The sequence below is a fragment of the Spea bombifrons genome, chromosome 4 (genome assembly GCF_027358695.1).
Source record: "Spea bombifrons isolate aSpeBom1 chromosome 4, aSpeBom1.2.pri, whole genome shotgun sequence".
NCBI classification, from domain to species: domain Eukaryota; kingdom Metazoa; phylum Chordata; class Amphibia; order Anura; family Pelobatidae; genus Spea; species Spea bombifrons.
This window is the reverse complement of record NC_071090.1, coordinates 93,674,173-93,742,208: the sequence shown is the minus strand read 5'-3', so window position 1 is coordinate 93,742,208 and position 68,036 is coordinate 93,674,173. Positions and strand designations below refer to the sequence as shown.

Sequence of the window (68,036 nt, the reverse complement as noted above, 5' to 3'; positions counted from 1 at the left end):
CCTCCTCCTATGCATGTGCTGATCTTTCTAGCATGGTCTACTCAACCTTGTGAGTACCAGGGTAGTTCTAATATTCATTCCACTGGAACTCAAAGGGTTTATTTGCTAATTTATGAGTTTTCGGTGGTTTGCGACGAGAGGTATGACTATCCAATATGAAAGATCTGTGCCAACAAATTTCTCCTGTGAGATGGGCCGGTCTGACCCGGCAAAACACATGATAAATTAGATTTTTTTTAACATTACAAAAAGGTACCCTTCAATTTGTTTTTTTTAAACTCACTAATTTTACCTATAAATAAAGATAAAGTAGGTAATCCTCAGCGCTTCTGGGAAGGCTTACCATAGGCGGCACAGTTAATTTGGGTGACATTGGTTTACGGGGTTCCATTATAGGATGAAGGGGAAAGATCAATTATAATCCATTTATCACAATGTCACTGAAATGTATTTTAATGAACAAATTGATTACGATTATATGTATTTGTTGTTTTAGAGATTGGCCCATGTTATTTACTGCTTATTTGGGAGTATTGTCCATTTTATTGCACCAGAAGGATGCCTCTGATTTGAGTATATTTTATTGCTTTTGTTTCTGTCTTTATATTGTCATGAAAACTGTTTTCTGAGTCATACAGCCTCAATTTCTAATGTACCTCCATAGAATGACATATGCCCTTATTAAAACAGTGTCATCTACTTTTCACAGAAAAATGAGCAATTTGTATCAAACCGCTTTAAATAATTCCAATAAATGTGACCAGATTTCTTGTGAGAGATGATCTGCTACAGAGAGGAATAAAAATCAAACATTTAGTCTCATTTTAGATTATTATCTGCGTTTGCATTGAAACTGTATTATGTGGGATTTTTTTTATTTTTTTTTTTAACAAACATATAGTTTGATTGTGCTGTGATCCAATTTTCCAGTCCGGCATGGCTTTTATCATTGCTCCAGAGTGAATGTGGTTTTATTTAACATGTTCAATACCTCATTAACAGACATGTATTAAAGGCTTCTATCGTGCACTGCTTTATGGTGCTGAAAATAGCCTTATGTTCCTTTCACTTGAATGGGTCATGGCACCTTTTTTCAGTGCCAGAAAGTATTCTGTGTGTTACAAAACAAAAAAAACTTTATTTTCCGCACCTGCTCAAGTTTGTGAGCTCCATTCAAATGTGAACACTTAAATAACTCATAATAAAACATAAAATTATTTTATTCTTGCATTGGATTCAATAACTCGTGGACCATCTGTCTTCTTTCCTTCTATTTATATATTGATGATTCTAGTATGTGTCTCTGTGATTTGACAGCTTGTTCGGTGGGCCAGTAGGACGTTAAGGCAATTTACCTACAGTACTGTGTAAACGTGTTGCAAAGATGTGTTGTAAAAAAAATACTCTAAAGTAAGAATGCTTTAAAAAAATGTTAATGTGTTATTTGTATCATTTAACAAAACGCAAAGCGAGCGAACAGAAGAAAAATCTAAATCAAATCAATATTTGGTGTCACCAAAGTTTGCCTTGAAAACAGCATCAATTCTTCTAGGCACGATTGCACAAAGTGAGGGATTTTGTAGGCATATGGTTAGGTTTATAATTAAACAATTATATCTAACAGGTGAGGAACAGTTTCATGACAAAAGTCATACAAAATGTCAAGACTAAGCAGGGCAACAAGACACAAGGTTGTGTCAAGGCAGACGGAGGTTTTCAGATGTTCTGCCCAAGGTATTTTGAAGAAGCACCAAAAGAAACGGGCAATGTTGAGGGCTGTAGACTCGGTGCTCGACCAAGGAAAGTTAGCCCAGCAGATGAAAGACACATCAAGAATGAGTGCTTGCTGGCAACAATAAAGTATGATGGAAGAACTTTGCAAGTCTCTGGCTACATTTCTGCAAATGGAGTTGGGGATTTTGGGGATGCTGAAGAGTACAGGCAGATACTTATCCAACATGTAATACCATTAGAGAGGCATCTGATTGACCTCAAATTTATTCTGCAGTATGATAAACCCAAACATACAAGTCATTAATATCTATAGCCTAAACAAGGAGTCCTGGAAGTGATGGTATAGCCCCACAGAGAATTTATTCTACAAATACCACACCAAGTATTGATTTGATTTAGATTTTTCTTATGTTCACTACCTTTGCATTTTGTTAAATGATAGACACGTTAATAGTTTATTTCTATTTTTCAACGCATTCTTACCGGCCCAAAGAGTACATTTTCAGCTTGCATGCTGTTTTGTGATGATTGTTCTGCATCTCATAGCGACATGCGTTTGATACGCCTTCTGTTTTCTTTCATACGCTGCCCTGTGCTTCCAAATTGGTTAAATTCCAGCCCAGGTCTTTGTCCCACGCCACAGATTCTGAAAATACCATGTAACCAGACATAATAAAGCCAATGAGTAATACGAGTCTGCATGGGATGGATTTTTACCTTTTTATATGAGTATTTAGCACCACTGGTTATAAGTTAAGGTTCAGTCTTTGCATTTTTCTTAGTCTGTCCAAGTAACATCTCTGTGAAACATCTCCCTGTAACTCCTTCCAAATTTTTATATTTTTCTCTTTAACTCTATTTGTCCATGTTGGCCCATGAATTACTCTCTAAAATGCCTTCTGTGTAAACTTTAGAGGATGAGCATCATCAAGGGCAACTCTGCCCCACAGAGTGGCTAAGTCTACAACTCATTTTGTGGCTAAGTCTATGAACATTTTGCCCTTTGTTAACTGCAACAAAAGATTCCTGAAACACTTTATATTTCTATTGAAGATTAAGTTATCTACATCGCACTAATTATTGACAAAGTGCGCAAAATATCAGAAGCTGTGTGAAAATCAAAGAACAAAATTGCAAACGATTAACCAGATGGGAGATAATTACTTTTCTATTGTTCAAAAGGCTGATGGGATTGAAACATTGAAAAGAAATCCAAGAGGCCTCAATATACCACTACTGCAAAAGATTAAAATTAAAGGGAAGAACCTGGTGACGATTGTAAGTTTGCCAGTTCAATCACATAAATCTTAAAATGAAAGAAAGCATTAAAATACTTAAGTTAACACACAAACTATATCTTGGCTAAACAACCCCTTAAGGACAATGGGCGGTCCCTAAACCCATTGAAAACAATGCATTTTGAGCCCGTGCATATACGGCTTTGTCATTAAGGGGTTAATTCCAATATAGTCCAAAATAGTCTCACTGGCAAGCGAAATGGATGAAATGTGGACATGGTGTATGGTTGTGAGTCAGTAACACATGCTCTTCTGTCACACCACTAATAAATGTCTCCTAAGACAAGTTAGTGTTATTATTTAAAATCCAGCTCTGAATATTCAGGTAAGTTGGAGGAGTTGTGGAGAAAGAAGAGCTCGAGTCCACCATGTTTGCTCCAGGTTAGTATCCCAGTTCCTTTTAGGCCCATGTATGTGGAAGGTGAAGGGCATCATTTCCATGCGCAGATGGCGAGGCACCTACCTCATCATGTGTTTGCCATAGTACTGGAGATAAACTGATATCTATATCTACAACATGGCAAGAGGATGTAAACTGATGCACGTATATCCCCCTTGGCATAAAGATGCTGTTCCACTCAGACAAAACAGTAATTGCAGTCTCTGGGATGTTAAACCTTCAGAAAGTGATGGTATTTTCAGCTTAAAGTACATAAAAATATATAAAGTTATAAGAAGGATTTTTGCTTCTTTGAGGTGCATTTCAATGTCTGCATTGTCCTGGAAAATGAGACAAGAAAGTCAAGAGGTCTAAAATGGATAAAGAGGGTCTCCCATTAATCTTTGATTAGTGTAGAGAAACATCTGTCATGGTATACCTCCATATTCACCAAATTCCAGAGGAGCTTAAACCAACCATAAATGTACCGATCAACCTGTGGCCATCGTCACAGGTAGGAGCCCAGCATTAATGGGAATTTGTTATCAACTAATTTTCATTACAGAATCTTTACTTTTGCACATATCCCAAGCGGTTTAACAGATGTAAGTTCAAGTCACTGGCATGCATCCTTACGAGATGAATGAGTGTTACTCTGGTGTTTGCATTTGATTAGGGAATTATTTCTGGGAAGGGTTTTGACGTTGAACAGTAACAGAATTTATGTTTGTACTGCTGTATTTAGTTGCAAAAATGTTCAATTATTATTTGTTATTTAATGTTTTGTATATATATATATATTGTGTCATCATATTTCGCAGATTCAGCCGAAAAAGTGGGACAGCATCTTTATATTGACCACAGCATAGGACAGGGTTGTCCGTGTTTTTTCTCCAGTGTGCCTCTTCATCAGAGTTGTATGTGTTCATGGGCCGCACTCATTTTTCATTGCTAGAAAATATACACCATGTCTTTCACTCTCTCACTCTTACTCACTTTTACTCCCCGCTCATGCTCTCACTTTCAATGTCTCCTTACCTTCTTTGCCAAGCGCTTCTGTCTCCCTGTCTTCTTTCCTGCAGCTCCACCTCTTCTCTTGCCCCTTCTTGGCATTCTGTCTTCTTTCTTCTTCCGCTTCTCCCAGTGTCTTCTTTCTTTGCTTCTCTGTGAACCAGGCCTCCCGAAGCACTAACACAAAAGGGTGGAGCTCCTGGGCACACCCATTCCCCAGATTGGAGGAACAAGAAAGAGGCTGTCTCCACGGCTCTGCCCTTTTGTGGCAGTACTCCAAGGGGCCAAAATGATGCAGACAGTTTCACTGAAATAGCAGACATAGAAAACACAGCGAAAAAAGCAGGCATAGTAATTTAGGTTGACAATAGACCCAAGTCCATTAAGTTTAACTGCTTTTGATTTAAAGAAGGCAAAAAAAAAAAACAATTTACCACTTAGGGGCAAAAAAATCCTTCTTGACCTCAAAAGATAAACAGATTTTTTGTTGGATGAAGAAGCTCTAAAATATTAATGTTTATTGTATCATTTATATGTATGTTCTGCTTTTCTAATGGAGGCACCCCTTGTATTTGATTGCACCACCCCCTAGGCAGTGAATTCCATACCTTTAGTGTCCTTACTGTAAGAAATATCTTCCTTTGTTGCCCATGAAATCTTCGCTCTTCTAGTTTCAGATGAGGACCTCCTTGTTTTTTTGTACATTTCTGATGAGCAGGTGATTGGAGAGTTCTCTTATATTGCACCGCATATTCAAGGTGAGGTCTTATCATTGAAAGGCAAGATTATATGATACTCTCGTGAATCAATACCCCATTTTACACATGCCAATATCTTATTGCCTTTTGCAGCTCCTGGTTGGCATTGCACACTGTTGCTAAGTGTGTTGTCTACATTTGTAGCTAAATCCTTATACTTTAAATGGTATCTTCCTGGTAAAATCTAGATGTTCCGTCGCTATTATTTTTCCCATAATGCATAACTTTACATTTGTATATATGGAACTTCATTTGTCAGTTGCCGGCTAAATCTTCCACTGTCTAAATCCTCCTGCAGAGAAGAAACATCAAGGTTAGACTTTGTTACTCTACCTAATTTTGTGTCTTCGGTAAACACTGAAACACGGCTCTCAAATTCAATGCAACACGGGAGATTGTTAGTAAAGAAACTAAAAAGACGCTTAATACATTGGTCCAGTTTAAAAGTTTTCCATTTAAAACAACTAAAATTAAAACCTATTATTTTAGCCAATTTCTAATCCAAGTACATTTGCTGACAATTTGTACCTTATGCTTTTGAGTGGAACCGTATCAAATGCCCTAGCAAAAGTCCAAAAAGATCCAAAAAATGTACTGCCACACTTAGATCTAGAAGAACAAGAAGAGACGAGAGAAGCAAAGCCGCAGGACAGGAGACAGGAACACAGAATCAGCCGGAGGAGAAGGTAAGGAGACTTAACTCTCTCACTGCGTTCCTTGCCGATGTGCCCCTGCTGTTTAGAGCGCCCGGTTGCCCCCTGTGAACCCACCCAGGTGCGGTTCTGGTCAGAGGACCTCTGGTGCAGATCTCATACAGGCTGCACCTCTGTCTTTTGGGCAGCGTATTGGCATAGGATATACAAATAACAGAGATGTGTCATGGACAGTAAATACAGAGCGGTCGCAAACAGGTGGACTATATACTGTGAATTTGGAAGTAGAGATTAAAATCTGTACAGCATAATTAACGTTAATCATTCAGTCTTACAATGTTGCACATCATCACTTTGTATTATGTTCTCTTAAAGGAGAAATACTGTTAGATATTTCTTTGTCTTAAATATCTAAACTTTTCCAGTGACCAAAGAGCAATCAACACCACAGCTTCTAAGTCTTCTTAAGTAGATTGATGAACAGATGGTGGCCGTAGTTTCCTTAGGCTCTGTCTTCTTGACAAGATGAAGGAGTAAGAGAGAAAGAAAGAAATAGACCTTGCCCGTCTAAACATGAGTTTTTATACCCCTTTACAGTCACAGTTAGGGGAAAAGTTTGTACTTTATATGGGCAGTATGTTAATTTTAGGAATCCTACTGGACTAGCCATAGGATACATTGGCATTCCACAGAAGACCCTCTAAAAACTATATCACGTGTTTGAGAACATTTGTTCCGAGCACTCAAGTTGCATTCAGGCCTAATGTGTGTATGCTTATAGGAAAGAAAGAAAAAGCATGACAGTGATTTCTTACAAATACCACGACCTTTACAAAGCGAAAAGAAGCACCCTCTGCCCTCCAGCCAGCACAGCAGTTTCATTAGCAGGAAGCACTGTATTTTTATGGAGGGGTGATGGACTTTGGAACCTCTGTGCCGCAGTGCAACAATGTAAAACCCTTAGGTAAGGTCTCCAGCCAGATAATGCCATCAGAGCTGTGATGTCATTTTGCAGTTCATTGCCAGGTTTCTCTACTATCCCATATATTATGAATTTGATTGTTCGTGAAATACATAGTTCAATACTGCTGCATAGGCACCTTTAAAATCTAAATAAAGATTACAACCAGATCTGATTGAATTTTATTAAGAGGGTCTAGAAGAGAATTGGCTAAGCAAACCGGGCCAAAAATAATTTCAGATCCCTGTAGTCTGGACGCAGCATAGGCTTCCCAAGAAGCTCTGATTTACAGGTGCTGCTGACGCAGATGTGGAGTCCTACAGATACCCCGTAAAAAAATCTGGGAACAAGAGCAGCCTACTAGAAATGCAACCGAAGATATTTTCTTTGGCTTTTATTCCACCGCAAACAGGCAGCATTTAACCCGTTACATCTTTACATTTCCCTTTCTATGGGGTGGAACAAGAGTTTCTGAGCATGCCAGGACAGAAGATGTTACTATGGGAAGGTGGTAGATAACTAGAACAGGCTCCCAGCAGAAATAAACTGAAGGAATTTAAATGCAAGAAGAGACCCAGGCCAGGACTGACGTCAGTGGGTGGTTCCGCTGACAGGGGCGTTCCCACTGATGTTGAGGGAGTTCCCGCTGATGTCAGGGGCACACCCCCATTTAAAGGAAAAATGGGCAGAGAGTGGGGCATGTCAAGACCCCGCTCCCGCGACCCGTAGGATTCGGGTCTTGACCCGGAGAACCGGAGGAGCAACGCTCACCCAGCAATCTCTGGGTCAAACCCGGAGAGTTCCCAGGTATGCTGATTAAGTTCTGAGTCCAGACGGCCCAAATGGTGCTAACCTCTGTTTCTATCTCCACTTATCTGCTCATCTGAAGCTCCACATAGCAGGTTAGCCAGTGTGAGTTAAAATGTGGCTTTCTAGAGAAAACATCAAGTCTGTGTTATTTATTTATTTTAGAGTGTTACGCATGGAAGGAGAGGCTGATAAGCATTAGGAAACATGCTTTGCATCAGTCTAGCCGGAGAAATCCTGAGAAATAAATTAGAGCGCATAAATGGGAATAATGTTTTTCCTCCAGCTGGGAATAAGAGCAAAGGGTCCCAAAAACACAAAAATAAATAATTCAGATGTAATTAATCGTCTTCCTGCACAGTCACGGAAACTCAGAAAAACATATTTATAGAGCAATTAGGGGGGAAATAGGGATGGGCTCAGAATAAAAACCAGCCTCGGATATAAGTGGAAAAAAACATACAATATTGAGTAATACCTGGTCATCAGGTACAATGAGTTTAACTCTTACATAACATAAACAAAATAATGAAAATGACCTAAGAATCTATTACCTTAAAATATTTTTTTCATTCAGTCCTAAAGAAACTGGTGTCCAGAAATAGCACCGTTACAAGTGGTTGTTGGAGACTTTTATAAAAATAGGTCTGGCTAATGACATATTAGTAAAATAGTTATACGGTGCACATGAAGTGTTAATAAGTGCCTTTTAAAGTGGTGTTGCGTCTGCTACAGAAATATGTACTGTATATAGATTGTAAGCTCTTTGAGCAGGCCCCTCCTTACCTGTTGTTTCTGTAAGTCAAATTGGTAAGTTATATACTACTTGTTATGTCCTGTTTACCCATTGTACAGCGCTATGGAATATGATGGAGCTATATAGAACAATAATTAATAATAGTAATAAAGGTTGGTTGTTACATTTATGCATATCACTATGATGCAAGTTCTGTTTTAGGCATTGTAGTTATGATGCACTTGGGGTAATTTGTAAAGCACCCCCTATATATCCAACAGTGTTCTTAATGCAAGACCTGACTCGTGACGTTACCTTGTTTATCTGTTTGTTGGTTTAATATGCTTTAAAACTTTTAAATGGACACTCCCGCCATCATTTGCACTTTAATACACATCATAGCTACATGGTCCCATTTTGTCCATTTTGCAAATGCATAGGGGTTTCTGCAGAATTAGACAAATCGCTATACTCGTCAAACATCGCTTTGGGAGGAGGGATATTGTTATTCCTAGGCAGTGTCAGGACTTGGGAGGACTAAGTGACCCGGCATTTTAAAGTAGGTTCTTGGCCTGTTCGGAAGATCAGAGATCACGTTTATAACTCGCCTATTGAGAAGCAGCGCACCAAGGAGCTTTGATGGTTCAGTAGGGAGATCTGCCCCTGGTTTTGTGGCAAAGGGGTTGTTTTCCACCTAGACCAGCCACCCTATGTCTAGGTCAACAAGAATACTCTACTTATGTATGCGGTTTGCTTTAGTTTAAAGGAATCTGTAAATGCTCTGTTTTTTATCCAGACATTCAGGAAAATCGAAACCTTGAAATGTGTGTCATGTATTTTTTTACGTATTTATTACAACTCTTACTACATGGCCTGATCTTAAAAGGTATTGTAACATATGTATAAAGATATTACCTAAAATTGTGCTTTTTATAGCCAGATCTAGCAGCATTTAAACATACTGATGGCCTAGGATGTTACTGTCTTGTAGGATATGTTGGTTAATTCAATAGAAGGAGGACAGAATTTCAAACATTTTATGCAAAATATGTTCTGCATCTTATAGAAAGCACCCCCTAGATCTCAGTCCTAATTTTTGTCTCATGGGAAATCTGTTGCCAAGTTTTTTTTTTAATAATTTGTCACAAAACTTGCTAAAACTAAATTTACTACCAAAAACAGGCTAAATGATGAGCTAAAAGAGTACCCAGATTTATTCATAGAAAATACTTTAATTGGACTTGGTGAGAGCTGTTAAGTGAGATTCCTCAGGCTGTAAACACAGATCCAATACTTTTTTAATTGATTTATTAAAGATCTTACACTGAGTTTTATAAACTGTGTTTCTGAGATCGATAACACTAAATTATACAATATAATACATTCAGAATAGCATGCGACTTCCCCGTAGGGAGCATTATACTAAGCGCTTGGACAGGTAAGTTATTGACCAAGTCATCGAAGTTTATTTACAGTAAAATGTGCGTGTTTTGAATATATTAAGTAGGGGAACCCTGAAAATGGTTTATCAATAATTGTAGATAATTGACTTTACCAGAGTGCCAGCAAGATTTGGGTATTATAATAATAATAATATAAAAATACGGCCTTCTATGCGGGCATCAGGAAGAAAGTGTATTAAATTTATAAACAAACCATACCCTAGAACAGAATATGTTTAACTTATATAAAGTGTGAAATAAAAAAATCAATCTGTCTCTGATGATGATGGGAATTAACTGTAGAAATGAAAAATGTAAACACCGCTTTAGATGTATTCTTATAGTACAGAAAGATATATTTTGATGACAGAACCATTCTGACCTTAAGCTATCCTGAATCTTAGATGCATGTTTAAATATCCTCTCTGCTTTAGCCTCTACCACTGCTGCTGGGAAATAGTTCCACTTATCTACCACCCTCTCTGTAAAATAACTCCCTTACTATACATTTAAACCTAAGGCCATCTAGTTTTTCATTCGTCCTCTTTTGAAATAAACTTCCCTTTTGTACCTTGTTAAATCCCTTTATCCCCTATGCAAATCCATGGGACTCAATGGCATATGCCCAAATTTACTAAAGGAGCTTTGGAGTGTCCGGGCAAAACCATTAGCAGACTTATTTAACCAGACTTTATTGATTGGAGTAGTTCCAGTAGTTTTGAAGCTTGTAATTGTTCTATCACTTCGCTATAAAATGTAAAGACTCAGCCAACTACAGACCTGTAAGTCTCACATCAGTTGGGAAATTAATGGAAACCATGCTAATGCATGAAATTATTAAGTATCTGGATACAAATGGTTTGTAAAATTAGAAACAGTATTTACTGCAGGGAGATCTTGTCAAACTAATTTACTTTATCACATTGCCTGTAATTAAACTAATAGACCAAGGAGGAGCAGTAGATCTAGCCCATCAACATTTCATTTGTACCTGTCCCTTATAGAAGACTTATAAATAAACTGCAGTGCTTGGGTAGGAGGATAAAATAGTTGAATGGATAAGGCAACGGTCATGAGACGGGCGAAGGTTGTAGTTAACCCCTTCACGACCGTGGATGTAGGGGATACATCACAAAAAATGATCCCTGAGAAGCAAGGATTTATCCCCTACATCATGTGTTCCCCTCTGACAGCTGGGGCCAAAATCTCTGACCACCGTATCTAACTGACTGATCACTCAAATTGTTTGGGATTCCTTACTAGAATTTCCAGGTTTTTGTTCTATCAAATTAGGTCTAGGGTTAATGTCTACATAGGCTGTCTCCGATATTTTATAATAAATTACATTTTCATTCAGGCATTTTGCGCTAGTGACCCTTGGCTCCCCCATAACCTTGTCACATCCCCAGTTTTGTGATTCCATCAGACTCAAAACTAAATTCCAAATGAATGTCAACAGCATTAGAAGAGTTCTCCTGGAAGCATCAGCAGACTTTATCACTCTGCCGCTCAGCTGGTAATGCAATAACAGATGGCTCAGCTCAGCTTCCTCCTCGAAATTTGCATTAGACAATATTACGTGGCCTCGCTCTCTCTTTTTTTTTTTTTTTTTTTTTAGAAATGGCTTAGCTGAACAATTGTATACCAAAGATAAATCCCTTATTTATCATTCATCAAGGAGCACACAAGTCCAACTCTAGGTTGATGGGAAAATAGGAAGGACAGTATCTGTACAGTATTTTTCCCCATATATACATTTATACATATTGTAACAAACACACAGTGTCTATCAATCAAACATGTCCAAATACATTCACATATAGCATCTATCTATCACCCATATCCTACAGCAGATATAACAACTATCTATCAAACACATCCAAACACACATAGGGTATTTATCCAATATCTACATCCTGAAGCAGACACTTTATCAGTTTTTACACCGTATCCAGTATCTATCCATCAACTACACCCAAAGTCATAAACTGTAATATATAAATGTCTACAGTAAAAGTATTTGCACTCTTCCCAATTTCTTCTATTTTTGCATATTTCTCACATTTAAATATTTCAAACTAATTTTAATATGAGACAAAGATAACCCGAGTAAACACAAAATGCACTTTTCAAATCATAATTTCATGTATAGGAGGAAAAAACCCTACGTGACCCTATCTGAAAAAGTGAATGCCCCCTTAGTTACTAAATCAACCAATTTACCAAATGGAATTGATAATTGGGTTCAATTTCACTAGACAAACCCCAATATCGTTACGTCCAGTCCTGTTAATTCTAAACAATTAAATAGAGCCTGTCTTGCAAAGTGAAGTAGACCGAAAGGTCTCAAAAAGCCACCCATGATGCGCAATCAAAAATAAATTTAAGATGAGAAACAGAGTCATGGGCATCAGTCTGGAAAGGGTCACAAAGCCATTTCGAAGGCTCTGGTACTCCATGAAGGGATTACGCATTTTGTACTGTGTGTGTATACAAGAGGGAGCTGACCGGGTGATTAAGGCACGTCAGGGGCCGGGCCCTGGTTGACACTGTAAAAACAAAATGGCAGAAAGCTGGCAAGAGCTATGTGTGACTAAGATTAGATGACACGACACTTGATCAGGACATGGCAACCAGAAATATGGGCCAGGCAAGTACAATATCTCTTGATAAAAGTACAAATACAGGGTTCAGTTCAATGACCCGTCCAAACGTTAATTGGATTTAACAGAGGTGAAAAATACATGCTTTGTGATTTATTGACCTGTCTGAAATAAAATTCTCTGTGGTAGAATCTAGACAACGACTGCTAAAAAAAAAAAAAAAGCTACAATGAAAGCTAAAGGAAATATCTACATCTAAGCGATTCAAAGGTGCCTGCAGAAAATAAGCGCATGTTGAACCAATACATTTTTGATGGATTTTCTTGACGGACTAATGCTAGGTCTAGGAATTTACGGACATGTCCAAATTGATTTCATGCACCATTAAAAGTAAAAAAATATAAAAAATAAACAAAACAAAAAACAACACACGTAAAGGCCTTTTTTGCTAGCCGGAATTTAATACAGATTAGTATAGTGGATAGGGATACTGGATTTAATTTATATTGAAAAAAAGGGGGGTCGCATTAGAAGGGTTATTTTTGAAAAACTGTATTTATTTACTTTCCACCTTCATTGATTTCTGCAACATTTTCCAGCAACATATTACAAAAGTATCATTCGCATAAACCTCATGCAACACATTTTGTGGCATAACTCGCTGCAATGCATCAATGTTAAGTATCCGATGGATTCACCACGGAAGACTGACATTCAGGCATTAAGCATTAAGCAAAGTTGGTAGTTGGTGAAAGCCATCTTGTACTTTATACCGCCAAGCTGTAGAAATCAATTAAGTGTGAAAGTTAAAAAAAAAAAAAAAAAAAAAAAAAAAAAAAGAGAGAGAGAGAGAAAAGATTTCATTGTAAAAAGGGTTTAAACAACAATAACCTGTAATGCTTGCACCAATTTTGTTTTGCCCAAAAGCCCACTTTGCAGTTATTAATTAATTTGTTTTCTTTAAGATTATTATTACATTAGAATATGTATTTATATATCACATACTGTATATAACATATATACACTACTATTTAAATTACTACTGACATATGATTGCAAGAAAGTTGAAATGCTCATGTGTAAGGTTTTAATTAAAATAAATAATATAAAATGAATAATATATAATATAAAAATAATGGTTCTTTTTAATATCGGGTTCAGTTGGTATCAAGGGGATCTGGCCCCATTTTATGGCTGGTTTTTCTTAATCGAACCTAATTCTTCTATTTCATTTAGTTACAGAGTTACCTTCCTGAAACTGAGCAGTTAGACCTTGTTACTTGACTATGTGTCCTGGGAGTTGAATCGCTTTCTGCTGAGTATGGCATTAGCAGTGTTCTTTATTTTTTAATTGGTGATGATTTTAGACAGCTCATTAAATTGAACCCATTCCATCTATTAATGCAATGTCTTTCTTTATCCTCACGAGTATCTTAGCAAAAAGATTCTGTCTCATCACTGAGGTGGATGCCCCCAGTGTGCATGTCTGCCATTAATTCCACGCAGCTGGCATGACGTACACGCTACGAATGCTAGAATACCGTGTTGCCAAGGATAAACAGAACCATGTTTCAATACAGCAACATCAAGCGTCAGGAACTAAACCTCACCTAACATTAAGATAGTTTGAAGTGTCCATGGTAATATAAAGAAGAGATATCACCAGACTGTATCAAAATGTCTTTATTGATGCCCACGGAGTCTGACTAGAATGGAGGGGACCTTGACAGGGATGCAGAGCAGGTCTAGGTCAGGGGGGCAAAGAAAGTTCAGTGGGGAGGAGGAAGTGAAGGGGGGTATATAAGGTTAGGGGAAAGGGGGGTTCGGGGCTTTTTGTTGTGCCAGCTTACCCAGTGTTTTTGTCCAACCCTCCCTCCCTTTATTTTGTGATGTTTCCTGTTATTATAGCAATGGTCTTCTTGTTTACTCATTTTTCCTTGTTCTGTTTTAGGATTTTATCACAGCCGGGGGGGGGCAGCTTGCCAGGTTGCCGGGGGGGGGTTATGTGGTTATTGCCACTGGTGTTAAAGCGTCTGTGGGAGGTTCCTGGCTGGGCGTGTTGCTGGAACCTCGGGTGGGGGCAGGGCATCATGGGATGCCCTCCCATAAGGTGATGCTTACGGTTAGAGGTGTTCTGTTGTATTTGGGTCATTGCCGTGTTAACGCACCTTTTATTTTCACAGGTTGCGTGGCAATGACGTTAATAAATCGGCTGTGGCCTTTTCATCCCACATTTGTCATTAAAATACGTCAATGGTACCTTTTTGATACGCCGCAAAATTAACTCTTGGCTCTTGATTGCAGATTTCTAAAGCCCTTGGGATCTTTATCAAAGCGTTTTAGGATTGTCTATAATAACCTTCTAGTCTGCAGGCAAAGGAAGTTTATCGGATCAAAAAGAAACAAAACCAAGTTTTCCTCAATGCTTAAATACATTAATGCCCATAGTAATGATTGTTGTTCCACAGGGCTTCCCCATTACGTTTTTTTTTCTGCTTAACATACTACAGAATGAGATTAATGTTTTGTCTCAGTGGAACCGCATCTTAAGGACTGAACAAGATTGACAGAACAAACAAATAAGACAGCTAATAGCATAAATACATTATTTAGTTACTACCGAAAAAAAAGCGTACACAGATCATTATCAGGGGGAAATTCCGAGAAATAAAATGATGATGAAACGATCCTATCATCTGCATATAAACACAAGTGCACTGCAACATCTGATACACGTCAGATTTCAATAACAAGGGTATTCCTGGTGTTAGTGGAAGAATAAATACATACAAGAAATTCATGCCAAAGATACACGTGTTCTCTGTAGCTGTTTCCTAGATTCCCCCTGATATAAGGTTTTCTTAAGAATAACATTAAGATTTGGCTAGTAAGTTTGCTTTAGTGGAGTATAAATATGCGGCGGACACAGAATGATGCCCACGGAGGGGCCAGCATGGGCTGTAGTGGGCCCTGGCTGTTGTGCAGAGGAGGGGGTAGGCTTTTTGGCGGGAAATTAGGGGGTGGAGTTGGGGGTAGATTATTTAAGTGGCTGTTTTCCTGGGCTTAGGCACCATTCTTGTGGTCATTTTACCTGGTTGCGTGTCCCACCCTCCCTCCCTTTATATGTATATTCTGGTTTTGGGTTTGTGGTGTTTTTGTCACAGTCTGTGGGGCGGCAGCTTGCCAGGTATCCAGGGGGTTAATGTGGTAAGTGAATGGTTGGTAACAACTGGTGGGAGGTTCTTGGCTGTCAGCGCTGGGAACCTCAGGTCAGGGTGGGGGCATCTGGTTATGTCCCTTCCTTAAGTGGTATTTGGTTATGGTACCTGGATTACTTGGCAAGCTTGGTGTGTTTATTGTATATATTTACATGTTTGTGTTTTGAGTCATGTTTGTTTATTTATTCAGGTTTTGGCGTGACAATGACTAATAAATAAAATTGGCTGTGGCTTTTTCTTATCCATATTCAGTGGTGTGTGGTGTCATTTATTGGGGTTAATAGGGGGTTAAGCCTAGCCCGGAAAATCGAAGCTACAACAGTCAGTGGCTTATAGAAGTATCTATAACGGTGTGGAGCTATAATATTATTTGTGATGTGGAATGGAGTAAAAGCTTTACATAACTAAGAGGGATGTAATATATTTATACAATTTAGTTATATTATATGCATTATTGTGACTTTTGTGACAACATGATGCTCTCATACCCAACAAACATTCTGAGCTCTTAGAAAGGAGGGGAAGAAAGAGTGACGGGTGGGATTTGGGGCCCAAACAGGCTTGTCCCTCCTGAAAAGGGACCCTTAGGAGCCTGGAAAAAGGAGAGAATAAAGTGTTTGTTAATACATTGGCCCTACTTATTCCCTGCTTTATGTCCTCATCAGCTAGTTAAGCTTCACAAGCAAAGTAATTAAACTCCCATCATGTAAATGTCACCAGTGGCAGATTTAACACAGTTTATTTTCTCTCTAGAAGGGTGGGCTGTGTTTTTTTTCACGGCACGCTGTATTGGTAACATTTTGTACGCTACTTATACAGCCTTGAGTTATGTTTGTGTAACCAGTTCCCTTTCACTAAATATTTTACTTTTTCTCCAAAATTAACGTAATTAACATACATGATGAACCAGCTATTAGTTTGTTAATGACGGTTAAAGTACAGCGGTCAGCAGGGCCAGACTAGTGATAACGAGGCTGCGGGCACCTTAACGTGCCCACTTAACGTGCTGTGGGGCAAATTTAGCCGGTGGCCACACACTTCAGCACATATAGTGCAAATGGAGCGATGTCAGGCAGCGGCATTTGCCCAGTGAGCCAGATGGACTTGGTGGTCATATTTAGTAGCCATTCAATGCCAGGTGCTGATGTCACAGGGTCATGTGACATCAACAAATCAGAAATCACCTTTAGGCTGAAAGGTTCTGTTCTGGTAATATTCACCCCATGTGGTGCACAACCCCTGGTTAATGGCTGTTAATTTACTAGTCCCTGTTAGTAATAAAGACAAATGTATTAAGGCTAGAAATAAAGAATGTAAAAGAAATAAAAAAAAGATAACTTCCTATAAATAAAGAATGTAAAAGAAATAAAAAAAGAAAACAACTTCCTATAAATAATAAATGCATTCATAGTCATTAAGTTTGCATTCAGCGATTTGCCGTGGACTGGGAAATAAAATACCTTTTTGTTAATACGTCTCATAATTATATGCTGCAGACAACAGCAATTCAGAATATCAAACTGTGTTGTATAATTAGAATATCATGCTTAATGGGAAGATGTCATCTTCTTAATAAGGTTTAATGTAAAAGTCAGCTTCCCCATCAGTCACACTATTTTGTTTCTTGCCCATTTAGACAGAAATTAAAGACGTCTTTATATTATTTTTCTGCTACCTGTCATTCTTTTATTACCCACCCACAGCCTCAAATGCAAGAAGCAGATCCTGTTAGAATTATCATGTCTATGTTATGCACATCTTATCTGTGGGTAGAAGAAAACTGATTGCATTATATGGTGTGTATATATATATATATATATATATATATATAATATATATAATATATATTAAGGTAAGGAAGTTTTAATTCAAGAGGGTGGTAGATCAGTGGTGCAACCTTCCGGCAAAAGTACAGTTTGAGGCTTTTTTTTATTGTATTGTAGGGAAAACAAGGGCAGATTAGTGGAATGGTAGTCAAATTTAATGTTTCTATGAAACACACACATCATTTCTCTAAGATCCTTATATATAAAGAAAGCGTTGTATATAATATGTAAAACATGGTTGACTTTGTCGCAAACATCAGATATTGTCTAGGAAACCACATCCTTCACAATGCCCATGTGTCGGCTGTAAGGTGTCGAGCATAAGGAGTTCTCCGGAATATAAAGAAATCATATTTCCTCGTATGCGACTCTTTTATAGGGTAAACACTCTCACCTCTGAAACATTGCCAGAAGTTCTTAAGTATATTCAAGCATATAATAAATTCTCTAACTTGAGTAACAAGATCCAGTATTCATTATACCCATACAATGCTTGCCATATATTGATGGATTTTATATGATGCAATTGTGCATTGAAGGTCCTGTTCTACTTTAGGGGGTATAAATGGATCCCACTATAATAGGTATTAGGTATTCATGTAAGCTGTAGACCGTGGATAAAAAGAGACATACTGTGTAGGATATAACCAGAACAATTCCAAATTAAGTTCTAACATTCAGGCTTTTCATATACAGAGCAATATTAATTTAAACTGAAAAAAAAAATGCAATTAGCATATACCGTCTCCATACTCCATATTTATCATGTTTCAGCAAAATTGCTAGTTATTGATAAAACTAATGTGGAATTTTGTTAAAGATAAACAGGGCTGCACAACTTTAGTCCTTGGGTACCGCAGACAGGGCAGGAATTGTGTATCCTTGTCTGAAAACAATCAGTTTAATGAATCTTTGAGACGTCTGTGCTAGAGCGTGAATATTCAAACGTTGTGGCCTCTTTGCGACCCTCGAGGACTGGACTTGCGCAACTCTAAAATAGAAGTACATTTAATAAAGGCTAGACAGTAACTGTGCAAAAATGGTGTTAGATCGCACTCTAGTGGCTGATGAATCACCATAGAAATATACAAAATAGACAAAATATTTAGAATAAAAATAATAAGTATAAAACTTCAAGTGGAAACCATAGATCATCTTGCCCGTAGAGGTGATTGTCTCTCTCCGTAACACAGGGCTCTCAGCTATTTATTGTTAACCTTTTAGTGATGCTATGTAATAGTTATGGATTTGGAACTTTATCATTTAAACGCTCCATCCTTCTCCCGCAAGTACAGAGAAATTCTTAAATACATAAAGAAGTCTTCAGTGGTTAGATTTTATACACTGCTCACTATCTACATCCCACTGATGGTATATATGGTATATATATGGTATATATATATACCATATATATACCATATATATACCATATATGGTATATATATGGTATATATATGGTATATATATATGGTATATATTATATATTTGTGGTATAGTTGTGTAGTCATTAGGGTGTATCGTGTGTGCTTCCTGGATCCCTCTTTGTGTACAGGATGCTGTCGGCCCATTACTCTAGCATTGCTTCTCCCAGCTGGACCAAGGACTAAACTGGGTGGTGACATCCTCTGATGACACCAGACTTCATATATTGCCAAATTAAAAACCGCATTTAAGGCAACATGCTGCCTCTTTAACGATGCTGTATGTGATGTTGCGTGTGACATCATCGCTGCAGCGTCCCCATGTGCTGGAGGCTTCCAGGTTCCAAGGGAAGCACCAGAAGATCATGGATCTTTGGCTACCGTCAGAATGAAGGTCTCCATATTACGACTTGCTTTAGGGTACAGCTGCCTTTGGGTTGCTCCAGTTTAATGGTTTTTGGCCACTGCCTGAACCTTTATTGTGTCTCCCTTACTTGAGTAGACCCATTGTTCATTGAGCCACCTGCTCTGAATGTTACCTGCCCTCCCCCACTCTCTTTCTTTTACAATTCCCTGTTTCTTCAACCAATGCCTATGGGAAAAACAGGGATTGCTATCACTTTAAGATCTTGTATCTGTGGTCTTAAACTTTCATTCAATGTACAACCTATCTTTTAACCAGCAATTAGCTGTATGATGGACAGCTTTCTGTAATAGAATCCCCTACAAACAATATATAGTTGCATCAGGTAGTTTTATTAGCATAAAATAAGCTATGGAATATATGAATCTGCCCTTGTTAATAATATAATATAATATATATATATATATATATATATATATATATAGTTTTTTGTTGTTTAAGTGTACTTCCCATCATTGATTTGTTTTCATTTTGACCTTTTCTTTTCTCTCCATCAGGCCTAACTCGTTAATTTTGTGATTACTATGCACCGTTCCTTTCTGTAAAATTGTGTTCCTGTGATGTATTCTCGTCTATGTACTTGGTCTGAGACCACGTATTCGTTTAAAATTAAAAGTGACACATGCTTCATTAGTTCGTTTTATTTTTTATTCAGTTTGTCTAGTAATGATACCACGGACATGTTTACACATTACATCGTATGCTTTCTTAGATGAAACACAGGAGTTCTCTTACGGCTCCAAATTCAGAGGTAAAAGATAAACACGATACCTGGGAGTACTATCTGCACCGATCAAACATAGTGAAAGAACGAGGTGAAAAAGAGGTCTTCTATGCAAGACAAATGTCAGTGTGCCGTAACAAGCCAGCCACATAAAATGGATTGTTTCATTAAGTCACTAGTCACACTAATAGCAAAACTCATATTTAGAACTGTTGTTAAAAATATTAAATATGGTTAAATATTATTTCAGACTTGGGCAAACGAGAACTTAGTTACAGTTCATTTCACAATATCCTGGCCGAAGCTTATGCAAAGCAGGTCAGAAAGCAAGAGTTACTCAATAGTTATTCTGGAATTCTGCCAAATCCGTGGCATATGACCAAAAAAAAAATACTACTGCACATACAGCAGCCTCCAGATCTTCACCAATGGTGGGAGATTACTAGACATCCCATAATATGTTTACTGGTTCCGTAATAAAGAATCCTCAGATTCTGTGCCATCTACTGTGCAGGCAATACTGTTCCAGAGCATTGTCCAAATCCTACGCGGTATCCTTCTCCTTGGCAGTAACCTGTCAAGACAGCACAAGAGGACATTTGAGAAGCTGGTGGAAAATTCTATGGAAAAGTAGGACAGCAGTTTGTACCAAACATACTTTGGACAGACTATATGAGAATATGTTATCCTACTGTAATTTAAGATTATAAGTGGGCTGTACCTGTTATAAGCACAGTGTCTCCATCCTTCAGGAATGTTCTTGTCTGACCGTTGCCAACGTCAATAGGCTTAGATCCTCTCCAAGACAGCTCCAGCATCGAGCCAAAGCTTCCTTGGTCCTGTCAAAGTGTGAAAACCAGGAAATGTAATAAAAACTAATTTACAAAGTTAGAAACACTATCAATGCACATATCTGAGATTTCCCTTAAAAAGTGGATTGCCACATCCACTTCTATAGAGGGACAATATATTCCCTTACAGTTTAATGCAAGAAGAGCCAAGAACAGTGTTACTAAAGATGAAAAACGTACTATGATATGAGGAAAATAATTTATACTCCTCCAGAATACTTGTGATTCCTATACACACAAATTGTTAATAGTAAACACACTACAAACATTTTAATGTATACAAACTGAGCAACTAACCTAGAAGATAAAGTTAGAGGCAAAGTAAAATGCCTTAAAATCTGCTGAAGCACAATGAAAGGTAATACAACATACTACCAGTTAAATTCTGTATAGTGTTTTATTTTGGGTGACAAGACTTTATTTTAAGGTTTTGTCTATGATTATATCGGGATACTAGAAATACAATATAAAACAAGGAATGTGTAAAGTTGCACACTAATATATACCAGTAGAAAGCTCTAGATCTGGATACAGGTACACATTTAGGACAGGGTCAAATTGAATTTCTGACAAATGCTAAAAGTAAATGATACCGGTGTGGTCATACTTACTGGCCCACTTATAGTTCCAGATGCCAAGAGGTCTCCAGGCCGGACATTGCACCCAGTAACCGTGTGATGAGCAAGCTGCTGTTTCATGGTCCAGTACATGTACTGAACGAAAACAAATGGACGTTATATATACACGTAAAGATGATTCTAGAAGATTGATTTAACAGGTGGTGAAAGACATAATGATGATACTATTCATTTATAGGTAAAACTTTAAAAAAGTTAAGCAATGTCCGTAGAAGGTATAGTTTGATATTTAGGACTACAGGAGATTACGTTGTCAACATTAAATTATTTGGAAAAGCTGAACTCCTGAGTCTTTGTAGCCAAAAGAAAGAGAAAAAGTAGAGTCACAGAAATCTTTTCAGCATGTACCATCGGGGCTTTATTTGGTGCTGGAATTTCCTATAGTATCGCCATACCCCTCTCCATTTATAGCATAAAAATGGACCATTTTGGTTAAAAAGAGGTTCTAACATTAAACATTATAGCAACTGTAATCCAACTGTTGATGAAGTTCCATAAAGCTCAAGTAGCCTCTAAAGGTTGTAATTTAACAGCTGCTGGGGTTCATGTTCTCCAAAGCAGAAAATAAGACTGTTGAAACAAATTAGCCCTCCCTATTTCCATGGATTTAATTATTGTTGTTACTAAAAATTAGGAGAGAAAAAAAAAAACAAAAAAAAAAAACTTTCCAGGTAAGGGTCCCTTTGTGACAAGAAAGACATTTAACCCCTTAATGACATGGACGGGGTCACAATGCATTGTTTTTGATGGGTTTAAAGACAACCCATTGTCCTTAAGGGGTTAAGGATTTATTTTCTTTTAAAATCCGAAATGGTGTGTTGAATTGGATATCCTCATATCATATATTTAATTACAATTATTCATTCATTCATAGATAATTTTGCAACGTGAAACAAACTGGAGCAAAAAAAACCCAAAAATGTAGAAATCCCAGAACATACCTTATAGTTGGATCTGCATATCGTCACGGGGTCCTTCATTCCCTCTCCTACTCGACAACGATTACATCGGAAAAATGCAGTAATGCAAATTAGCCATTCATGTATCACGTGAATAAAAACAGATATTCATAAAGATGAAAGCGGAACTGCTTGTGTAACTAGCTTTTTTATTTAATGTTTCATTTTTAAGAATATATGTATATATGTATATGTATATATATATATATATATATATATATATATATATATATGTATGTATATATATGTATGTATATATATATATATGTATATGTATGTATATGTATGTATATGTATGTATATATATATATATATATATATATATATATATGTGTGTATGTATATAAAGCATAATAAAACAACAAACAATATCCATGCAATTTAGTTTTTCTTCCCATCATCGCTCCGTAAAGACTGCACTGGAGTACTGCCTGCTGTCTGCTTGTATAGAAAGTTGCAACAAATGTATCTGGTTTCTCCCTCTGTTAGAGGCTCGTGTGTAGTTTGCGATGTCACTAGAGACTCCACTACCATAATCGCAAACAGCTTAGGAACAGCACGTACTGCAACTCCTACTAGTTGCCGGATTGGGTATGGTAAAGTGGCCCTGGCACTTTAAGGCCAGCAGCCACCAAATTACATAACTGCAATTGGCGGCTTGAAATGTGAGCATGGAGTGCAGGACCCACCGGGCATTTGCCGGGTGGGCCAGATGACCACTTAATATTTTTCCTTTACAAGGAAATAAAACCATAGTTATATAGTTCATCAAGATGTAAGAAATAGGGGGAGTGATAGGCTGGAATGTGACAGCTCCTATGTAAATAAAACTTCTATCACCAAAATCGCCGACAATCTGACATATATCAACAGAGAATATAACCAACACCAAAAGTTTCTCTCCCTGGTGCTTTCCTCTCCCAGCGTACATCACATTATTCATACATGTAACTCACCTTGGATGCTGACAAACAGCTTGATATCAAACGCGTAGTTACTTTCATCGCGAAGGTAAGGCAGCGGTACTGGGTCCTGTATGCCAAATATTAGAAATATTAGATCAATGGAGAATAAAAAGGTATTTTCTTAAGTATCAGTAGGTGCGTAATGTATAAGGATTCTTGAAATGTTCTCTAAGTATTAGATCTGTGGATATCTGGCGATACCATTTCAGACTGGGGTACCAGATGGCCCCAGCTCTCATTCGAAGAAGTCAAATTCAACGTAAAAAATGTTGCTAAAGATTTTTTTCCCCCTTTTCTCGATATTGGACAGGTTCCTCCACACTATACTCTTTATTCTTTAAATTTAGGGCATTGATCTTTGATCTGGAAGTTTGCAGAATATTTCAGTTCTGTGACTTCGTTATACATTATGAAGGGCCAATCACGGTGGCAACAAGGAGATCGTTTGCCCTGTCTTTAACTATGCATTACACAGGGCCATGTCAACCCTTCTTGCAGAAGAAACTCACTGTGGTTAGCGCTTCATAATGCATAGCAGAGTCAGGGATGTGAAACTTTTAACTGTCTTCTAAACTTCCAGTTTAGTGAATCCGTTTTCACTGGTTACGCAGGCCCAGGCGGACGGCAGGTCGCCCCCTTGGATGATCAAGCCCCCCTGGGTCCTACTGCACAATGGGCCGGTTAGATGGGATATCTTTGCTCTCCCCTACCTATTCACGTTTGGAGGCTGCGCCAGCTGGGTATTTGAAGCCATATCCTGGTGCTCTGTTTCTCAAAGGCCTGCAGCACCTTTTGTTTTGGGTTAATACGTCACTATAGGTTATTACTAACTTTCACGTACCATTTGGTTCGTGTTTACAGAAGAAGCGTCATAAAACGTCCCATAGTTTGTCGATCAGTGTTTTGTAAATGTGAACATATTTTTGTATTCTCAACAGTATTACGCAATGTACGGAGACATTATTACATACATTTAATTGCTCTTACCTGAACTGGATTTGGTAGAACAAATGGCATGAGCGCCTCCATCGGAACAACCCAGGGTGAGATGGTGGTTCCAAAATTTTTACTCAGGAAAGGGCCAAGCGGGACATATTCCCATTTCTGAATATCTCTAGCTAAGAAGAAAAAAAGGCTGTTGATATATAGATTCATATAAATCGGCTGATTGATTCTAGGACATCAATTTGTCTACAGAGACAGGAGTGCTATAGAGTGACAGAATTAGAATGTTACAACAAAAGGGTAGATACCGTCTGCAATTCCAGGATTTCAAAACTTTTGTAATTAGTAAAAGTAGAACGCCTTAAAACAAAGTTTTTAATCACAACTGCTATATGTGTGTTCAAAAATATTAGCAAAACTAATTCTTTTATGATCCGTTTTTTTTCCTACTATTTCGGATGGGGGAACAGAGCCAAGATCCATGTTGAATTAAAATTACATGTGGGACGTCTAACACTATTTTTTTTGTATATTGTCCTTTGGAGGGGACGTATGCTGCCCTGTCTGTATACATGGATACAGTACATCTTCTAAAACACCTCTCCATTGTTTTAATTATTATTAAATTATTGGTACTATGCCAACTTATCTTTGCCTAAGTTACATACAGGGCCTTTTCCAGTGGTCATTGCACACGGTATTCATTAACCCACCACGTGACCAAAGTACGTTGAGTTTCTCACCACTCCAATCGTTCATCAAGACCATCCCGAAGATGTGTTCATGAGCTTTTTCAATAGGGATGGGGTTTCCTAAACTGTTTCCTGGGCCCACAAAGAAAGCCTGTGGAACAGAGTGTGAGAAATAGAAAAACACGCAAACATCAAGGCTGATATAAGGTTGTACGCAATGATTAAAATTGGAAGACATTTGCAAACAAGCATCAAGGATTCCAGTTAAATATTCAATAGAACAATGCTGCTGATCACACTGGAATTCTGATAAGATGGATCACACCCAGAGTATGCAGCATATTATTATTATTACATACACATTATTATGGGTTTTACATCAGTAAAACAGTGTGATACCTTTATATACATCAGTGACATCTCCTATAAAAGTATAGATGGATTTGGGTCCCAAAGACGGACTGGACTACCTAAAACGGCACTCTGATGGTATGGGATCAGCAAGCTTTAATGATACTGAACCGGAGCTCTAAAATCTAGTCCGAAGCTTGCTTTCATCATGAAGGTACTAGGTCATCACCGGATTAGGTTCTTGCTTAAAGTCAGCGTAACTCACCATTTCCAGTTCAATGTCCAGAAGCTTGCTGGCCTCAAATACAGGTGGCTTATCTAATGTAAAAAAAAAAAATGGGGGGAAAAAAATAAATCAACCTGCAAAAAAGGCGATCTGAAAACGTGCATGGGTTATCTAAAGAATAAAAGGGACAATGAATGAAACTGATTACTAGACTTGTGCATTCGTCTTCGGGCGAACATGAAAACGAGCACGAAGAGGCCGTTTTTTTGTTCGTTCCGAAGGAACGTAGAACAGAATACAGTGCCGGCAAACCGTAGGCGAAGACGAAGACTCACAATCACGAAGAATCGAAGATTCTTCGTGATCGTCTTCGTTTTTGCCGCGCAACCGCCAAAATTTCAAACAGGAGTGAGCTGATCCTCGTCTGTCCAATCAGCTCACTCTTGTGACGTAACGCTAAGGGTCTCGTCCAATGCCTGTGCTGCTGTTTTTTGAATTCTGAAGGCGCCTTTATAAGACCAGAGCTTGCCTGAGAGATCCATTCATTTTTCGCTGTGACTGCTTTGGCAACACTGCTGTGCTGCATCCGAGCGTTACAGAGAGATTGTTCTGTTCTGTGTGAGACTGGTAAGCCTTAGCCTGCCATTTCTCACAGTGTACTTCATCCTCACTTCAGTGCTACTTAATTAATATATTTAATAATAATAATTTGATTAATTTAATTTTTTTAAAATTAATTTGTCATCAACTTTAGTGTAAGTGCTGTTGAGTTGACAGTGCACCCAGTGCCTCAGTGGCACTGGGGTGCCCTTGCCCTGGGCTGGCACTAGTGCCTATTGCCTGTCCTGCTTAAATAAATTAAATAGAATTTATAAATTACAATTTAATAGAATCTATAATTTAATAGTTCATTATAATATTATATATATATATATATTTGTCAGTCATATATATATATATACTATAGTATACTAGTGTAGAGTGTACTGTAGACATTCATCTACTAGTGTCTAATTTAAAATCAGTAATATTAATTAATATAATTAATAATTGAATTCATTATAAAATATATATATTTGTCAGTTATAGTTAGTAATAGTATACTAGTGTAGAGTGTACTGTAGACATTCAGAACATCTACTAGTGTCTAATCTAAAATCAGTAATATCAATAATTCTCTAATTCTTTCTTATCTTAATAGTTAATTAAATTAGCTATAAATAAAAGTAATAATATTAATTAATTACTACTAGCGTATAGTTCAGCTAATCTTATTAGTACTGGTGCTGCAGCTCTATAGTTTGTGCTTTGTTTTAGCAACAGTAAGAGACCAAGTCAATTTTTCTTAATTAATCTTTCATTTTATTTCATTTGTTTTGCTCACCTCAGTCCATCAGTGAAGTGAACTTGTTGGGCTAGTGAGTGCAGCCGCATAAGTGCTGTGTTTTTTTTTGATCAGCAAGCAGTGACGTTAACTGTTTTGCAAAGATTTTCTCATTTATTTTACATTTTATTTCAATTTTATTAAAAGTACCCTTAGTGTTTTGCTCACCTCAGTCCATCAGTGAAGTGAACTTGTTGGGCTAGTGAGTGCAGCAAGCAGTGAAGATAACTGTTTTGCTGTGACATTTTATTTTATTTCTAATTCTTTTCAAGAAAAATTGACTGTGACGAGCTGTACTAAGCAAAGCTTCAAGCTACTAGCTGTAGTACTAAAATAATTCTAATCTTCTTTAATCTTAATCTATAATATATTATAAATAATAATATTCTAATTCATAATCTATAATATAAGTAATTCTAATTCTAAATTCTAATTCATAATCTATATTCTTCTATCTATAATACATAATATATAAGTAAATTAGTTCTAATCTATTAATATTATATAACTTAATATTAATTAATAAATCATATACTGAATCTGATTTAACCTCACTTTAGCTTAGTGGGTTTGAGAGCGTCTGCCTAGAGGTAGACTTATAGTAAGGAAATATAGCTTTAGGCTAGCATAGTAGTAGGCTAAGCTCTTAGGCTCGTGTAAATTCAAATTAAAAATAAAATACTGCTAGTTATTAAATAGTTAATCTTGAGTTAATAATTTAAATAACTTTAGGATTTTGGCAGATTGCACACAGCACAGTGCAGTAGTGCATAGTTTTACTTTTTAAGCAGTAGCACTGAAGAGAACTTCCTCTAATTTTTTTGTCTTTAATTCGTTTTTCCTTTTTTTTATTTTTATTTTTTTATTTTTTTTTTATAGTTTTTTAAACACTACACTACACTACACTACACTACACTACACTACACTACACACACAACACAAAATTTGAAATGGATCCTCCTTTTGGGACTAAGGAGGGACAAGCTCCATCTACCACCACCACCACCACCACCAGCACCACCACCAGCACCACCACCAGTTCTAAGATGCAGCCTTTGCGTCAGTCTAGTCGGCCAAGTAGGCCAAGCTCTCGCTTATCATTTGGGGAAGCATTGCTTGAAGGATCATCAAGTAAAGGAAAGGCACCAAAAGCAGGCAGTAGTAGTGCGGCTAGGCCCACAAGCTCTATGGTTTTTTACGGAAAGCCTAAAGCACCAGAAGCACGTTCAAAGTTAAAGGGTAGCACAAGTAGTACCAGCCCAGTGACTAAAAAGAAGTGCCTTTTGCCCCAAGCAGCATCTTCCCCATCCACCAGCAGCATGCAAGGTACCAAGCAGAGCCAAATTAGCAGCAAGACTCAGAGGGGTCCCAAACCAAAGCGATCTCATTCCTTTGTAGGGAAAACCACCACCACCACCACCCCCACCTCTACCGCCTCTACCACCACTAGTGCTGCGCCTACTGTTCCCACTGGTACCGCCACGCCATGTCCTCCTAGTACCTCTAGCAAGCCACCAAGTCCTTACAAAATTTTTGTAAAGACAGTTAGAGAGAGGGCTACACATAGTGGAACTCCACCTAGCGAGGTAGCAGAGGAGCCTGAGACTGAGAGGCCAAGTGCAGAGTCTATTCTTCCTGCTCGCACTACTACTAGTCACGAGTCTCACGACGATATCAGTCTTAGCTCCAGCCTAGCAGGAATTCCATTCGATCTGGCTAATGAAGAGCTAGACTATGAGCCAGAGGAAGTAGAGGAGATGAGTGGTCAGGAATCAGATTCCTCAGGGAGCAGTGTCCAAATGACTAGTGCACAATTTTCCCCTGAGCCTCCACCTTCTCCGCTACGATCATCACCATCACCACCACCAGCAGCAAAACCTAGCAAATCTAAAGCAATTAGCAGTCCCACTATGGCCAGTACTGTTACCACCAGTCCCACCACCACTAGTTCTGCCTCTGTTCATCCACCCCGAGCAGTAAGAGCAGCACCCAAGGCACACTCCAAGGCTATGCGCGCCCCAATTTGGGAGCACTTTGAAAATGTTGAAGAAGGGCGCTATGGAAAGTGCAAACATTGTGGGAAGCTAATAAGCAGAGGGAAAGTGTCTGGCCATTTTACCAGTGCTAGCATGAAGCATCACCTCAGCACTCAACACAACGCTGTGCTATTGGGGAAAGATGCAGAGGTAAAACTTAGTGCAGGCAGCATAGCTGGTGGCCGTGGAAAAACCCCAACAGCTTCTTCTTCTGAGCCAATAGCAGCAGCAGCAGCAGCAACTAGTGCTGGCAGCCAGAGACCAAGGCAGGTTGGAGCACTGCATGCCCAGCCCACCCTGGAAGAATTTGGGGCATTCCACTCCAAGAGAACGATGCCCAAACAGCAGGCCAATAAAGTAACGCGACTTATTGGTCAGTTCATTGCTGTTGGAGGGGCATCCTTCTCCATGATTGAAGGGGAGCCTTTCAAACAATTGATGGCGGCTGTGGCTCCACAATACACAGTTCCGTCACGTTCCACTTTCAGCAGGAACATTGTCCCCTCGCTGTATCGGTCCTGTGTTGCAGCAGTGAAAGAGGAGCTTTCCAAGGCTGCTGGTCAGTGTGTTCATTTCACTACAGATTTGTGGAGTGCACCTAGCGCCCAGCATGCCTTTCTTTCTTTGACAGCACACTGGTGGCAGCCCGGTGTGTCTAAGGAAGTTGCTGCAGCAGGCTACCGATCATTCCTTCTCCATGCAGAAGTGATGGATGAAAAGCACACTTCCCAAAATATTCTGCATGCGATTAGGAAAATGTTTAGCCTTTGGGTGGGAGCAGAGGCGGGCACCAATGTTGAAGTTGGTTTTGTGGTAACTGACGGAGGTGCCAATATGGTGAAAGCGCTGCGAGATGGTCATATTGTTGGTGTGCGCTGTGCAGCCCACATCATCCATCTTGTAGTGAAGGCAGCAATGTCAGAAGGAACTAATGTGGCAGCAGTAGTTCTGTCCCGCTGCAGAAAGATCGCTGGGCACTTTCACCATAGTGTTAAGGCTAGCCAACTTTTGAGGGAAGAGCAAGAGAGGTCAGGTCTTCCCGTACACTGCCTACGTCAGGATGTCAGTACACGGTGGAACTCCACGTTAGACATGCTAGAGAGGATTTTGGAGCAGCAGAGGGCAATCCATAATCTTGCCTCAGAGCACAATATTGGGATTACCTCTCCATTGAATAGGGAGGATTGGACAGTGATCGCCCAGCTAGTGGCAGTCCTTAAACCATTCAGGGATGCCACAGAAAATTTAAGCTCAAACACTGCCAGTCTGGCCCAGGTAATCCCAGTGTTCTCCCATCTAGGCAGCAAGATGGATGTGTTCCTTGGAAACCGTGAGGCTGTTCAAGGTGGCACTCTACATCCTGACGTAGCAGCCATAGTCAGGAAGCTGAAGGATCTGCTAAAAGTACACCTTCGCAAGCGAATGGAAGAGAGTCCCGAAATGATGCTAGCGTGCCTTTGTGATCCAAGAATTAAGGGAAAGCTAGCTTTGAAATTCAATGTTCTCAGTAGCTACCGGGAGCAATTGGTCAACAAGGTGCGTGACTGGCAGCGTAAAATGGGAATGCTGTCCGAGGAGGGTGAGGTGCAGGAGGAGGAAGAGATGATGTGGTCTGCTACCCCTAGCAGCAGCATCAGCAGCAGTGCCACAAGCAGCACAACACAGCTGAGTGGAGCAGCTGCGTTTTGGGAAGAGGCACTTGGCAGTATAGTTGGACCATCTGACAGAGCTAGCAGCAGAAAGGAGAGTAGTGCTGCTGAAATGGTCAAACTTTACCTCTGTGAAGTTCCTTCTGCTCCTAATGTTGATCCTCTTAGCTACTGGGATGAAAAGAAGAGTGTGTGGCCTGCACTCTCATGGGTTGCGCAGCAGCTTCTATCATGTCCGCCAACCACTGTTCAAAGTGAGCGCGTGTTTTCTATGACTGGAAACATACTGAGTCCACAGCGCTCACGCATGGCACCTCATCTCATGGAGCAGATTGCCTTTCTTAAATTCAATCTGCCCAAATTGGGTTACCCAGCTCTTAGCTTGGAAAGTTAAATTTTTTCTCTCTAATGTTTAAGGTAGTTTCTCCCCCTGGTTGCACTTGCTGCGGTGTGGCAATGCCTGCTACCTCCGCTGGTGTAGCCAATTTACGCTAGGGCCTAGTGTCTGAGCTCTGTAAGTCCGCTCCCAAACGCCTAGGACTGACAGTCTTTGGATGCTTTGCCCTGGGGTGAAACAGGTGAGTGGGTCGTCAATTGCCCACTCATTCACCTTTTTCCGTTTCCAACGCTGCTGCTGGTGGTGGTGCCAGTATCTTTTGCCAGTTCGCTTCCTGGCTGAAATCATGCCTCAGATGTCCCTAATGGAAAGGGTAGTTTCTCCCCCCTGGTTGCACTTGCTGCGGTGTGGCAACGCCTGCTACCTCCGCCGGTGTAGCCAGCTTACGCTAGGGCCTTGTGTCTGAGTTCTGTAGGTCTGCTCCCAAACGCCAAGGACTGACAGTGCTTGGATGCTTTGCCCTGGGGTGAAACAGGTGAGCGGGTCGTCAATTGCCCACTCATTCGCCTTTCCCAATTCTGCTGCTGCTGGTGGTGGTGCCAGTGTCTCTCTTCAATGCCAGTTCGCTTCCTGGCTAGTGTCATGCCTCGAATGTCCCTGATGGTAAGGGTAGTTTCTCCCCCCTGGTTGCACTTGCTGCGGTGTGGCAACGCCTGCTACCTCCGCCGGTGTAGCCAGCTTACGCTAGGGCCTTGTGTCTGAGTTCTGTAGGTCTGCTCCCAAACGCCAAGGACTGACAGTGCTTGGATGCTTTGCCCTGGGGTGAAACAGGTGAGCGGGTCGTCAATTGCCCACTCATTCGCCTTTCCCAATTCTGCTGCTGCTGGTGGTGGTGCCAGTGTCTCTCTTCAATGCCAGTTCGCTTCCTGGCTAGTGTCATGCCTCGAATGTCCCTGATGGTAAGGGTAGTTTCTCCCCCCTGGTTGCACTTGCTGCGGTGTGGCAACGCCTGCTACCTCCGCCGGTGTAGCCAGCTTACGCTAGGGCCTTGTGTCTGAGTTCTGTAGGTCTGCTCCCAAACGCCAAGGACTGACAGTGCTTGGATGCTTTGCCCTGGGGTGAAACAGGTGAGCGGGTCGTCAATTGCCCACTCATTCGCCTTTCCCAATGCTGCTGCTGCTGGTGGTGGTGCCAGTGTCTCTCTTCTCTGCCAGTTCGCTTCCTGGCTAGTGTCATGCCTTAAATGTCCCTAATGGAGAGGGTAGTTTCTCCCCCCTGGTTGCACTTGCTGCGGTGTGGCAACGCCTGCTACCTCCGCCAATGTAGCCAGCTTACGCTAGGGCCTTGTGTCTGAGTTCTGGAAGTCCGCTCCCAAACGCCAAGGACTGACAGTCTTTGGATGCTTTGCCCTGGGGTGAAACAGGTGAGCGGGTCGTCAATTGCCCACTCATTCGCCTTTCCCAATGCTGCTGCTGCTGGTGGTGGTGCCAGTGTCTCTCTTTGCCAGTTCGCTTCCTGGCTAGTGTCATGCCTTAAATGTCCCTAATGGAGAGGGTAGTTTCTCCCCCCTGGTTGCACTTGCTGCGGTGTGGCAACGCCTGCTACCTCCGCCAATGTAGCCAGCTTACGCTAGGGCCTTGTGTCTGAGTTCTGGAAGTCCGCTCCCAAACGCCAAGGACTGACAGTCTTTGGATGCTTTGCCCTGGGGTGAAACAGGTGAGCGGGTCGTCAATTGCCCACTCATTCGCCTTTTCCAATGCTGCTGCTGCTGCTGCTGGTGGTGGTGCCAGTGTCTCTTCTCTGCCAGTTCGCTTCCTGGCTAGTGTCATGCCTCAAATGTCCCTTATGGTAAGGGCAGTTTCTCCCCCCTGGTTGCACTTGCTGCGGTGTGGCAATGCCTGCTACCTCCGCTGGTGTAGCCAATTTACGCTAGGGCCTAGTGTCTGAGCTCTGTAAGTCCGCTCCCAAACGCCAAGGACTGACAGTCTTTGGATGCTTTGCCCTGGGGTGAAACAGGTGAGCGGGTCGTCAATTGCCCACTCATTCGCCTTTTCCAATGCTGCTGCTGCTGCTGCTGGTGGTGGTGCCAGTGTCTCTTCTCTGCCAGTTCGCTTCCTGGCTAGTGTCATGCCTCAAATGTCCCTTATGGTAAGGGCAGTTTCTCCCCCCTGGTTGCACTTGCTGCGGTGTGGCAATGCCTGCTACCTCCGCCAATGTAGCCAGCTTACGCTAGGGCCTTGTGTCTGAGTTCTGGAAGTCCGCTCCCAAACGCCAAGGACTGACAGTCTTTGGATGCTTTGCCCTGGGGTGAAACAGGTGAGCGGGTCGTCAATTGCCCACTCATTTGCCTTTTCCAATGCTGCTGCTGCTGCTGCTGGTGGTGCCAGCATCTCTTCTCTGCCAGTTCGCTTCCTGGCTAGTGTCATGCCTTAATTGTCCCTTATGGTAAGGGCAGTTTCTCCCCCCTGGTTGCACTTGCTGCGGTGTGGCAACGCCTGCTACCTCCGCCAATGTAGCCAGCTTACGCTAGGGCCTTGTGTCTGAGCTCTGGAAGTCCGCTCCCAAACGCCAAGGACTGACAGTGTTTGGATGCTTTGCTCTGGGGTGAAACAGGTGAGTGGGTCGCCAATTGCCCACTCATTCGCCTTTCCCAATTCTGCTGCTGCTGCTGGTGGTGCCAGTGTCTCTTCGATGCCAGTTCGCTTCCTGGCTAGTGTCATGAATCAAATGTCCCTAATGGTAAGGGCAGTTTCTCCCCCCTGGCTGCCTCTGTCTGCGGTGTGGCAACGCCTGCTACCTCCGCCGGAGTGGCCAGCTTACGCTAGGGCCTAGTGTCTGAGCTCTGGAAGTCTGCTGCCAAACGTCTAAGACTGACAGTGTTTGGGTGCTTTGCCCTGGGGTGAAACAGGTGAGTGGGTCGCCAATTGCCCACTCATTCGCCTTTCCCATTTTTCAATGCTGCTGCTGGTGGTGGTGCCAGCATCTCTTCTCTGCCAGTTCGCTTCCTGGCTAGAGTCATGCCCAAAATGTCCCTAATGGTAAGGGCAGTTTCTCCCCCCTGGCTGCCTCTGTTTGCGGTGTGGCAACGCCTGCTACCTCCGCCGGAGTGGCCAGCTTACGCTAGGGCCTTGTGTCTGAGCTCTGGAAGTCTGCTGCCAAACGTCTAAGACTGACAGTGTTTGGGTGCTTTGCCCTGGGGTGAAACAGGTGAGCGGGTCGCCAATTGCCCACTCATTCGCCTTTTCAATGCTGCTGCTGGTGGTGGTGCCAGCATCTCTTCTCTGCCAGTTCGCTTCCTGGCTAGAGTCATGCCCAAAATGTCCCTAATTGTAAGGGCAGTTTCTCCCCCCTGGCTGCCTCTGTCTGCGGTGTGGCAACGCCTGCTACCTCCGCCGGAGTGGCCAGCTTACGCTAGGGCCTTGTGTCTGAGCTCTGGAAGTCTGCTGCCAAACGTCTAAGACTGACAGTGTTTGGGTGCTTTGCCCTGGGGTGAAACAGGTGAGTGGGTCGCCAATTGCCCACTCATTCGCCTTTTCAATGCTGCTGCTGGTGGTGGTGCCAGCATCTCTTCTCTGCCAGTTCGCTTCCTGGCTAGAGTCATGCCCAAAATGTCCCTAATTGTAAGGGCAGTTTCTCCCCCCTGGCTGCCTCTGTCTGCGGTGTGGCAACGCCTGCTACCTCCGCCGGAGTGGCCAGCTTACGCTAGGGCCTTGTGTCTGAGCTCTGGAAGTCTGCTGCCAAACGTCTAAGACTGACAGTGTTTGGGTGCTTTGCCCTGGGGTGAAACAGGTGAGTGGGTCGCCAATTGCCCACTCATTCGCCTTTTCAATGCTGCTGCTGGTGGTGGTGCCAGCATCTCTTCTCTGCCAGTTCGCTTCCTGGCTAGAGTCATGCCCAAAATGTCCCTAATTGTAAGGGCAGTTTCTCCCCCCTGGCTGCGTCTGTCTGCGGTGTGGCAACGCCTGCTACCTCCGCCGGAGTGGCCAGCTTACGCTAGGGCCTTGTGTCTGAGTTCTGGAAGTCTGCTGCCAAACGTCTAAGACTGACAGTGTTTGGGTGCTTTGCCCTGGGGTGAAACAGGTGAGTGGGTCGCCAATTGCCCACTCATTCGCCTTTTCAATGCTGCTGCTGGTGGTGGTGCCAGCATCTCTTCTCTGCCAGTTCGCTTCCTGGCTAGAGTCATGCCCAAAATGTCCCTAATTGTAAGGGCAGTTTCTCCCCCCTGGCTGCCTCTGTCTGCGGTGTGGCAACGCCTGCTACCTCCGCCGGAGTGGCCAGCTTACGCTAGGGCCTTGTGTCTGAGCTCTGGAAGTCTGCTGCCAAACGTCTAAGACTGACAGTGTTTGGGTGCTTTGCCCTGGGGTGAAACAGGTGAGTGGGTCGCCAATTGCCCACTCATTCGCCTTTTCAATGCTGCTGCTGGTGGTGGTGCCAGCATCTCTTCTCTGCCAGTTCGCTTCCTGGCTAGAGTCATGCCCAAAATGTCCCTAATTGTAAGGGCAGTTTCTCCCCCCTGGCTGCCTCTGTCTGCGGTGTGGCAACGCCTGCTACCTCCGCCGGAGTGGCCAGCTTACGCTAGGGCCTTGTGTCTGAGCTCTGGAAGTCTGCTGCCAAACGTCTAAGACTGACAGTGTTTGGGTGCTTTGCCCTGGGGTGAAACAGGTGAGTGGGTCGCCAATTGCCCACTCATTCGCCTTTTCAATGCTGCTGCTGGTGGTGGTGCCAGCATCTCTTCTCTGCCAGTTCGCTTCCTGGCTAGAGTCATGCCCAAAATGTCCCTAATTGTAAGGGCAGTTTCTCCCCCCTGGCTGCGTCTGTCTGCGGTGTGGCAACGCCTGCTACCTCCGCCGGAGTGGCCAGCTTACGCTAGGGCCTTGTGTCTGAGTTCTGGAAGTCTGCTGCCAAACGTCTAAGACTGACAGTGTTTGGGTGCTTTGCCCTGGGGTGAAACAGGTGAGTGGGTCGCCAATTGCCCACTCATTCGCCTTTCCCATTTTTCAATGCTGCTGCTGGTGGTGGTGCCAGCATCTCTTCTCTGCCAGTTCGCTTCCTGGCTAGAGTCATGCCCAAAATGTCCCTAATGGTAAGGGCAGTTTCTCCCCCCTGGCTGCCTCTGTTTGCGGTGTGGCAACGCCTGCTACCTCCGCCGGAGTGGCCAGCTTACGCTAGGGCCTTGTGTCTGAGCTCTGGAAGTCTGCTGCCAAACGTCTAAGACTGACAGTGTTTGGGTGCTTTGCCCTGGGGTGAAACAGGTGAGTGGGTCGCCAATTGCCCACTCATTCGCCTTTCCCATTTTTCAATGCTGCTGCTGGTGGTGGTGCCAGCATCTCTTCTCTGCCAGTTCGCTTCCTGGCTAGAGTCATGCCCAAAATGTCCCTAATGGTAAGGGCAGTTTCTCCCCCCTGGCTGCCTCTGTTTGCGGTGTGGCAACGCCTGCTACCTCCGCCGGAGTGGCCAGCTTACGCTAGGGCCTTGTGTCTGAGCTCTGGAAGTCTGCTGCCAAACGTCTAAGACTGACAGTGTTTGGGTGCTTTGCCCTGGGGTGAAACAGGTGAGCGGGTCGCCAATTGCCCACTCATTTGCCTTTCCCATTTCCTTTTCCATTTCATTATTTTCCTTCTGATACACAACCAACCAAACATAACACACACAATAACACATATAACACATATAACACACAGTGACATCACACATAACACACATACACACACACTTACAATGCACAAAACACAAGGACCTTTTCCTTGTTATTTGCCCTGGCCTTCACTCACTAATAGCATTACATTAACACTATAACTCACACTTCACCCTATAACATTTTTCCATCCACATACCTGCCAACAGACCCAACTTTTTCAGGGACAGTCCTGCTTTTTTCCAGTCCTGTCCCATCTAATTTAGCTAAACTAGGTATGCAAAATGCAAATACACATAGGTAGGTATAGCTCGGTAGGTAACGCTACTATAAACATTTAATAAATATAATCAAGTACTAAATAATAAATCTAACTTTAAAATACATTTAAATAAACCCCTATTTTTTTTTAAAAAAAACATTAAAATTAAATTATTATTATTTAGACATAATCCATCTTTAACCAAACCAGTGCACTGCTACTAATCTTAAACATAACCGTACATTAACCCTAAGCTATTTTTTAGTTCTTGTCCAACATTTTTCCATCAGCATACCTGCCAACACACCCAAGATTTTGGTGGACAGTCCTGCTATTTTCCAGTCCTGTCCAATAAGTAAGTTGGGTTGTTGCAAAGTATGCCATTGTAAATAGGTAGCAAATGTTAGGCATGTAAAGTGGTCCAAAATCAATTTAAAAATGTAAAATATTCCCTATTCTTTTATTAAACATCTATGGACAGTACACCTCGGTATGTGTGTGCAACTCTATTGGTCGTTTCGGCAGGGGGCTCGCCTGCCATCAACGAATGAAGTGCATTCTGCAGTTCTGCAATTCACTCGTTGATGCCAGACCAGCCCCCTGCCGAAACGACCAATAGAGCTGCACACACGTACCTTCACGGCAGCTGCTGCTGCTGTGATGTGTTATTAACCCCGTATTAACCCCTGCTAGGCAACCAGGAGGAAAACGAAGATTAAACGAGCACGAAGAATGTCCGCGAATATTCGCCCGAAGAGAAGACAGGAACGGGCGAATATTCGCGGAATACGAAGATTTTTTTTTCCCCGAAGACGAGCACGAAGACGAACACGAAGAGCCCCCTGGTGCCCAAGTCTACTGATTACCATCTGTGAATTATCATATTTCGTTTTAGTTCCACCAAAGCAGGGCATTTCAAGTATTTTTTCGTTAATTTTCCATGATCCTCTGATGAAGCTTGCATTGCAATCTTTCAGTTGGACATGGCTGCGCAAAGTCCTTAATCTGCCAGGACATGCCAGACAATCTGGTTTATGTCTCAACTGTCCTAAGTGTTACGTGTGACTACCAAATTGGGTACTGTGCATCATAACTGGAAACTTCCCATAACTATCTGTATGGATCGACCCCTCTCCTGACCCTTTTAGAAAGGGGGGGGTATCAAAAAGAGAGCTGGACTAGATGTGCATAGTTAGACGCTGAAGGGGTAGGAAGTGGGTGAAATATGGGCAGGATTCGGCAGAGTGGGCATAGCCATAGATGTTAGCCTGTCTGGAGATTAAAGGCACTAAGCCCGAGCCCTGGGCAAGCAATGTTTCACCCGTTGCATGCAGATGAAACCTGGTAAATTCCTGGCCCTCCAATGCATGATGAAAAATGGGAGATGGTGGGCAGAATACTTCATGATATCAATTTACCATCATTTGGTCTAACTTGTCCCTTAGGTCTTCGGATTGGAGTCCCTGAAACGACGACAGATGACGCACGGCCATGATACCCAACCGGGAGATGCAGCCTATGGAAACACAGCCAGGTATGAATACAATTGTATATGGGGGGAAAAACATAAGATTTTAGAAGAAAATTAATGGAAGGTGAATTTAACGGTGAAGAGGAAATAACTGGTACTAACAATGAGTAAAGCAGTTTTATACGTCACCAACGAGGCCACTACTGAACACAACGTCATGAATAAATAAGTAACTTGCACTCACCAGTTGGGCATCAAAGCATTCTCTTTCCCTCTAAACATAATTCCCACGTTGGTAGCGTGATCCCTTGATGAGTAGAAGTCAGTATAATCCCCTGTAGAGCAGATTTTTACCATAAATATTATTGGACTCAGATTTATGTGAACAAATATCCATATCGTTCCATGGAACACACTTTTATATGAGTAGACAGGCGTGTGGCCTGGGTACTAAAAAAGAATTTTAGGGATATCCTAATTGATCGAAAGCTCTTACACATGTTTATGATCCATAAGCCAAGGCATTGGCAAACTACATGGAATTTGTAGGAAAAAAAGTTCAGGAAATGTGGACTAATGATATATAAAAGCATTTTCACAATATTTCATTTACTTTAACTGTTTAAGACAAACTACTACACATGCATTACAGTATCAGAGAATGAAAGTTACCAATATTTGCCGGAAGATGAAGACTTGCTTTGGATTGTGGTACAAATGCCCTGAAAAACAGAGAAGTAAACCTTTAATTCTGACAGCAGGCAGACCTAACAAAAGGCCATTGTACAGCAATAAAATAAACATATTCCACGAATATTCGCCCGTTCCTCTGTTTGGTTTGGGCGAATATTCGTGTACATTCTCCGGGTTAGTTTTTTTTTTCTCTTTTTCTAGAAGGGGTTAATACGGGGTTAACGCTGTAACAGTACGCAGCAGCTTTGGCGCCAGGATTTTAAAGGTCCGTACACGTAACCCTATTGGTCTCCTCTGCCATTAACCAATGAAGAGCAACTCTATTGGTCGCTCATACGGACCTTCAACCCCTGACGGCAGAACTTTTCCTTGGGGGGCTCCAGGAGTTAAAGGTCTGTGCGAATGACTCTATTGGTCGTCTACAGGGAGCTCCTCTGGCATCAACCAATGAAGGAGCTCCCTGCCGGCGACCAATAGAGCCGCACTTACAGACTAGGCCTGGGGAGACCATTGGTCTCCCTGCTCCAGGAGTTAAAGGTCCGTACGAGTGACCAATAGAGTCGCTTGTGCAGACCTTTAACTCCCGACGGCGAAACCTGGCCTGGGGAGGTTCCAGGAGTTAAAGGTCCATGCGAGCGACACTATTGGTCTGGCAGAAAGAGCTTCTAGAAAGAAAGAAAGAAAAGAAAAAAAAAACATACATCAGGGGAGGAAAGAGGTAAAGAGGGATTTGGGTCCCAGAAGAAGGACACTTGGGAGGTATGCTAAACGTTATATGTATTGATTATTATTACAGCCGTTTTTTCACCTGTCTCTAAGCTCCTTGTTGTCCCTTAGTAAGGGCTCGGACGCTGCCAACAGCTTCTGGAGAAAATGACGAACCTCTGTCCAGGCATTGTGCCCAAGAGCCATAAAGCTATTAAGGGTTGGCTGCAAAAATAATAATACATATTGGTGAAAATGCAGGGAGAAAGCAACTTCAAACTTTCCAAACAAAACACAGCTTACTACCAATTGAATTTTTCAAAAAAATCATTCTATAAGGCTCAGAATAACAAAATGAAGTAGTAATGTAATGAAACCCCCAAAATACTTGGTTCTTAAATCTGCCAAACTTTTTCTTTAGGAGCCAGGAATGAATACATTCATGGAGGAGATCAATATAACATTACATTAGAGGTTAAGAGTTGACGGTAAAGTGATCTAGGAGCCATGGAGGAAACATGGCGGTTATTCCAGAAGTCCTGGCGATCATGTACGGAGCTGGATCTCCTACATACTAAAATGTTAGTCAACATAAAACATTTTTTGTTTAATTATTTCACCTGATTGTTGAAGTCTTTGTAAATAGCCAAGTGTAATATTATTTGGGACACTACGGGTACGGTATATATGGGTGTAGCTACCTGCACACAGAATGTCTTAAACATCTAAAAAAAGATAAATAAATAATAAAATACTGTACCGCATTAAAAACATCTTGATTCCCAGACATGAAAGGACCAGTGAACAAATGTCGGATGACACTCAGATCTAAGATTTGGTCCCCAATGGCCACTCCTATCCTATGTCTTGGCTGCAATAAAAACAAAACAAGATGGGTTTAGTTAGTGTTATATTCATTTGCTTACCTGGCAAGTGACCCAAATCCCACTGCTGGGTGGAGGGTATGAGTGTTCTACAACATAAATACACAATTCTGTACAAAAGACAGAGCAAAAAAAAAATCTGGATTGAATGGTTTATAACTGTAGACATTTTATCGTAATAAAAATGAATAAAAAATTCTTCTCAATTAAGGTAACGCGGGGTATATTTGTGTTACTTATTCCCTACATGCTTTAACTTACCTTATTTAACCAGTAGGTCACTATCATTTTCGTCAAATTTTGTATTGGTTATGAATTAACTGTGATATCCAATGTAAAAAAAAAAGCTTTAAGGTAATTATGCAAAGAAGCAAACATCTCGTCCAGGTGGCCAGTAGGCAGTATAACCAAAGGGTTAAATAAGAAAGATGTAAGAATCATACCCTATCTTGATGAAATGAGAGCCTGGAGAGGGCTTTCAAGGTGGGCAATCCCCCCCAAGCTGCTCAGATTTAATGATTTTAAGCCTGTGCCAGCAGCTTTATAAGTTGGTTTACTCGCAATTCCACATGTAGCCACCAGGAACTTCAGTAACAAGGGCTTCACAAAGACTGTATGCATTGACCAAATCCTTTGTGTTTTTATGCGTTCTCTTTGTCAATGTGTTTTGGATGAGACTGTAGAGTAGGCATTGGGCATGCTGTTTAGGATGCGCTTTGAGGAGCTTCATTAAAGGGCCACTTGGCTGGAAGTGCCACGTAGGCTGCATGTTGCCAAACCTCCCCTAATGGCAGCAGTCCTCTCAATTTCCTGTTCTCGGGTGATTATTCCTATTCATTTTACTTATTTAGTCCCCCTTTTTTCTAAATCTGATCTCAGAGTGACGCTAAAGATGGTGGGTTCAGGACACGCAAGTAATTAACAGGGCAGGTTTTGTGGAACGCCGCATGCCAAACCTTATTTTGGGGCTGCACATGTATGGATCTCAAGTTAAAAGCATTCAGCGAGTCAGTGGTCCTACTCCTTGCATATTACCTTGAATTCTTATCATCTGGCACTTAAGCCACTGTGAACTACAACTCCCACAATGTTCATCCAGCCTCTAGTAGTATTGTCTAAGAAGCAGTGTTTGTACGTGAATTATTGTCCTTTGTAGTGAACGTTAATTGGAAGGCCTTGTATGGCATTAAAAAGGGTTAACGTTACATATGCTAGCCACAAGTTCTACGAACTATCCAGATGGCAGACGACGATATTGATTTTTATTTAAATGTCTACTACTTCAAATATAACTTTGGGGAGGAAAGAAGATCTGGTAGCTGCATACACACCTTTCTTATACAGAATATTTTTTGGCGTATCTCAAAGGCGTCTCCGCGTCTAATACTTCCTATTTACAGAAACAGTACAGCTCACAGAATTTTAAAATTGCCTGCCTTTTATCTAACTTAGAGGATCTGTAAAGCAGAATCCCAATCCGCGCTGCGAGTGTCCTCGTTCACCAGCAGAGAAGTGATGCTGCATTAAATGATGAGCCTGCCTTATAGATGTGTTGATGAGAAAGGACTGGAACATTTATCTGGAAACTTTATATACGACCTGGCCCCAAGACTCTAATATTAACCTAACGGCACTTTATGATGCAGGGCTTAATTCTATTAAAAACAACATACAAAGAACAAAAAAAACAAAACAACAAAAAAAAAAACACCTTTCTCCACCATTTCTTTCAAGTCTTAAGAGTTCTGCTTAATAATAATGACACTTGCGCAGGCTATATTGATCACGAGGCCATGATGATCTAAATGAAGTCACCTGTATTCAAGCAGGGTTTTAACCTTTGACATACTAGCGCGACAGTCGCCTTAGTGACCTACTAGAATGTGAAACACGATATGTTGCTGTAAATATCAAATATCTTCATGCCTAATCCTGCTCTAAAACAAACATTTACAAAGTTTCCTTTTACCTTTAAGGATTTTCGCCTTGATTTATTTTTTCTTAACCCCCTTTTACATGGACTCCTTGTCTGCCTAGCCTGCTCCTTTATACATAGCTGTCAGTAGGTGGAACTCTCCGGCCTCTGCTGCTCTATACTGCGCTCAAAGCTTCTCTCTCTTATTAGATGTCATCAGTGCAGGGCAGGAACATCTGTAGTAAACACACAGGAGTCTCCCACACACAGGCGCAGCTTCTACATACTTACAACGTTAAGAAATATAGGGATGTGTTTTAAACACGGACACACAATGCGGGTTAACACACACACACAGTATACTATGCAGATGCTTGCAATACACATTAACCAAAAACAGATGTCTGATGCATAAAAAACATTACTGCTTGAAATATACTGTAGCTATACCTATGTTTAGTGCAATACCAACCTCATCCTGGGTGGAAAATACCCCGTATGGAAGGTTTTGAATAGGGAAATCGGAATTCTTTTCCACGTGAATGAAGGACATTGTTGCCAGAGGTCCAGGCAGGCTTGCAGTGAGCGCTCTTGGATTTGGGCAACTCCAGATGTATCTGGGACACATTCAGGCCTGCTGTGCTTCCTATTCACAGACCAATCCAGAGATAGAGAGCATCTCCACCCCCGGGACAAAACTAATCAAAACCAGGGTCAGCATGACTCAGCCTGCTCCTAGGATCAAAGTCCAACGCCCCCCCCCCAAAAAAAAACATACAATTCTCATTACAGACCCAGATTTATACAGATAGCTTATTTAAATGCAGTGTGATAGTTGTGTTGCAAGTACTTTTATTTTAATACAGCTTGAGCGAGAGACTGCATAGAACAGGCAGTAGTTTAAATGTTTGGGGTTTTGTTTGTTTGTTTTGCACAGTACAATGCCAAGGTGTCCAATAAATAAAAATAATTTCTGCCTCATATGTTACCTTTTCCGGTTTCCATATTTTACCTTAACACAGCATTGCAGAAATTAAACATGGTCACCCTTTTGAATAACGGCACTTGAAAACCAAATATAAGGTAGTAGGTAGGACATTAATGCTATTGGCGTGGCAGTTTCTATGTTTGTAATGTTCTTTGTTAAAAAGGAGATCGTATCACTCTAACAGTCGGTAACTGGCTGTTTTTATGATTAGGCTGAGAACCACCATATTCCAGCAACTAAAGGTGGGAGAGTCGTTGCTACTTTATATCACTACAAACTAGAAGGTTAGGTGAAAGATTCCTGCAAATCAATATGGTTACAATGCACTGGCTTGTTAACTTTTACACTTTTCCAACTATACGCAGAATTACAAACCTCATTCAAGTAATGCTGAATGCCCAAACCTTCCCCAGAATTTTTTTTAATCAAGTTAAATTTTGCCAAAGTTTCTCTAGCTGCTCATGTTCCATCTTGTTGTCACAGCCTAGTACTAGACGAGGATGCACCCGTTTTGTGTCACTCTCCATGGCTCCATGCAGAGCTGCCACCTTTATCGATGCTTTTGTACTGCCTACACTGCAACCCTAACACTGCCCCATCCCTCAGGTACTCCCCCTCTACCTACTTCTATGCTCAATATCCACAATATGTGTCGCCCATATACATGCAACCTCTTAATCAGTGTCGGGTCACACTGAACAAGGTTTTGGATGTCTTCCCCTCCCACCTCCTTGTATCCTTTACCTGCTCTTTCCAGTGACCTTACACTTACCCTAACCAGTCTATCCAACCTCTCTCTCTCTCTTTCCACTGGCGTGTTCCTATTCCACTTCAAACAAGCTACAATCTCTCCAGTTTAGAAGAAACCTTTCCTAGGTTCCATATCCCCAATCTACTGTAACTACCAGTCTGTCTCCCTACTCCCCTGGCCTCCAAGCTATTGGGGCTTCTACCACACTTTCTTTCCTTTAACTCTCTGCTCCACCCATTCTGAGAGTTCTCACCAAAATTAGTGGGGCCCTTTACTCCAATTTCACCATTATGCCGTCTCACTGCCTCCTGGGCATTCTTGAGGGCATCTCATTACCTGAATGTTAACATCGTCCCTATCCACACTTGCCAATATCTTCATCACGGCTGCAAACACAATTGAGTCATGTGTGCTGCCTTGAAGTTACATATGACTCTGCACTCTTCTTCATCCCTTACCAAATCCTACTGCTTATAACTGCAAAGTAGCTCTCAAATGTATCCTTTCCACAGACATTCCCTGCTAGAATAATAATGCATTCCTTTGTGATATGAGGTCTATGAGTCCCCATCAACTTGTTCTGTCTCTCCTGCCTATCACTACTTCAGTCTATTCTCCTCTGTCACACTGGTTTTCTTACACCCTTCCAGTATCTGCTGGCCAGATGCCAGTCCCTGGTTCCTCATATCCTTTACGATTCAACTGCTGGTCCTTTCTAGGATATCTCCAAATACTCTCCCAACAACTGGGTTCTTCAACTGATTTAACTTATTCCTACAACCGGCATTCCGAAAATGAATCACATTATCCCTACTTTCAAGATCTCTGTGTGACTTCTCTACATTCCCCCAGCTACAGATCAAATCATACTCACCTGAGTAGTCCTTCCTCCTGTCTCAGCCCCCCTCAACCTCCTAATAGAGTGTAAGCTAACAAGAGCAAGGCCCTTCTCTCATTCTGTACCAGTATGTCTTAACAAGTGTACGGATTCGCAATGCATTCGTGACAAAGCCCGTACAAGCGGCTTTGAAACTGCTGCAACCGCGCTGTTTTCGCTGCGATCTGCAGCATCCATGGAAGCCTCACAACTAAGGTTAGTTAAGGACATTGTGATGAAAGCCCCCCCCTAAAAATAATGGCTGCCTATCAACAAAAATGGCAGCTGGTTAAAACAGAGCTTAGGAAGTGATCAGCAATCACTCCCTAAGCCTAATTGCTAAAACGCCTTGATATTGAGGCATTCAGCAACACAAACCCAGATCACCTTATGAGTGCTCGGAAGAGCAACCACAAGCACCATCAGTGAGTGACATTGCTGCCACTCACAAGAGGGTGGTGCCAATTGAAAATCTAACAAGTTCAGAGGGTACTGCATCCAACCATGCAAGTCAATGGATCCTAGCTAACTAATCACAATGAAAACAAAAAAAATGTGACATCAGGGGAGCCATCCAGTTTCAACTAAATAATGAAAAAAAAAAAGACCAAATTATAGATAGATAGGTGTGTGTGTGTATGTATATATATATATTTATATACGTTTTAATGAGCAAGTCCTAAAATTAGCGGTATATCTTCACAAAAGTCCAGATTTAAAAAAAGGCACACATCCCAATTACCCCAACAAACCCATGCATGGGGTGAGAGGGGTATTACTGTACCGAACACAGGAGATGTTGCTGAACACATTAGGGTAACATACCAGAAACTGTAAATTCATACCTAAAGCAGGTAAACTTTGACAAAGGCTGGGGGTAAAATGTGTGCATGGAAAGTTACAATACCAGCATTTGAAATACCCTGGGGTGTCTATTTTTCAAAAATATATGATTTCATGGGGTAAATTGAATTGGCTGGGTTCAATGATCTCCCAAATAGGACATGGGGCAGAATTTTCAACATGCCAAAATTCCAATAAAAAAAAAATCCCCAAAAATTACTACCACAAAGTTTGACTACGGCTGGTAGTAAAATTAGTGTCTGGAAAGGGTTAAAATACCAGTATTTGAAATACCCTGGGACGTCTAGTTTTCTAACATATAAAAGGTTTGATGGGGGTAAATTGAATTGCCAGCTTCAAAGATGTCCCAAATAGGACATGGGGCAGAATTTTAACATATCAAAATTCCAAGTTGAAAAACTGAATTGTAAATGTCCCAAGTGTGGCCTATTACCCCTCAAACATAACAAACCCATGCATGGGTGGTATTACTGTACTCGGGAAATGTTGCTGAACACATACTGAGGTGTTTGACAGTGACGCATACCAGGAGCTGTAAATTCATGCTTCAAGTAAAATGCGTGTGGGAAACAAAACAAAAAAATTACTACCGCAAAGTTTGACAAAGACTGGTGGTAGAATTAGTACATGGAAAGAGTTAAAATAGTAGCATTTGAAATATCCTGAGGGTGTATAGTTTCCAAGCATATATGCTTTAATGGGGGTAAATTTGCTGGCTTCCAAGATGTCCCTCTTTTGAAATAGGGGCAGTATAACCATATCTGAAGAAAAAAATGGTTTTGGATGTGCAAAAAAAAAAACATTGGGAGTTTCTAAACTCAGGACAGATATCAGAGCCTGTTTAGCAGTTTTTTTCATTAGCTTTTGCAGAGTAAAAAAAACAAAAACAAAAAAATGTTTTTATATAGTGAATTAGTATCTAAAGAAGCCCTCCTTGTCCTGAAAAAAACAATATATAATGCGTGGGTGCACTAAAAAAAAAAAAAAAAAGTTACAGCTAAACAGCAAGACCGCAAAAATGTACTACAAGAAAAAGTCTTCATTAAGGGGTTAATGTAATTGCTAGTTTCATATAGTCAATTTTAATGTTAAAATTGGCACAGAGGTTTTTTTTGTACTGTCAAGAAATCAAGCCTAACAGTAAGACATCATAAACAATGAGAACCTGAGGACACTCTTTGGACACAACTGGCCCCCCGTACTGTCGGAGACTGGCTTGTGCAGTTACTACATCAAGGAACAGAGGGCAGGAGAAAGCAAGCACTGACAGGTAAATAAACCCGGTATATTAAGCTACACTCTTGAGAAGAGAATTTTACAAACCTTACTGTTAAAATAATTAAGGTTTGCTAAACAGTTTTGAGAGGAATAAAAAATACAAGGTTTTTAATACCATTTTAATTTTCACTATCCTTGATATCACAATACGTAATATTTCAATGGAACATTGCCTTGTCAATAGGTTTGGACTACTACTGCTGATAGGAATTTGGTTTGTAATCTAGGGCTTGCAAATAATGTGGACCAGTACCTTTAAAAGGAATAGTCAAAACTTTTCTTCCTTTGGTGTCAAAAAAAAAAAATGTACAAAGGTCAGGTTCATAAGCCACGGATGGGGATACACAGCGATACATCCAGACGCTGAAGGGAAACGCACAAAATGCACATACGTACAGACACTTGGTAAAATATTACCTACCTGGCAGATCAAGTATTTGACACTTAAAGCCACCTTGGACTGATTAAAACCAGAAGAGATAAAGCCAACCAACTTTCCTTGAAATACATGAGACATAACTACTGTCTTTAAAATACAGCTCAATCACGTTCATACTCCAAAGAAAGATTGCATGGTTTGATAATACTACACACTTACGTGTGAAGTCGCCACTCTTTATATAGTTGTTAGAAGTAAATGACAAGTACAAGATTGGCTTTGTCTTGTTTTTTAGGCACTTATGTTTTAAAACCTCATTGCATCACATAGGTGACTTTTAGATGGCTTATTGGGAGCCCATGACTTCAGTCCCAACTCACTGGTCACCAGCATCAGAGCAGATACGCTAGATATTATTGCCGTCTCTATAGCAGCAGTGTATTAAAAGTTATTTAAAAAAAATAAAAAATCCATCCACATATCTTACATCAGAGGCATCTTTACCGACCCAGATCCCACAATGCTGGGTCTGAATACAATGGACGCCACTTCAAGCACTTTTAGCCAGGCCGTCTGTCAAATTTAGGACACCAAATCATAAATATGTGAAGTATCATTCAAAAGAATAGCCATTATTCCTATGGCTTCTGCAATCGAGGCACCCAATCCAGGGAGAGCCCACAGCTCAGTAAACTAGTTAGCAAAGTGCCGACAAACACTTCATCCTTCTTGAAATGTTTATCCTTTTCTCTGGGAACTTCCGCTACTCCCCAATGATGCTGGCTACAACCTCATGGATTTGATGGGGTAGCTGAAATTCCACTGTGTGCGACATGATGTAGGTTGGGACCTAGAATGTTGAAACAAATGCGTGCCACATCCTACAGAGCAGTGTGATATTTTTTTGTTTAACTATTTCACTGGAATGGAGATCAAAGAACCTGCTCATGAAAATATATATATATTTTTTTTTAAAGGCAAACATTATAGCTTGTCTGACTGGCTCAGTCGAGAGTGCGTGCGCGGACAACAAGGAATTATGTGCAGTTTCCAAGAAAAGGTGATGCCTCTCCTTTTCTAGTGATGTCAGAAAGCCCCAATTATCTTAGAAACCACACAGCTTCTCACACAAAAATGTTTTGGTTCCCTCTACAAACATGACTGCTTTACTGAGCCATGGGGTGTAGTTACAGCATTACGCCGACTATACCAATACAACTCGATACACATAATACAGAGACTTGCAAAACCTAGAAGGAAGCGCTGACAGCTGTTTTGTACAATATGGGGCACAACCAGGAAGAGCAGATAAAATCAAGAGATTTAACTTAAACGTACAAATGAAATGGTTCATTTGAGATATATAGTAAAGCAGCTCTGGCACATCAGCATCCCATGCAAAGCAATGTCTGTCCATGAAAAAGCATATATGTTATTCAGACACTCCGTACCCTGTCTGGCTGTTTGAAATGCAAAGATTCCTTTGTACCTGCATCCAGTAGACCGCCGGATTATGATGACAGTGAATGCTACAATGCCGATTTAGCAGTCTTACATTTGTGATACGTTTCAAGGCGCCATCATTATAATACAGTCCTCAAAATTCATCCAGTTAGACCCCATTTTTAAGCCCAGAGGATTCAGCACTGCAACCATTATATACTTAGAGCAAGAACTATAGCAAATCAACACCAGCATTTAACCAAGATGATTCCCTGATGAAAAGGTTAAGGTGGTCAGATTCACCGCCCCTACATACCCATCAGTACAATCGCTATCATGATGATATTCTCATCCGGACCAACATAATTAGTCACCAACACTAAAATGCAACAGTTTTAATAGTTAGAGAATCTTTAATCATCCACACAATCACACATAATGTTGCAAAACAAAAGCTTGCTAGAGTTAGCCCCACGTGAAAAAGGGAACTTCTCCAGAGCTCACAAACATACATAATTAAATTGGTCCAATAAAATATTGATCCATTTACTTCAGGATAAATAGAGTGGGTAAAGGAGCCAGGAGATTGAATGCAGGTGTATTTACACCCGGAAACAAAGCTATTCCGGGGAGGGTAATAAACTCCTGTCACATCCTCCTTCCCTCTGAAAAAAAAAAAAAAAAAAATAGAAAAAAAAATCTAAGTGTCCTCAAAGGATGGGGAAAAAACTGTAGATGCTATTAGAAATTTTACTCGAGTCCATCTGGGTTTTGTTGTTTTTTTTTTTAATCCTTTTTTTTTTTTTTCGATCATAAGGATTCAGGAAAGCTGAAGTAAGAAAGGAGAAATTCAAACTAAAACAAAAAAGGAAGCCTATGTCCCTGGTGCCGGAGAAAGAACAAACTAGATGGGCTGAAAGATTGTATCCCAAAATAACCCATCTGCCACAGCACAGGGACACGAGCCTTCTCAGGGAACTCAAATTTTCTGGATCTTTTCTCCAACCACAACCGGGTTTTCTTTCCTGATCTTTTCAGCGGCATCAGCTTTGTAGTCAAATGAGCAATTGTGAACGTCAGAATAGCGATGTGTCCCGCAGAATACATTCCCACATCGGCATTCAAACCCTGCAAGCCAAAAAAACTAAGTGAGAAAAGGTATCAACGCCAGCATTACAGCAACTGATGAGATGGGGAAGGCAACTGAAATGGGAACAAGAGGTCTTGTGCCAGAAGATCAGAGTAAAGAGCATGTAGTTAAATAAAATCTATCCGAATTATAAAATTATTCTAGCAACTCCATCCTACTTCCGGTGGAGAGGAATCCAACGTGAATGATTTTTTTTTTTTTTTTTTTTTTTTTATGTGCTTTTTTTTTGTGTGTGGCTGATGCTGACGTTTGGATGGCACATTGCTTTCATTTGCATGGTGAGCTGATTAATATCTAGAACAATCATCAAATCTACACTAAAAACTCAAAACATAAAGGAAAAGTGGTAGGATGTCACTGGTTTATAAAAAATTGCACTGAATCGTGCATTTTAACGAACACCAATATAACAAAAGTGTCTGGAAGTAAATAGCTTATTTCCTCCAATCCTGGCTCACATCATATTTACAACAAAAGGCACAAACTGCAGTCCAGCACATATTTTATATGGACGGCAACACAAATCCTAAAGGTATGCAACTGGGTTCCTGTACTTTTACCGAGAATTAAATTTGACACAAACCAGTGAGTCCAATCTTCTTACGACACATAAAGCAACGGTTCTTCTTCAGCTTAGCTTTGTCAGGAGAGCGTTCTTGTTCTTCAGCAGTGTTCTGTGGACTGTCTGATGCTGCAGCTGGAGAATGAAAAGGGAAAAGAAAAAAAAAAAGACGCAGAAATTGTGTAAGTGGCTCCCTATTCCGTGCCTGTCACAGAGTAATTTTAAATCCCCACATGCAAATAAGACTGTCACTTACCATTAGCACTGTCTAACGTCAGATCTGTTTCATTATGTTTCCTTTTTCCCCTTCTTGAGCCTTCTTCCAAAACACTGCGCTGAGACTCCCCCTTTTCTATGCTTGAAAAACTGAACCCCTTGTCTGAGAACCTGCCAGTGCAATCTGGAACATCCAATAGTAACATCTACAACTAGTTCCAAAACTCTTCCAGTAGCCACTGGAGTGAACCCCAAAAGCCTTAAACAGAAGGCAAGACCAACCCCCTTCCTCATTCATGCTGTTCCCTACAAGAAACTCTCCCCACTACAATCTACCAATACCGAACGAGTGCGTACACTCCGTTTGCCCATGACGTATGTCATCTGGGAAGAATCAGTCCTTCATTGGTATTCCCTACATCATAACACAAAACCCTGCAGCTCACAAATGGTTCCAAAACTTCATCTCACACAAAGCCTTGGTAGCAAGGGGCTGTGGGAGATGATGTTCAAAAGCCACTAGAAACCTACATGATGGCTAACGCCCATCACTTTTCAAGATGCATGCAATATAGCCTAAAATAACTGGACTATAAACATGGACTGCTAACAAGAAAAACGATCTGTCTCTCACCTGGTGCCTCTCTTGTTTCTGCAGTTCTGCTCTCTGCATTTTCATCTTGTGAAGATGAGACAGGTTCCAAGAGTGATGTTGAGCTGAGAAACAAAAGTGGGGAAAAATTTATGAAAAAGGCCTTGCCCTGTATTACTGAGGAAAAAAGGCAACACATTGTTGATACAAAGCATTTTATTTTTGAGAAAAGCAAGAGTAACCCCTAAATGCTTACCTGGCTTGTGTGTTTTGGGGGAGCACAGTATCTGCTGCACCATCATCTGCCTGAGAACTGACTGCATGCTGCGTGGAGGACACTTCAACCCCACTTCCAACTGATACAACTATATATATTAAAAAAAGTCACACTGGTCAGAAAGTTTTTTTTTTTTTTAGTAGATAAACATGTTTAAAAATCTACATGTCTCAAAGACCCTTTATAGGTGCGACTTTACAGCATCTCATTCTAGCACCAGCCAACTAAAAGCGATCAAACTACATGGCGGGCATGCACCAAGCACTCAATCATCATAACCCAAATGCTTACAATGAAATCTGTATTACCTGGGGGGCTGTTCCTCCCACCACTGCTGTTCTGCCTCTGTAGATGTTCCTTGTAGCACACAGAACAAAGCCCATTGGTACGGGGATTCCCATAAAAGCCACAGCCAGTAGAACAAAGAAGAGGTGCCTGACTATGGTTTGTCTCCTGCGCCATAGTCTTCAACCACACAACTGCAAATATGACACATGTCAAGTCACATCAAGTTCACAGTAACAAGCTCTGCTCCTACTGAACACATTTTCTCGTAAGGTTTAAATATCTGCAATCATCCTACCTGCACATCAAAGATTATTTGCTCACTTGGTGTTACTGAATATGCCTAGGCTGCGATTAGGGAATGCTAGCTTGCCGAAGAGTCTGTTTATGGAGATACCCAGCAGACCATGTCCATTCAAGTCTTGCCTGCAGCTTATTCATGCAACAAATACAAAAGGCAACGACCTGCCCAAACCACCCTCAACACCTGCCCCGTATGATGTCTTATTATGTTAGCTGAAAACTAGCAAAGTGAGCCTGGAACTATAAGGGTTGTTTCGCTGCTAAAGCTTATCTTGCCATTTCTTCACATATAACCTGTTGTGAAATAGTTTAGTGTATAAAGGTCAGAGATCACATCACTAGTTATGTGTAATTTTTAGCAAGCAAGCAAGGAGAATTCATGTTATTTTAGCATTGTATCTCTAACTCCTGCATAGCATCTGGCATTCCACATAATTGGACGGTTATCCTTTGGGACCTCTTCTGTATCCTTAATTACATCTAAGAGCTACACGATTCCTCTGGTTTGCATTCAAAAACAATTAACTCCTTAAGGACAATGAGTTGTCCTGAAACCCATTAAGGACAACACATTGTGAGCATCGTGAAGGGGTTAAGAAAGTAAGAAAAAAATGATTCCACTTGATACTGGCAAGATAAGACCCAGGCAAGCTTTGGGCCCTTTAGTTTCTAGAAGAAAGAAAGAAAATACAGGGTGTTGCTTATAATGTTTTAATCAGAGAAAGTTACTTGCAGAGGTCTTCATAAATCTAAAGTTGTACCCTGATCCTACAAATATACAATACTGATTAGTAGTGCACATATTTATATTGTGATCAGTAATAAAACATTTTTATTTATATTTATATATATATATATATATATATATATATTCAACTAATTGAAAGCATTTTCTCAAAAAAACAAACAAAAATAAACCTGGTCTCGCTGATCTTCCTTTTAGATGTATTCATGAAGTTCTATATTTGTACAGAGATTATAATATATGAAGGGACATCATGGATCTCCATTAAAGGCAATCCAATGAACTCGGTATTGCCCTGAAGTAAGAGCAGTTTTCTACATGGCACACTTACCATAAATTCCGTAGCAATGTTTACATACATAATCCAACCAGTGACAATAATATAATGCTGTGAATGCAATAACACTCTCGCAGGGGTAACACGCTGCTTCTCTCTGGCATGTTGCCAAGAACCAGTCAACATTGTGAAAAGAAGGCTCAAGGAGTTTTGCCAGGAGAGCAGAAAAATAACCCACTCTGTTCCTGACGTTACCGTAAGAATGAGTCTTTTAAACAACCCCTCGATACAACGGTGCATGGGTACAATACGTTCCTGCCAATAAGAGATCGGGTTGTTGTTTTGTAGAGTCTTCTGCGCTGAAACATTTTATAAACCGCATGTCTATCATCACGCACAGAGACGGGAGGCTGGTTCTGGAAGACGTTGCTTGTCTTATGACTTTATTTACACAGAGACCAGTTCCCAATACGACTTAGGGAGTTCAGTATACATTGCTGCTATAGGCCCACTCTAGCCAGGGATGTATACAGATACATATACATTTAGCGATTTAGGAACCAGGGAGGAGGGTATCCAATGAAATCAGTTTCTCAATGTAAACCAGAACTGAGCGCTATTGTGTACAGCGACAATACACTTAGCGAAGCTCATACCTACTTGGTACGGCAAAATATTCACACAATAAGGCCCTTTCTGTCTTGTCTGTATGCTCCAAAACCTCCCATTTCAGTTCAACATTTGTTGTGATTTTTAAAACAGACAGATTATCATCTGAAAAAGGTTCCAGTAGTGACCCATCATGCAAGCTTGATTAACAGGCCTCGGGAGGCAGGGAGAAGCATCGCAGCTTAGAGAGAATATCACGGGCAGAGTTATTTGGCGTTTCCGCTACTTTGGAGCAATTTAAAGGAGAAGCTACATAGAAAACAATATTTTTCTCCATGGGCATAAAATCCAGTGCCAAGAATTGACAAAAATCTCGTTTAAAGTGATTTTGCGCCGGTAAACTTCATTTGCAGATCTGGAGGCTGCCACAGTGTGATATTTGGGGGAGGGGGGGTATCCATGCCCATTATTAATTCTTTATGGCAATGCTAATGAAACCTGATCCTACACAGACTTACATTAGTGAGTGCTTAAGACCCAGTCATTCTATTGTTTACCACAAGGCAGAAGGATAAATTGCCAGGATTGTTGCCTATTACAAGATAACCGCGCTAGAGCACCTAAAAATGGCCAATGGTTTTTAATCACACACATATTTTTTGGCTGCGGACACACTATGGGCCGCCATGTATCCCAATGAGGACAGTTCTAATGTCCTTAGTACCAATACTGTACTGTACAATGTTAGTCATTCTAGCAACCACTCCAAACAGCATTCATACCAGGTTCTGTACAAAGCAAAGCATATAATCTAGAAAACTATAGAAACTTGTTTACTCGTTATTAGTATGTGTAACAGAATTGGTATTATGAGAACCATCCAAAAGCTAGTTAAAAAAATGTGTATATATTATAAAGTCAAAACTAAAGCTTGTTAACCCCTTATAGACAACGAGATGTCCTTAAACCCATTAATGACAATGCATTGTGAGCCTGTCCAGGCTTTGTCGTGAAGGGGTTAAAATACAGTTTACAGCCACAGTAAAAAAAAAAATCCCATTCTACATCAGAGAATAATGTTACTAGATACATGGCAGACAGAAACAGGACCATTCAGCCCATCTAGTCTGCCTGCTTTCCGGATATAAAAACTCAAAAGCCTCAGGATAGCTTTATGCCTATTCCACACATGTTTTAATCCCCTTACTGTAGCAAGCTAACACTTCTGTTGGGAGGCTGTTCCATGTATCTACCACCCTCTGCGTAAAATAAAACTTTCTTGCAGTACACCTAAACACATGACCCTCAGTTTTAGATTATGACCTCTATTTCAAAAATAGAAATGCTTGTACAAAGTACAAGAGGAATGTTTTGGTTCCATCACTTTTAAGTATTTCAATATTTTCATTAAATCTCCTCTGTCTCTTCTGTCCACAAAATGAAAAGAATTTGCTATGGTTTCAGATGCTGCAAAAAAAACAAAAACATAACATAAAAAGGCAAAGTATCCACTTGCTGATGTATGTAAACGTCAGTGGATAAAGGACACACTCCGGACACATCCAAAAAAAGAAGTTTCCAGGGCGTATAAAAACATGCCAGACAAAAACAGGTGTAAAACAAGCAAGTTCTGTTTACAGAATCCCAGCTTTATAACTGTAGTATTAGAAACATTTTTAAAGTACAGTTTGGGTTTCTTAATTCTCTTTAAAAAGAAAAAGATTCACTATACTATAAATAAGTTGAAAATAATCAGAGATTGGAAAAAGTTTAACAAACTTTGGGCTGACAGCGACAGCTTTGCCTATTTTGTATTAAATCGAGGCACCGCTTCCTTAATCCCAAGGAATGAGTGATCTCAACATCAGCCGCACAATGACTGCACATTAGTCATGTCGTGTTTTGGAAGCATGATAAACTTGAAAAGCGTGAAAAGTTATTCGGGGAACTGAACTTTAACTAGAACACAAATAGCAATGTATGGATTATGGACACTTCGAATTCAGGGCATGATAAATAAAAGCAGGGAAGCCCTTAAATAAACCCAGGACTTGGTTAGATAGGAAGGCTTTTTTCCAAAGTATTTTTAAAGGAATTGTGTGAAAAGCTAGTCACTAACTCCTACTGGCAGGGCTGTTTTCCAGCAGTACATTCTAATACCCTAATCCAAACACAGACACAGAATCACGGTCTCTCCTGCCAACAAAGGGCAGAGTCAGATCCCCTTGTACTGGAACAGAGGCCATTGACAGGGACTCACCCCAAACTACAGCAGAGAGTGCGCACCAGCAGCGGGTCCGGGGCGCTCACACGGGACTAGTCACGAATGTTTACGGGTGGTGGCGGCGGCGAATGCTAGTCACCCGACGCCTAACTCAGGGCCTCCAGGCAGCGAAGCTGAAACTGCTCTCACGGGGCTCCACCGATTTGCCGCTTGTTATCAAGCTTTCAAGAACGCGTCCCGCTTCACCCCTGCGTCTCTCCTGCCTCTCGGTTACGGTCAACAATCTACCGGTGTCAGACACTTCCTTCTCTCAAACTTCCGGTTTCTTACTCTTACTTCCGTCGATGGCAAGTTTCCTGCATTACTTCCGGCTCCTCCCCTTTAATCATTCCAGGCTATTGGTTATTGGAAGGCGGTGGTGTGCTGGGGGGTTTCGTTATGGGTGCGTGACGTCACGCGTGTGCGGTACATTTTGAGATTCAGAGGGCAGGAGCTAGTCACGTGACTAATCACCTGTAGTAGTGCCAGGCACGGTCATGAGATTACGATACAAAAAAAAAAATGCTGTTTCCTGTAACCGTGTCTAATATAAGGATCCAGGGCGCTGCGTTACTCTTAGCCATTGCCAATACTGACTGAATAGTGATTCTAGTATAATGTGAGTGCATTGATTCCAATACTATAACGTGTGTTTAGTGTTTGAAAGGGGTAGGAGGCCTTCTTGGGGCAGAAGGGGTCAGACATTTTCCAACCAGATCAGTTATTCACTAAGGTAGACATGAATCTCTTACATTATCAATTACGGAATCTGTAGCGCTGTTCAGTAAAAACATTTTAAAAAGACAACTTTTAATATTAACACACGATATAGAAGGAGAAGAGGGCCCTGGTCTTGGGAGCTTACAATCACAATCCACGTTCAGTCTATTTTAGTAAGTAAACCCTTCCCCACCTCTAGGAGGCATTTTTTTATGTTGCGTGCCAAAACTATTTTCTCATTGGCAGGACACGAAGTACAATTTTACTCCTCTAAGGTTATTGGTATTCAGGGCCGGTCTTAGTTCCAGGCAGGGGCGCCTTAATCGGGGGCGCTGCTGCACCAAGGTGCCCCTTTATGCAAAATTCCTATGTTTAAGTGCTAAGAATGCATCTTTCATGAATACAAGAAATTGTGGTCAGACCCTGCCATAAATTTTATCTGGAAACCTGGTCAGACATCATAAAATAAGTGGGGCAGGAACAGCATTTATACAGGGCATCTCCAAAGTATACCAAATGCCCTGTCGTGGGCGCCATAAAATCTTACAGGCGACTCAGCAACTAGTATCTTCAGAGTTATGACCCTAGAAATATGGTTACGGTTCCATAACAGAACTACAACGCAAAAGTGTGACTTCCAGAATGATAGGAAACATGGCAGGAGCCTGAGAAAAGCAAGAATAGGTCGATTTTAATAAATGTACACATTAATACCAAGGAGCCTCCTTTATCTTTTATCCCACACAGCGCTGCAGGGGACCTGGATCCTCCTCTCCGGCAGCCGGTGAACGTCTGTGCGATGCGGCAACGTTTAAAAATAATTATGCAGTGATTTCACCATCAGGGGAACCATACAGTTCCAACAAAATGTAAAAAAAAAAAAGTCCAAAAATATTAAAAAATATATATATTTTTTTAAGTTTACTTTTATAAGCAAGTACTAAAGTTATTGCTGTATCTTCCCAAAAATCCTAACATGGAAAGAGTTAAAACACTAGCATTTCAAATACCCAAGGGATGTCTAATTTTTTTAAAAAAATAATGATTTGATGGGGTAAAGATGTCCCAAATAGGGCAAAAAAACACTGGGTTGTTGTTTGGTTGTGACATATATCAGAAGTGGTAAATTCATACCTGTACAATGTGTGTGGAAAAAACCACAAAACATACCACCACAAATTTTGGCAAAGGCTGGTGGAAAAATAGTGCATGGAAAGGGTTAAAATACCAGCATTTGAAATACCCTGGGGTGTCTAGTTTCAAAAATGGCCCAAATAGGACATGGTGGCAGAAAGACCATATGTCAAAGTTCCAAAGTTAAAAAATGTGCACTTCCCAAATATGGCATTTTACCTCCCAAACAACCCGAGAAACCCATGCATAGGCGTTATCACTGTACTCGGCAGAGCTCAGCCAATCAAAAACATCTTGCTGCATCTCTTATTGATTTAGAATATTGTTATAATAATACCATTTCCTTTACCCTTTACTGATTACTTAATTAAAAAAATTGTTGCTGATCACATATTGGTCAGATGTTGCTGAATTATAAACTCATACCTGAAATACAATTTGTGTGAAAAAATACAAAAAAGGCTGGTGATTAGAATTAGTGCATGTAATGGGTTAAAATACCAGCATTTGAAATACCTTGGGATGGAAAAAATACTTTTCATTTTTTACTTTTGTAGATGATTAAAAGACTTTTCAAATAAAAGTGAGAAAAAGTGATTTTGTAAAATTTTCATCATGTTTTATTATGTTTTGTTTTTTTTTTTATAGGAAATTAAATGATATGATCAAATGGTATCTGAAGAAAGCCCTCCTTGAGCTGACATTCTCCTTATGTTAATACTGCAAATTGTGGTTAAATGAAATTGTGTTTTAATTGTATTCTATAAAGTTTATTTATTGAGAACAGTGATGAGAGTTAAAGCCATTGGTGTCCATGATGCCTGCTGCTCATATAGAGCTAATGATGTCATAATCAGCAAGGAGAACAATGGCTTGGAAACAGGGTTACAAAAACAGGTTGCAAGTGCATCAAGCATATTTCACAGCGTTTACCCTGTGGTAGTTTGATACATTTTCAAAACCCTGAATTCTTTGGGATTATGTGGACTGTGACATCCATGTCCATCAACAGCAATGAGACCAGGCTGTGTGAGGAGGACGTGTTTGAAGGAGGAGATATTATTTTTACGGCTGCCCAGGGCAACAAGACCCGCTCTTCAACATCTGGCATGCCCTTAAAGCAGTGCCCTGAAGCCATCTTCCTGAACCAGGCGCACCTGGATGAACAAAACATCAGCCGCCAATTAGCTGAGCCCGATCCCAGCATACCATCTAACTGGGCATTGGAGAAGATTGCTACCAACAAACTGCTGACCTGGTTGGGCAGGTTCATCCATCAGAGGTGCTTTCGTGTGATATTTTTAACAGCTGAGGAGCCGGTCACCTGGATACAAAGCGTGGAGAGAACTTTTATCTCGCAAAAATGGCAGACAGACCGATTTTTGATACCATCAAATATCATTTTTTTTTTTTTTTTTTTTTTATTTATGATCTGCAGAGAAGTAATCTCCTCCAGACTCACCACCAAGAAGGAGCTACGGGATGTACTTATGATCTGTCTCTACGTCACCTATGCTTATGCGGGTCCCAAGATCTCGTATTCCGTGGTGATGGCCAGAAGGAAGAGTTTTGGGACCAATGCCTTTCTCTAATTGGTTCATTAAGCAGCAAAATGATTCGTATAAACAACGACCCATATTTTATGCCAAGACTTTTGCGGGCCTAAAGGTTGAAGGTGGCCGATAAAGCAGAGCTCAGCCAATCAAAAACATCTTGCTGCATCTCTTATTGATTTAGAATATTGTTATAATAATACCATTCCCTTTACCCTTTACTGATTACTTAATTTAAAAAAATGAAAAAAATATCCTTTTAGTATTTTTGTGTATCTTTGCAGATTTTGGCAAGAACCTAAGGTTAAGCATAACACATAGTTACCTTGTTAATGGTGTTCAGGGAGGGCTTATAATTGCAGAATAGTCTCTGTGCTATCTAATCCTAACATGGCTCTATTGGTTCCCATGGACAGTTCAGAGAGGCTCTATCCAGACCCACCCCTGCCGGCTGAATACAGGTAAAGAATGAAATTGTACCTGTAAAGGAAGACAACCGCTGCCAATGGGTAACAGTCATTCTGCACTAACTAGGATAACAGAGGCTTTAATGCATTCACAGGGTGTATGGCTATACCTACAACTTTCCAAATGAGGCGACATAAGATTCTGTAAACATAAACTCTTTAATAACCCTTTAAAAGATATTATACTGCAGTGACTCGCTGGTGATGGCAGCCAAATGGTTCCAATAACAATCTAATGAAAACTATTACGTGTCAGGAATGCTCAGGTATGATTAAAGGGACGGTTTGCTGTCCTTGACAGCGCCACCAGAGAAGAATGCACATTGAAATACGCACATTGAGCGCTTAAATATGTATTCTTCAGAAATCCAACAATTATTGCAACTGATTCACTGGTCAATGCAATAAGTGATTTGAGATGGAGTGTGTGTTAGCATAAGTGGTGTGAGAGGTAATGTGTGTGCTAGAATGAATGTGTACATGTGTGTTAATGAGTAAGCGTGTGTAAGTGTGTTTACATATGCGTGCCAGAGTGTATGTTGGACGGCGGGGAAAAGATGACACATAAGTTGTTTGGGGCACTGACCAGCAGGGGGCAAAGGTAGCACAGACAGGCTGTTTGGAGGTTAGGAGGGCAAATGCACGCACATGCTTTTTAGGGCAAAGATGTGAAGTTGGTGGGCCCCGGGGTAATTTTCACACCTGGGTGCTGTGGTTTCCTGCAAGTCCATCTGTTTTATGTGTTTAAATCTGTAACAATGCATTAGCATACAACCAATAATGAATTTAATATTTTCACTTTTTAAACACGGAGCGTATTCTTGAATATAACGCTCACAGACAGTCCCCCTACCTGCCTCGTCTGTTAACACGATACCGTGTCTCCCCCTGGTGGCAGTCGCCCTACCTGCCTCGTCTGTTAACACGATACCGTGTCTCCCCCTGGTGTTAGTGCTGCTCAGGCCGTGCGTGGTATCAACGTCTGCGAAGCCATCTCCGTTCCGTTAGACCGGCAGGTTTTTACGGCCGTGTGGGTGGGGTTAGGAGTGATGACGTAGTTAAGTCACGTGAGAGCCTAAAGTTGTCATGGCGTCTCTGCAGGCTGCTAAACGTGCGCTCAGGGCTCAACTAAAACAGCGCATCGCCGCTTTAAGCGAAGTAGAGAAAGCGAGGCAATCCCAGGCTGTAACTCGCAAGGTGTGTCCGGCCCGCTGGCGCTTCCATGTTACCGTGCTAATGCTACAATGATCATGCTGCGTCCATCTTAAGTAAGGGAAAGCCCCTGCAGCGTTAACCTTACGTGTTGCTGTGTTATGCGCGGCGGTACCGTATCCCCAGTACTGTGTAACCGCCGTGAGTCATTTACTTACCGATATGACTTTGTACCTGTTAGTATTTCCGCTTTTTAATGAAGTCTATCCGGTGATTTCCTTATCCCTAGTTTTCCCGTATTTTTAGGGTTACCCAATATAGTGTCCCATGGCTGTTGCTGTACTGCAACTCTCATGACTCTGAGCCAGAGAGCAGCAAATCCTGATAACTGTAGTTAAGCTACAGCTGCTATGCCTTTTAGGGTCTCCTGATGTCATGCCTGATGTATTCCTCTAGTCGGTGATGTCATGGCGGTGTCCCTTTCTATAACAAAAGTATGAGGAGCTGTTACTCCTTACACTCTGTGGGCGCAGGCTACCCCCAAGCCAGTGACACTACAGGGCGCCCAACCGCCTGGGGAGAAGCATTTGGTTTATTCAGTGTGGCTTCAGCTTCCTCACTTCTAAGTCCTTTCAGTGTGGGGGGCTGAGCTAGCCCTGTATAATCTATAAGTCAACAGGCGGGGTGACTAACGAAAGCTCACTGATTTAACTATACATTATACAGGACCAACCACACTCTTCCTGCTACAGATGGTCATTGTCGTTGGACCTTCATAATGTAAATTGGAACCCAGCTCTCCTGTCAACGTTCCCTTTAGTGAATAGACCTCACTGGAAGCGTGTGAACATGTTCTCCACATGCCTACACATACAGACGCAGCAGTTACTCAGCATATCCATCATGGCCTTTTCAGACATCATGATGCGATCATGTTAATTAATGACTCCAATTTCAGGCCCTTTCATGAGGACATCATTCCGTTAACCTTTACATTATGCAGGGAGAGCTAAGTCCAACTTACAGGGAGGAATGTCAGGGCTGGCCCTTCTGGATGCATCTGGATCGGTATTAAAAAGTTGGGTTTTTCAGTGCCGACCTATTATTCCACCTGAGTATCCTCTTTATAAACTATTTTACAAAGATGGAATGAATACGAGAGACATGAAAGGATGGATATATTGATAGAAAGAGCCAAAGGCACTTACTATACTGGCTTGGGCATTACATTGAGGACCACCAGACTGATGATAACATGGGAAAAGAGTGTCCGAATTATTAGAAACGGGTGGCTCACTTGGAATTAATTTAGTGAATGTTTTAGGGGTCTCTGAGACTATGGGGTATCTTTAGCGAAGAAGGAATTGTAGGAGTTACGGTTCCAATTTACCCACTTAACTCTATTCTGAGGGCCAACCCTGGCAAGTTCCTCCTGGAAGTAGGGCTAAGGTTTTATAAATATCATGTAACAAACTGAGTTATGCATTGTGCAGGGGAGAATGGAAGAATTGTCCTTAAGAATGCATAATGAAGTCCCCAAAGTACAATGAACCGGGGGGGGGGGCAATAAACCCCGGAGATTATGGATCTGCTTCCAGGAAGCATTCAGAACCGGTAACTGAATAGGGATTTCCACCAGGGTGGGACTGAAAAGAACCGATGATAGAAAGGTCAAGTCTGAAGTCAGAGAAACCTCATTGTTTTTCTCAATCTAATCCGGCCCTCGGGTGTATTTCATGGTGGAAAACGGTAAATGACCTAGACGCAGTGCCTGTGTGTGACGTGCAGCAGGCAACAAATGACGGTAATAAACTGTAAGTCCTTTCCAAGGACTATGAGCTATACTGAAATGGATTATTATTCTTTGGCTTCATATTATAGAGGCCCTTTGCATTAAAATTCTCTCCTGCAGATCATTTGTTGCTATAAAGATTTATTTGTATCTTATGGTGTATAATTTATAATATATATACACATCCACACTATATTATAACCCTATTATATGTTGCCGCATACTGTCATGTTAGATCACCACACTTTTTAAAATTAACTTTTTTTTTTCCCACCATTATGCAAATGTTCCTTTTTAGTTAAAAATACATTTCAGCCACCCAATGCACTTTAAGAGATTATAGCTGTCACCGTTAAAGTAATGGTTAATGCATTGGTGGATTCCCTTTTGCTTTCTTTCCCTCCCCGCTGTCCATGCGCGGCTTCTCACCACCAGCCAGCTCCAGCGATGGCTTGCTTGAGAGTAATACCCCAGTGGGTCTGTTGAGACCCCAGTGTCCATATATCCCGCACTTATAACCCAAGCAGGTTTCTCTTATATGATAAACCAGGCTTTGCCGTACATCCAGGGATATTGGCCAACTAAATGTCATCGATTCTGGAATTAAAATGTCACAGCAGTGACATTAGAAGTTGCGTGTTCAGCATTTGATCCGGATATAAACTCTCCATATGTTATAAGGATATTAACATATTAGCACTGATACTGTAATACTTAACCCTTACCTGTGCCATGTTAATAATGGTGAAATGTTCTTCCAGTTACTCTCTCACAGTCGCTATAAGGCAGCTCAACGTGTTGCTGTTTTTCTGAACATGTCTGATGAAATTCAGACTGGGGACATCCTAAATGATATTTTCCAACAAGGAAAAGCATGCTTCATTCCACGTTACCTGCCCAGAAGTAACCACATGGATATGGTGAGGCTTCGTTCAAAAGAGGAAATTCAGCAGTTACCTGTAACGTCATGGAACATTCGCCAGCCTGGGGACACTGACGGCAGAGAGGACGCTCTGTCCACTGGTGAGAAGATAAGTATTTCTGAAATACACCGCCAAAAAAAGAGGTTCTTGAATTAACTTCATTATGTCCCCCACCCGTGTTTGTGGAAGCAGATCCTGGATCCTTGTATTAGAATTTTGTAGATGTATGTTTGCTGGAATAATTGAAGCACCCTACTATATATATATATATATATATATATATATAATATACCGTTTTTGCCCGATTATAGGCCGCACTAAGTCTTTAAAGTGGGGGTGCGGTCTATAATCGGGGTTTAGCGCAGGGATGCCATTTCAGGCATTTAGCCCTGCTCTGGGTAAGCAGCAGGGTTAGGATCCAAATCCCCACAGCGCTGCAGGGGGACCTGGATTCTGCTGTTTGGCAGCTGGTGCAACTCCGGTTCTCCACCATAGAAACCCCAGCGGAAGTACCGGCCAGCAGCAGCAGAAGTTGTTTGAGCACATCACGCAGACGTTCACCGGCTGCCAAAGATGAGGCTCCCCTGCAGTGCTGCAGGAGACCTGTATCCTCCTCTCTGGCAGCCGGTGAACTTCTGCGACTTCTGCTGCTGCCGGCACTTCAACCAGGGCTTGTATGACGGAGCGCAGACATAGAAGCCCCGGCGGAAGTGGCGAGCAGCAGCAGAGGTTGTCTACGACTGCCCCCGCTAGACACCAGGGATTCTGGGGATGCATTGGTAAGTTGGAGGGGCAGAGTGGCATATCTGGGGGCCTAAAGCATATCAGGAGGCAGAGTGACGCATCTATAAGTAAGGTGCATTATGAATTAAGAGGGGGACCTTAAACCGTGATATATATATATATATATATATATAACACTCTGATCTACAATATGTATTGCAGGAGGACTGGATCTTGTGCTAGTACCAGGACTGGGATTTGACAAGGAAGGTAATCGCTTGGGACGAGGGAAAGGATACTACGATACCTTCTTTGAACGTTACAGAAGTCAGCTGGATAGCAAACCTTACACCGTTGCCCTGTCGTTCCAAGAGCAAGTTTGCGATTCCATTCCCGTAACCGAACACGACATTGCAATAGATGAAATCCTATGTGCCGGGGACCTGACAGTACTGGAGCATTGATTATTATACATTATTATTTTCTTTACTAACGGTCAGGTACAAGTAGGCTGTCATTGTGTTTGTAGCTCTGAATCGCTATGATTTATGCATCTGGGACATGTCTGTTTTCTTTTAATCTTTGAAGTTTTGCTTTCATGCTAAGCCTTTTTAATGCGCAGTTTCCTCCAGAGGTGCTGATTCCCAATAGTTTCATTCTATTTAATTTGTGTGTATACTTTCAATTAGAGATGTCGTAAAAAAGGAGCCTGTATGCACTAAAAGACATAGAAAACAATGAAACAATAACAGGAATATAACTATGCAATCTATGTCTCCTAGAATTTGGGGAAAAGGTTTTAGTATGTTAGTTGAGCAGAGTTGGGGATTAAATCAGTTACCAGTTAATCTATTTCTTGGAACTGAAGAAATAATTCTGAGGTTAATTAGTGCATAGAATAATGCAGATTGAATATGCTACTTTGCACTTAATATTTAACCTTTTAACCCCTTAAGGACAATGGGCGGTCCCTAAACCCATTGAAAACAATGCATTTTGAGCCCGTACATGTACAGGCTTTGTCATTAAGGGGTTAAATAATATGAAGGTCTGGGAGATGCATACATGTTTGGCTTCTATGCAAATACACAACAGTATAAACAATACAGGGATATAGCGGCTAAGAGATCGGCTGCAATAAACTGATCTTACATGTTTAAAGGCTTTTTTGAATTCTTTGCTAAATATTAGATTGTATATCATATAAAGCTACTTCTTTAGACACTGATCCATTCTACCTGTGGGCAGAAAACAATTGACAAGGAAAATGTCAAAAAGTTCTTGTAAAAATTACCCTCACATCACTATTTTTTACGAAGATCCAACTCCAATCGCTTTAGTTGCAGGAAGAGCTTGGATGGATATGCATACTTAATCCATTCTTCAGCACATTAACTCATAATGTGTGTTATTGTGCTTCTGCGGTACGCAAAGGGTTAAGCAGTCTCCTGGAATCCACATTTTGAAGAATTCATCTACTTTTATAATGCCTTCAGCTAACAGTCCTTTTTGTGGTAGTGAAATATATATAAAATATAAAAATATAAATACTCTTGTCTGCGGTTTTATAGATACGTGCGCAGAAAAGAAATCCGGTTAATCCCAGCGAAGTTGGTATATTTTACAGGCTTGTATAATACCTTTGTCAACAACATGGTTTTCTCGTCTGATGTTTTCTAATGCAACTTTATCCAAATATGCGATAAAACACATTTTCGAACCCTGAAAAGTAATCTTCTAAAGTTGTCATTTGTTGAATCTGCTGACCAGACAGCAAGTAGAAATAGCACAATATATATTGTTATACAAAGTGCACTGTCAATGTAAATCCTGTCTCTAAAGTACTGTCGGGTAGAAATTATGTTCCTTACCTTTTGTAAAACTCTCTCTACGTCCTAAGTATATAGTTGCAAGATCATGGATCCTTCCCAGGAATATATAATATCAGCCGTTACTGTGGCCTGTGATTTCTAGGATGTTACAGAAGTCAACAGACTGATTGACGGTTATATATAAGCAGCGAGTCTGGTGCAGAATGGTAAAAGTGGAGCAGTAAAGTAGAACCTTGCGTTGGCTTCCATAGCGATTGCACCATTTCACCGCTTTGCACCAAAATGCTGTCCCACTGAGTATCCCGAGAATGAAAGTCAGACACAGACAGGGTGCCCGAGCACACAGGTTGTACATCCCATTAGGCATGCGGGTGGCAGGTTAATGGATCTCACTGCTGTAACATACAGTTCTCCATCCTATAGAACCAAAGTACCGTATTTCCCCATGTATAAGAAAAATTTGGGTTCTAAAAAGCGGGTGTGTCTTATACAGTGGGGGTAGATTATGATTTATTTTTTTTTAACTAAAAAGGGGACCTGCTGCTTACCTTGATCCGCTGCGGCTGCACAGGAACCCAGTGGAGTCACGTGAATGCACATCATATCACATGACTCCGCTTAGTTCCTGTTCCTGCCCGAGCAAGGCAGAGGAGAAACAGTGGCCCCCACGGAAGTCGTCGAGCGGCAGCAGAAGATCTGCAGTTCAGGTAAGGTGGGGGAGTAAATGAATTTATATATGTATATGTGTGTGTGTCTGTGTGTTAGCATGGATTCGTGTGTAGGGGGCATAGGGAGGGGGAACAGGGAGGCTGAAAGTGATGTGCATGTACTGGCTGCCTGAGCATGATAGGAGTGTGATTGCTAACAGTTGCTAGCAGCTAACATCAATCACAGTCATATCATGCCCAGGCAGCCAGTACAAAAATAGGGGTGCGTCTTATACTTGGGGAAATACGGTAGGTACCCCACACCAGAAAGGCCTTCTGCTGATGTGTAAAAGGTTAGGGTGTATCAAAAGCCTCATTTCTTAGATCATTTGTTATATACTCAAGAGGTTGATTATTACAGAAATTCACACATTTTACCCTGGAATCTGATCATAAGCGAGCCTTTGACCAGATGGCATGTTGTAGATAAGTTACGGCATTGGGCTTTTCTTCACAATTTGTATATGAATGTGATATGAGCAAAAATGATGAGATCATAGGTGAGTCATTTAATCTATAACCATCTTCCAATATATATGATGTTACCTCAAAATATTTAATAAGGGGCTTTATTTAATCAT

At 41.1% G+C, this 68,036-nt stretch overlaps 3 protein-coding genes across 5 annotated transcripts; 1 reads left to right on the top strand and 2 right to left on the bottom strand.

The window, feature by feature from the left end:
• Positions 1-20,454: 20,454 nt before the first annotated feature.
• FAH (fumarylacetoacetate hydrolase) lies at positions 20,455-43,256 on the bottom strand. The gene is made up of 14 exons (XM_053464101.1): positions 43,066-43,256; positions 40,555-40,665; positions 39,898-40,019; positions 39,069-39,118; positions 38,641-38,731; positions 38,344-38,441; positions 25,662-25,714; positions 25,097-25,196; positions 24,396-24,526; positions 23,400-23,475; positions 22,426-22,472; positions 21,458-21,559; positions 20,717-20,834; positions 20,455-20,569 (listed from the first exon to the last, which is right to left on the bottom strand). Exons 1-14 carry the CDS (start codon positions 43,219-43,221, stop codon positions 20,499-20,501), a joined length of 1,326 nt encoding a protein of 441 aa, XP_053320076.1. The 5' UTR covers positions 43,222-43,256; the 3' UTR covers positions 20,455-20,498.
• Positions 43,257-49,566: 6,310 nt separating this feature from the next.
• Positions 49,567-56,762, bottom strand: ZFAND6 (zinc finger AN1-type containing 6). Of its 2 annotated transcripts, XM_053462643.1 has the most exons (7): positions 56,450-56,762; positions 52,279-52,449; positions 51,950-52,058; positions 51,736-51,818; positions 51,142-51,285; positions 50,907-51,020; positions 49,567-50,301 (listed from the first exon to the last, which is right to left on the bottom strand). In XM_053462643.1, the coding sequence occupies exons 2-7, from the start codon at positions 52,430-52,432 to the stop codon at positions 50,153-50,155; spliced, it is 753 nt and encodes a 250-aa protein (XP_053318618.1). In that variant the 5' UTR covers positions 52,433-52,449; positions 56,450-56,762; the 3' UTR covers positions 49,567-50,152. The 2 variants fall into 2 exon arrangements, with proteins under 2 accessions (XP_053318618.1, XP_053318619.1); XM_053462644.1 differs by lacking the exon at positions 51,142-51,285 and having other exon boundaries at positions 56,450-56,760.
• Positions 56,763-61,375: 4,613 nt separating this feature from the next.
• On the top strand, positions 61,376-66,077 carry MTHFS (methenyltetrahydrofolate synthetase). 2 transcript variants are annotated; one of them, XM_053462512.1, is made up of 3 exons: positions 61,376-61,523; positions 64,032-64,293; positions 65,139-66,077. In XM_053462512.1, exons 1-3 carry the CDS (start codon positions 61,413-61,415, stop codon positions 65,378-65,380), a joined length of 615 nt encoding a protein of 204 aa, XP_053318487.1. In that variant the 5' UTR covers positions 61,376-61,412; the 3' UTR covers positions 65,381-66,077. The 2 variants fall into 2 exon arrangements, with proteins under 2 accessions (XP_053318487.1, XP_053318488.1); XM_053462513.1 differs by having other exon boundaries at positions 61,457-61,594.
• The last annotated feature ends 1,959 nt before the right edge of the window (positions 66,078-68,036 follow it).

Coding starts and splice junctions, on each gene's coding strand:
- FAH (XM_053464101.1), bottom strand. CDS start 43,221: ATGTGTCCCAGATACATCTGGAGTTGCCCAAATCCAAGAGCGCTCACT. Junction 38,732..39,068: donor TCATCTTCCGGCAAATATTG/GTAACTTTCATT, acceptor TCTGCTCTACAG/GGGATTATACTGACTTCTAC. Junction 21,560..22,425: donor TATGCAGATCCAACTATAAG/GTATGTTCTGGG, acceptor GTTTTCGTTCAG/TACATGTACTGGACCATGAA.
- ZFAND6 (XM_053462643.1), bottom strand. CDS start 52,432: ATGGCGCAGGAGACAAACCATAGTCAGGCACCTCTTCTTTGTTCTACT. Junction 51,021..51,141: donor GACGTTAGACAGTGCTAATG/GTAAGTGACAGT, acceptor TTCATTCTCCAG/CTGCAGCATCAGACAGTCCA. Junction 50,302..50,906: donor TAAGAAGATTGGACTCACTG/GTTTGTGTCAAA, acceptor TTTGGCTTGCAG/GGTTTGAATGCCGATGTGGG.
- MTHFS (XM_053462512.1), top strand. CDS start 61,413: ATGGCGTCTCTGCAGGCTGCTAAACGTGCGCTCAGGGCTCAACTAAAA. Junction 61,524..64,031: donor CCCAGGCTGTAACTCGCAAG/GTGTGTCCGGCC, acceptor ATGTTCTTCCAG/TTACTCTCTCACAGTCGCTA. Junction 64,294..65,138: donor AGAGGACGCTCTGTCCACTG/GTGAGAAGATAA, acceptor TATGTATTGCAG/GAGGACTGGATCTTGTGCTA.